Source organism: Arachis hypogaea, chromosome 14, assembly GCF_003086295.3.
Source record: "Arachis hypogaea cultivar Tifrunner chromosome 14, arahy.Tifrunner.gnm2.J5K5, whole genome shotgun sequence".
Taxonomy (NCBI): domain Eukaryota; kingdom Viridiplantae; phylum Streptophyta; class Magnoliopsida; order Fabales; family Fabaceae; genus Arachis; species Arachis hypogaea.
Genome location: NC_092049.1, coordinates 35,498,508 through 35,570,596, shown reverse-complemented (window position 1 = coordinate 35,570,596; position 72,089 = coordinate 35,498,508). Strand labels below are relative to the sequence as shown.

At 36.9% G+C, this 72,089-nt stretch overlaps 2 protein-coding genes, 1 long non-coding RNA gene and 2 other non-coding genes across 6 annotated transcripts; 3 read left to right on the top strand and 2 right to left on the bottom strand.

Annotated features, from left to right (window-relative positions):
• Positions 1–10,480: 10,480 nt before the first annotated feature.
• LOC112746694 (small nucleolar RNA R71) lies at positions 10,481–10,588 on the top strand. The gene has a single exon (XR_003174564.1). It is a non-coding gene; the product is annotated as a small nucleolar RNA R71 (small nucleolar RNA).
• Positions 10,589–24,397: 13,809 nt separating this feature from the next.
• Positions 24,398–24,501, top strand: LOC112745831 (small nucleolar RNA R71). The gene has a single exon (XR_003173739.1). It is a non-coding gene; the product is annotated as a small nucleolar RNA R71 (small nucleolar RNA).
• Positions 24,502–37,454: 12,953 nt separating this feature from the next.
• On the top strand, positions 37,455–50,481 carry LOC112741957 (probable inorganic phosphate transporter 1-9). Its single transcript, XM_025791152.3, has 3 exons — positions 37,455–37,942; positions 39,181–39,492; positions 49,644–50,481. The coding sequence occupies exons 1-3, from the start codon at positions 37,539–37,541 to the stop codon at positions 50,479–50,481; spliced, it is 1,554 nt and encodes a 517-aa protein (XP_025646937.1). The 5' UTR covers positions 37,455–37,538.
• Positions 45,362–47,786, bottom strand: LOC114925135 (uncharacterized). Its single transcript, XR_003813471.2, has 2 exons — positions 46,861–47,786; positions 45,362–46,478 (listed from the first exon to the last, which is right to left on the bottom strand). It is a non-coding gene; the product is annotated as an uncharacterized lncRNA (long non-coding RNA).
• Positions 50,482–50,686: 205 nt separating the features above from the next.
• On the bottom strand, positions 50,687–55,587 carry LOC112741956 (exocyst complex component EXO84C). Of its 2 annotated transcripts, none has more exons than XR_011870862.1 (7): positions 55,301–55,536; positions 55,076–55,170; positions 53,824–54,868; positions 52,839–53,360; positions 52,269–52,528; positions 51,247–51,604; positions 50,687–51,169 (listed from the first exon to the last, which is right to left on the bottom strand). XR_011870862.1 is itself a non-coding variant. In XM_025791151.3 (7 exons), exons 1-7 carry the CDS (start codon positions 55,394–55,396, stop codon positions 50,917–50,919), a joined length of 2,337 nt encoding a protein of 778 aa, XP_025646936.1. In that variant the 5' UTR covers positions 55,397–55,587; the 3' UTR covers positions 50,687–50,916. The 2 variants fall into 2 exon arrangements, 1 of the variants encoding a protein (XP_025646936.1); XM_025791151.3 differs by having other exon boundaries at positions 51,247–51,383; positions 52,340–52,528; positions 55,301–55,587.
• Between the last annotated feature and the right edge of the window lie 16,502 nt (positions 55,588–72,089).

Here is a 72,089-nt window from a genome sequence, read left to right as displayed (position 1 = left end):
CTTCTGACCCTTTTCTGGCGTTTGAACGCCAGAATCATTCCTCTCTGGGCTCTTATTGTCCTCAGAGGGATTTTGGGCAGTGGTTTGGTCATCCTCTGTCATATGTTCCTTTCTTGGCTTCATGCTGCTTTGAGTTGAGACATTCAATGTCTTTCCACTCCTTAAATGAACAGCTTGGCATTCTTCTGTTATCTGTTTAGATAACTGCTGTCTTGTCTAATTCAATTGTTTTTTCATATTCTGGTTAGCATCTTTGGTTTCTTGTAGCATCTCTTTAAATTCTGCTAACTGTTTTGTTATAAAAAATAGTTGCTGATTGAGTTCAACAATTTGTTCTGGAGGACTAAGTTCAGTGGATACAGCTTTAGCCTCTTCTTTCGTGGAGGACTCACTACTTAAGTACAGATGCTGATTTCTAGCAACTGTATCAATGAGCTCTTGAGCCTCTTCAATTGTCTTTCTCATGTATATAGATCCACCAGCTGAGTGGTCTAGAGACATCTGGGCCTTTTCTGTAAGCCCGTAGTAGAAGATGTCTAACTGCATCCATTCTGAAAATATTTCAGAAGGGCATTTCCTTAGCATCTCTCTGTACCTCTCCCAAGCATTATAAAGAGATTCATTATCCTCTTGTTTAAAGCCTTGGATGTCCAGCCTTAGCTGTGTCATCCTTTTTGGAGGGAAATATTGATTCAGGAATTTGTCTGATAACTGTTTCCATGTTCTTATGCTTGTTGTGGGTTGGTTATTTAACCACCTCTTAGCTTGATCTTTTACAGCAAATGAAAATAGTAATAATCTGTAGATATCCTGATCTACTTCTTTATCACGTACTGTGTCAGCAATTTGTAAGAATTGTACCAGAAACTCAGTAGGTTCTTCCTGTGAAAGACCAGAATACTGGCAATTTTGCTGCACCATGATAATGAGCTGAGGGTTTAGCTCAAAACTACTGGCTCTGATGGGGGGTATACAGATACTACTCCCATATGAAGTAGTAGTGGGGTTAGCATATGACCCCAGAGTCCTTCTGGACTGTTCATTTCCACTTAGGTCCATGATGGAGAAAGAGAGATGATGTGGATTGTAAATAAAAATTTTATCCCTCTTTTTTTTTTTGAAATTAAAGAAATTAAAATAAAGTAGAAAAATTGATGCAAGTTTCGAAAATTAAGGAAAGAAAAAGAAATAAAAGAAATTAGAAAACTAAATTAATTAATTAATTAAAAATATTTGAAAATTTATGGGTGTGAATTTTCAAAAAATGAAGAGAGAAAAAGTGGTTAGGAAGTTTTGAAAAAGATATGTCTTAAAATTAAAGATACTTGTAAGAAAATAAATCAAAGAAAAGATTTGAAAAAGATGTGATTTTAAAATTTGAGATTAGAAAAGATAAGATAAGTTAGGTAAGAGAAGATAAGGAATTTCAAGAGAAGATAAGTTTTTAAATTAAAAAGTTTTGAAATTTAAATTTTAAATTTTTTATTTTTAATTTTGAAAAAGTCAACAATATAAGATAAAGATTTGAAAAAAAAAGTTTTAAATTTTGAAAAGGTTTGATTTTTGAAATTTTAAATTTAAATTTTTAAATTTGAATTTGAAATAAGATAAGATAAGATTTTGAAAAAGATATGATTTTTGAAAAAAGATTTGAATTTTGAAATTTTAAAACTAAGATAAGATAAGATAAAAATTTTAAAATAAAAATTTGAATTTTTTATGTAAATTTCGAAAATTTAATTAAAATCAAGAGAAAAGATATATTTTTTATTTTTGAATTTAATGAGGAAAGAGAAAAACAAGTAAAAGACACAAAACTTAGAATTTTCAGATCAAAACAAAGAAAACAAACAAGAAAACTTTGAATGCCAAGATGAACACCAAGAACACTTTGAATGTCAAGATGAACACCAAGAACAAATTTTGAAAATCTTTAGGAAAATAAAAACACAAAGGACACCAAACTTAAAAATTTTTATACTTTGGACACTAATAATTTGAAAATGCACAAGAAAAACAAGGAAAGACACAAAACAAGAGAAACTAAAGATCAAACAAGAAAAATAAACAAGAACAACTTGAAGATCAAGAAAGAATAAGGAACATGTAATTAAAAAATATGAAGAAAAATAAAATCATGCAATTCAAAAAATTGAAGGAAAATAAAAACATGCAATTGACACCAAACTTAAAATATAAAACTAAACTCAAACAGAAGACTCAAATTTAGTGACTCTAAACCAAAAAAGATAAATTTTTCCTAATCTAAGCAACAAGATGAACCGTTAGTTGTCCAAACTCGAACAATCCCCGGCAACGGCGCCAAAAACTTGGTGCACAAAATTGTGATCACACTTTTCACAACTCCGCACAACTAAACAGCAAGTGCACTGGGTCGTCCAAGTAATTGATGCACGGAAAACTTATCTTGCAACAAATTTCCTTTCGGCAAGTGTACCGAATTTGTCGTCAAGTAAAAACTCACAATAGAGTGAGGTCGAATCCCACAAGGACTGATTGATCAAGCAACTTTAATTAGAGGAATGTTCTAGTTGAGCGAATCCAGAATTTGAGTTGAGAATTGCAGAAAATAAAATGGCGGGAAGGTAAATGGCAGAAAAAGTAAATGCTAGAATTAAAGAACTGAAAGTAAATGACTGAAAGTAAATTGCAGAATTGTAAATGGGAATGGGAGAATTGCTCATAAAAGTAAGTAACAGAAATTGAAGAGAATGGGTAAGATCAGAAATGGGGAGTTCATTGGGCTTAGGAGATGTTGCATTCTCCGGATCAATTTCATTTTCATCTCTTCCTCAATCAATACACTCATTGATCTCCTTGGCAATCTTAAGTGATCGAATTACAATTTCTTGTAATTCAATCTCTCAAATCTTGATCAATATCCAATTCCTTGGTCAATTGCTCATGAGAAGAGATGAAGTATGGTCACTGATTATACCACATGCATTTTCCAAATCAAGTGTTGAGAGGATTATAGTCACATATCCATCCAAACCCAATTTGGTCCAGCATGAGAAAGCATTTCTAGCATGATCTCTTCATTCCTCTTTCAAGGTTCAGAAGAGATCCAAGTATGAATAGCTTCTTTTCCAAGATAACTACCCAATTGGATGAAGATCGAAAGCTTTCAAGTAAAATCAAGAGAAAAGGTAGAAGAAGAATAATGAAAACTAGTATTGATCCATCAAATTACAACAGAGCTCCCTAACCCAATGAAAGGGGTTTAGTTGTTCATAGCTCTGAAAAATGAAAACAAAGATGGAGAATACATGATAAAACTAGAAGTGCAGAGAAAGTAAATACAGAGAGTAATTCTATGCCCAGAGGCTCCCTATATTTTCCAACTCCCCCAAATAATTCAAAGCTACTCCTATATATACTACTCTTCTGTTCTTCTAGTTGATTCTTCAAGTCTTGGGTATGGGCCTTTGGATCTTGAGTTTGAAGCACTTCTCTTCTTCATTGGGCTTGGCTTTACTTGCAGAGAGAAAGTATGAAGTGGGCAGAGACTTTAGCTCACGGCGTTAGTGGTGTTAACGTTCAGTGAAAATATGGGTTCGAGAACGTTAGTGACAATCACCTTTTTCACTAACATTCCTCACCAGAGTAAGAGCCACGTTAACTTCAACGTTAGTGGCACAAACGTTGCCACTAACGTTGCTTCTATGCCCTTCGTACACGTTACTGGGACTTACCTTTCCCAGTAACGTTGAGAAGTCTCCCCTTTCCTTACGTTAGAGTCCACGTTAACTTAGTTAACGTGGCTCTTTTAATGTAGGCTTGCCAACCTTCGAGAACGTTAGTGACACTTACCATTGTCACTAACGTTCCAATGTGCCCCTATTTCTCACGTTAGAGTCCACGTTAACTAGGTTAACGTGGCTTCTAACGTGGCCATGCTAGCCATCTCCAACGTTAGTGACAAAGTTGAGTGTCACTAACGTTGGCTCATCATTCCCTTATCCACGTTAGCTTCCACGTTAACTAAGTTAACGTGGGAGTTAACGTGGCTCATGGTGGCATGTGTGGGCTCCTTCCAACGTTAGTGATAATGTTGGGTGTCACTAACGTTGGCGATCACCTTCCTTCTTCACGTTAACTAGGTTAACGTGGGAGTTAACGTGGCTTATTGGGGCTTGTGTGCTCCCAACGTTAGTGACAATGTTTGGTGTCACTAACGTTGTCGACCACCTTGTTTCCTCACGTTAGCTTCCACGTTAACTAGGTTAACGTGGGAGTTAATGTGGCTTAATGTGACTTGGCCAACGTTAGTGATAATGTTGAATGTCACTAACGTTGGCCTCCCCCCTTTCTTCTTAACGTTAGAGGTCACGTTAACTAAGTTAACGTGACAACTAACGTGGCCACTTATGAGCTTGGTCCAACGTTAGTGATAATGTTAAGTGTCACTAACGTTGGCTCCATTTCCTTTCTTCCACGTTAGAGTTCACGTTAACTTAGTTAATGTGACTCTTAACGTGGGCAATGATGGCTTCGAGAGCGTTATTGGCAATTACTTTTCTCATTAACTTTGCAAGTTACTCCCATTCCACGTTAGTGTTAATGTTAGTGTAACTAACGTAGCCACTAATGTGGTTCTTCTTTGCTTCCTTTGTCCAGAAATCAAGCAATAAAGTGCATCAAAGTTCTAGTCCAAGTCATGAGAAATGCAACATCCAAGTTGTCATCAAATTCATGCAAAATCCTCATGAAATCATGTAAAGTGCACAATGTATGCTTGAATCAAGATGTAAGTGAATATCTACCCAAAACTAGCTTATTTCCTAAGGAAATGCATGAAACTACCCTAAAAACAGTAAAGAAAAGGTCAGTGAAACTGGCCAAAATGCTCTGGCATCACAACACCAAACTTAAAGCTTGCTTGTCCCTAAGCAAGTACTGGAACAAGAGAATGATGAATGGAATGCCAAGAGAAATGAGTCACTCTTGTGGAAGTCATGTCCCTTGTTTTATGGTGGTTTCATGCATAGCAACTTAGGTTCATTCCTGGCTTTCAGACCTTTATCATGTCCTAGAATACTCACTGTGATTGCATCCCATGATACTTTTATTCATTGATCATTTTGTTGTTATTTCAGGGCTTATTTTTGTTCTTAAGCTAAGTGCTCTGTAAGGGGGCAACTTTTTAAAATAAGCTTTCAGCCAAGTTGGTTTCAAGGTGCTAGATGTTGAAGCACCCCCAAGGACTTACTTGTTCAAGTCTCTCCCCCATACATACACACCATAGGCACATAGTTTATTTATTTTCTTTTCTTGAGACCTTGGTGTCCAGCACCTCTTTGGGTTACTAACTGCTCTGTAGTGAGGGTTACTCTTGATAGTGGACTTTCAGCTGACAATCTCGAGTTAGTTAACCCAAGTTACCAAGTGATAAAGCACCCCTAAGAGCTTATTCATCCAAGTAGATCCCTCACACAGAAGCACCACAGACACATGCCTCAAGATTAAAACCATTGGTGCCTAGCCTTATTGCTTACTCTTTTTCTTTTATTTTTCAACCTTTACTGTTCTTTCCCTTTTTCTTATTAGGATCTTCTTATTTAGCTAGTCACATGGGGTGTGTTCAAAGCATAGTATTCATGACAGATAGTTGTCTTCTCACCTTGTAGTTGAACCAACTTATCTAACTTATGATCACACCTTAAACTCATGAACTTACTCTATAGTATGAACTCCTCTCTAGTCTTTAAAAACACTCATTCTCTTTTCATTTGATTTAAAGGGACAAACATACAAGTAAGCAAAGTAAGGGTGCAGTGACATAAAGACCAGCAAACATAGACCTTTTTCAACAAAAACTTAAAGACAGAATTTAAAAATGTTTAAACTAACATGGAAGCAAGTTCTATTTCATACAAGATCTTCCTTATTTAAAGCATAGAGAAAGATGGACCAAAGAAGGAATTCCACCACCTTTTACTCATGTGGTTGCCCATGCTCTCCTCCTTGCTTGTCCTTCTTGTGTCCCTCTTGATTGCTTGTACTCCCATTTCCTTTGCTTTTTCCAATCAGCTTCTTCCAGAAACCACCATCTTCCATCTTCTTCTTGAGTGTTTCCTTCTGCTGTTTCACCTTCCTCTCTTCTTGTTCTACAAAATCTTTTTGGACCTCATCATATGTAGGGATGACATAGTGTAGATGATGCATATTACTAGACATGTAGTTCAACTTGGCTTGAGTGTTTACGTTGAACTCTTCCCTATGTAGTTGCCGTCCTTCATTAAGTACAGTGAACTCATTGAATGCTTTCATCTGAGCTATTTGCCGCTGATTGAGTTCCTGCAAATGCTTATCTTGACGTTCTTGCCTCTCAGTAACTTGGTGGATGGCTTGAGTGAGTTGGGAGTATTGTTCCTGTTGCTGCTCCATTTGTTGTTTCTGCCACTCTTCTTGTTGGCTCATCCAGTTGGACTGAAGGTTTAGTATTTGCTCTTGTCCTTCCATATGTCTCATCCCCAAATCTTCAATGGCCTTTAGAAGGTGATTTATATTCAAGTCGGCTGGGTAAGGATGCTCTTCTTGTTGATATTCTTCCTGATGAGACTCCTCTTGGTGAGCTCCTTCTTTTGCTTTTAGTTTCCCTATTTGTGGCCTTCTTTGTTGCTGAGCAGGTGTAGTATAGACCATACGCTGGATTGTCATTAGCCTTCCAGGGTTCACCCAGTCTGGATTGCTATCCTCAAAGACCACCTTGGCCTTTTTGCATAATCTGAAGTTGGTGCTGGGGTACCAAAGTCTGGCACCTGATTCAAGCTTCTCAGATGAATCTTGAATTCCTTCAGCTATAAGTTCATGCACATTGATTTCTCCACCTTGTACTAGGCAATGTACCATAGTTGCTCGATTAATATTGACCTCTGAATTATTTGCAGCCGGGAGGATAGACCTCCTCACGAGTTCAAACCACCCCTTGGCTTCCGGGCTAAGGTCTCTCCTTTTGATGAACCGGGGTCTCCCATCTCCATACCTCTCCCAGTCAGCTGCTATAACACAGATGTCAGTCACGATCTCAGTGAGCTCATCATTGTCTTGGCTTTTACTCATCCTTGCATGATAACTGGGCTCATCAAAATGTGGTGATTTCAGGTGAAGAGCTCTTGTTATAGCATTTTGGCTGAAGTCCACCTCCTTTCCTCTTACATAACTTTTGAAGGTTGGGGCCCTGGTTTTGTCCTCTCTCACCACATTTGCGTAGAACTCTTTGATGAGGTTTTCATTGATCTTCCCCTCTGGATTAGTGAGCCTTTGCCACCCTCTTTTTTCAATTTTCTCCCGAATCTGTGGGCATTCGTCTTCATTGAATTGGAAGGTTAACTCGGGCAATATCTTTTTAAGCTTGATCCGCTCAAATTCTCATTCATGGAAGGCAGTTTTGAATCTCTTCTCATCGAAAGGAATGCTCTCCATTGGTTCCTTCCTTTTTTGTCTCTTGGAGCTTGATGATGCCATGAATTTGAGTTGCTGTGTGAGGGGATTTGAAGGTAAGGATGGATGAAGAATTTGGTTGGTTAGGATGAGATGTGAAGAAGAGGTTTTGGACGCCGAAAGTGTGACGTGTGGAGAGTGGGAATTTGAGTGTGAGGGGTAAGTATGCACTAGGACTCACTTATATAGGGAGATTGTGAGTGAATGGAGGGTGTGGATTAATGGAATGGTTGCTTGATGGACGGTTGGGGTTGTTCATGGGGAAAGGACAAGGATCATCATTTTATGAGAGATATTGATTTGGTCTTCAAGAGTCTCCTTTCTTCAATGTTGCATGGCAACATTTTCCAATGCATTCCTTCTTGAGACAAGTGTGTAGTCCCTCTTCATGAAGTGGCCGAGCCCTTCTCATTCAATTGTCCAATCAATCTCCTTCAATGCTCCTCTCCTTTTCCCTATAAAATAAGAAAAATTAATGTCTTAAAAGTATTTAAACTTTACGGCTAAAATAATAAAAAGAAGAAAAGGTTTTGTTTATTCATGAATTCCAACTAACTAACTAACTGTGTATCCTTATATGCACATTGGTGGCACCATGGGGTGACACCAAACTTAGTTTGGAGCACTGTGATGAAAAGTTCTGTTCAAAGCTCCAAGACTAGCATGCTCTCAGTTGCATTCATGCTTTCTTGGCACGCTTTGAACACCAAACTTGTTCTTCACTATATACTGCAATATAAGGATTTCACCAAGTGTTTGTCAAGTTTGGGTTATGATTCATGAATATTGACTTATTCACTATTTTCTAAAAGTATATAAAATATGGGTTGCCTCCCATGAAGCGCTTCTTTAGCGTCACTAGCTTGACGTTTCTTCTTCATCAAGGAGGTTGATAATGCTTCAAATCCTCCCCTCTTGCCTTGGACTTATATCCATTGGTTGTATCAATGACCTCTACATGTTCCAAGGAGAGAACTCTGTTGATAGTGAAGACCTTAGGTAACTGAGATGGTATAGTGGAGAGATTAGGGGGGATATCTGGGAAGTAAGCTGAGATCACTTTATCCCCTGGAGAGAAGTTTTCTGTAGGGATCTTCTTGTTCCTCCACCCCCTTGGTACCTTCTTCTTTGTCCCTTTTGATATTGCCTTGCTCTTTGTGGCTTCTTCTTCTAAGGGAATTTTGTTGTTGTCTTCACATGTCTCTGGTGGTTTAGGTTCCTCCAGCTTTTTCTTGAGCTGTGACAACTGCTTATTTCCTTGTTCATCAACCAAGGGCTTTCCCAGGTGGGCTGGTTGTGCTTCAGTGCTTGCTTCCTCTTTCAGCATCTCATTATGATCTTTGCTTGGTTCTTTGATCTCTTGGTCTGCTTCTTGTGAGAGTTTGAAGACATTAAAGCTGAGTCGTTCATCATGGATCCTCAATATTAGCTCCCCTTGCTCCACATCTATGAGTGCTCTGGCTGTAGCTAGGAATGGTCTTCCCAATATGATTGGGTGAGTGTGACTTTCTTCCATGTCCAAGATGACAAAGTCTGTTGGGAGGAAGTATTTCCCAACCTTTAACAATACATTTTCCACCACCCCTATTGCTTGTTTTTTAGTTTTGTCAGCCAGCCTGATGACTACATCTGTGGACAATATCTCATTGATCTGCAGCCTCTTCACCAGGGATAAGGGCATTAAGTTGATGCTTGCTCCCAAATCGCAGAGTGCTCTATCAAACATTGTTTCCATATGACACAGGGGACATGAAAACTCCCTGGATCTTTTCTTTTCGTAGGCAACTGTGATTGAATGAGGGCACTGCACTCCTTGTTCATCACTATAGTTTGGCCTCTCTTGAGTGAGCTTTTCCTGGGAAGCAGCTCCTTCATATACTTGATGTACGCAGGCATTTGTTGGATAGTCTTGATAAATGGTATGTTCACATGCAGAGATGCAAACAAGTCAAGAAATCTTGAGTATATTCTCTTCTCCACAGCACCATTGAGTAGTTGAGGAAAAGGTGCATAGAGTCTCAGCAGCTCCTGTTTTGAAATTTCTGGTTCTTGATGATCTTTTTCCTTCTTCTCTACCGAGGTATCTTCAGGTTGTTCTGACAGCTTGCTTGGCTTGTCCTCAGTCTCCTTATCACTTATAGTGATCATCTTACAATCTTCCTATCTTACTTTCTTTGTTTCACCTCTCGAATTCTTCTCTGTGTCACTTGGGAATCCATCTGTGGGTTTGGGAATTTGCTCAGAGAGATACCCCACTTGAGATTCCAACCTCTTGATTGTGTCTTCTTGGTTCTTGAAACTGGCTCGCACTTCCTCCTTGAACACCTTATTGTCTTGAATCTCCTTGCCTATGCCTTCAAGTAGATTCTCAATCCTTGAGAGTCTGTCATCAAATGATTGTAGATCAGGATTAGAGGTGGAAGGATGAGGTAAGTTATTTTGGTTTTGATGTGGATGTGGAGATGTGTTGTTATGGGGGTGTTGATATGGTCTAGATGTGAAATGTTGGTGGCTTGCATTGTTGGGATTTGAGCGTCTTTGATCAAGGCTTGGGTCTTGTCGATTTCCCCACCCAAATTTTGGGTGATTCCTCCATCCAGGGTTGTAAGTCTTTGAGTATGGATCATGGTTTTGCCTAGGTGAATTCCCAATGTAGTTGGCTTGCTCCTGACTACCCTCTTCTTCTTCATTCACTCCTTCTTGGGTTGTTGATGAAGGTGGTGATTGCTGCTACTTGGTTCCTCTCCATCTTCTTCGTGAGGTCAGCCAGCTGCTGGGTAATGAGCTTGTTTTGGGCCAGCAGAGCATCTACATTGTTTAGCTCCATTACTCCTCTCGTGTTCCCTCTTTCGGAAGCATAAAAGTAGTCATTCTCTGCTACAGTTTTAATGACATATATGGCCTCCTCAATGGTCTTCTTCTTGTTCAAAGATCCTCCGGATGAATGGTCTACGGCCTTCTTTGACTCATAAGAGAGCCCTTCATAGAAAATGTGCAGCTGCACCCATTCATTAAACATATCTGGTGGGCACCTCCTTGTTAAGTCTTTAAACCTCTCCCATGCTTCATATAGAGTCTCACCATTTTGTTGCCTGAAAGTTTGGACCTCAGCTCTCAGCCTATTGATTCGTTGAGGGGGATAAAATCTTGCTAAGAATTTGTTCACCACATCTTCCCAAGTTGTCAAGCTCTCCTTTGGGAAAGACTCCAGCCACTTGGCTGCCTTATCCTTGAGTGAGAATAGAAATAAGAGCAGTCTATAGGCGTCAGGATGAACACCATTAGACTTCACTGTGTCACATATTCTCAGGAAGGTGGTTAGATGTTGATTGGGGTCTTCTTGTATACTTCCTCCAAACGAACAGTTGTTCTGCACAAGGGTGATGAGCTGTGGTTTTAGTTCAAAATTGTTGGCATGGATGGTTGGCTTTTGAATGCTACTTCCACATTTTCTTGGGTTTGGATTGATGTAAGAGCCTAAAACTCTTCTATCCTCCCCAGCATGATTTGCTCGACCTCCTCCGCCATGGTTGTGAGCCTCTTCCTCACGATGGTTTTCCATGTTTTCTTCCATATTTGGTTCAAAGTATTCCTCCTCTTCCTCAGTACCAACTACACGTTTTTCTCTTGCTTCCCTCCTTAATCTAAGGAAGGTCCTCTCAGGTTCAGAATCAAAGGAAGTTGAAGCCTCGCTTCTTCTCCCTGTCATACAACCAAAAAGTACAAGCTAAGAGAATAGGTGCAGAAAGTATTTCTGTCAGAATTACTGTTAGTGTGAGTGATGCAATATATCAAACAGTTAGTGGGTTAGTGAAATGAATGGTAAACAACAAAGAAAAAGTAGGGGGAAGGGAAGAAATTAACTAAATCAGAAAGTAAATGACTCAAACAGAAAATTAAATCAAACAAAAATAAAATGCTCAATCAAGTTATCCTCCAATTTAATCATTGTTGATGCACAATCAATCCCCGGCAACAGCGACATAAACTTGATGCACGGAAAACTTGTCTTGCAACAAATTTCCTTTCGGCAAGTGTACCGAATTTGTCGTCAAGTAAAAACTCACAATAGAGTGAGGTCGAATCCCACAAGGACTGATTGATCAAGCAACTTTAATTAGAGAAATGTTCTAGTTGAGCGAATCCAGAATTTGAGTTGAGAATTGCAGAAAATAAAATGGCAGGAAGGTAAATGGCAGAAAAAGTAAATGCTAGAATTAAAGAACTGAAAGTAAATGACTGAAAGTAAATTGCAGAATTGTAAATGGGAATGGGGGAATTGCTCATAAAAATAAGTAACAGAAATTGAAGAGAATGGGTAAGATCAGAAATGGGGAGTTCATTGGGCTTAGGAGATGTTGCATTCTCCGGATCAATTTCATTTTCATCTCTTCCTCAATCAATGCACTCATTGATCTCCTTGGCAATCTTAAGTGATCGAATTACAATTTCTTATAATTCAATCTCTCAAATCTTGATCAATAGCCAATTCTTTGGTCAATTGCTCATGAGAAGAGATGAAGTATGGTCACTGATTATACCACATGCATTTTTCAAATCAAGTGTTGAGAGGATTATAGTCACATATCCATCCAAACCCAATTTGTTCCAGCATGAGAAAGCATTTCTAGCATGATCTCTTCATTCCTCTTTCAAGGTTCAGAAGAGATCTAAGTATGAATAGCTTCTTTTCCAAGATAACTACCCAATTGGATGAAGATCGAAAGCTTTCAAGTAAAATCAAGAGAAAAGGTAGAAGAAGAATAATGAAAACTAGTATTGATCCATCAAATTACAACAGAGCTCCCTAACCCAATGAAAGGGGTTTAGTTGTTCATAGCTCTGGAAAATGAAAACAAAGATGGAGAATACATGATGAAACTAGAAGTGCAGAGAAAGTAAATACAGAGAGTAATTCTATGCCCAGAGGCTCCCTATATTTTCCAACTCCCCCAAATAATTCAAAGCTACTCCTATATATACTACTCTTCTATTCTTCTAGTTGATTCTTCAAGTCTTGGGTATGGGCCTTTAGATCTTGAGATTGAAGCACTTCTCTTCTTCATTGGGCTTGGCTTTACTTGCAGAGAGAAAGTGTGAAGTGGGCAGAGACTTTAGCTCAGGGCGTTAGTGGTGTTAACGTTCAGTGAAAATATGGGTTCGAGAACGTTAGTGACAATCACCTTTTTCACTAACATTCCTCACCAGAGTAAGAGCCACGTTAACTTCAACGTTAGTGGCACAAATGTTGCCACTAACGTTGCCTCTATGCCCTTCGCACACGTTACTGGGACTTACCTTTCCCAGTAACGTTGAGAAGTCTCCCCCTTCCTTACGTTAGAGTCCACGTTAACTTAGTTAACGTGGCTCTTTTAACGTAGGCTTGCCAACCTTCGAAAATGTTAGTGACACTTACCATTGTCACTAACGTTCCAATGTGCCCCTATTTCTCACGTTAGAATCCACGTTAACTAGGTTAACGTGGCTTCTAACGTGGCCATGCTAGCCATCTCCAACGTTAGTGACAAAGTTGAGTGTCACTAACGTTGGCTCATCATTCCCTTATCCACGTTAGCTTCCACGTTAACTAAGTTAACGTGGGAGTTAACGTGGCTCATGGTGGCATGTGTGGGCTCCTTCCAACGTTAGTGACAATGTTGGGTGTCACTAACGTTGGCGATCACCTTCCTTCTTCACGTTAGCTTCCACGTTAACTAGGTTAACGTGGGAGTTAATGTGGCTTATTGGGGCTTGTGTGCTCCCAACGTTAGTGACAATGTTTGGTGTCATTAACGTTGTCGACCACCTTGTTTCCTCACATTAGCTTCCACGTTAACTAGGTTAACGTGGAAGTTAACGTGGCTTAATGTGACTTGGCCAACGTTAGTGATAATGTTGAATGTCACTAACGTTGGCCTCCCCCCTTTCTTCTTAACGTTAGAGGTCACGTTAACTAAGTTAACGTGACAACTAACGTGGCCACTTATGAGCTTGGTCCAACGTTAGTGATAATGTTAAGTGTCACTAACGTTGGCTCCATTTCCTTTCTTCCACGTTAGAGTTCACGTTAACTTAGTTAATGTGACTCTTAACGTGGGCAATGATGGCTTCGAGAGCGTTATTGGCAATTACTTTTCTCATTAACTTTGCAAGTTACTCCCATTCCACGTTAGTGTTAACGTTAGTGTAACTAACGTAGCCACTAATGTGGTTTTTCTTTGCTTCCTTTGTCCTGAAATCAAGCAATAAAGTGCATCAAAGTTCTAGTCCAAGTCATGAGAAATGCAACATCCAAGTTGTCATCAAATTCATGCAAAATCCTCATGAAATCATGTAAAGTGCACAATGTATGCTTGAATCAAGATGTAAGTGAATATCTACCCAAAACTAGCTTATTTCCTAAGGAAATGCATGAAACTACCCTAAAAACAGTAAAGAAAAGGTCAATAAAACTGGCCAAAATGCCCTGGCATCAGTAATAGCTTACGTGAGTAAGGGTCGATCCCACGGAGATTGTCGGCTTGAAGCAAGCTATGATTATCTTATAAATCTTAGTCAGGAGATTAGTGATCAATATGATTTTGTTTATGAAAAGTAAATAGCATGAATTAAATGTTACTTGTGATTCAGTAATGAGTAACAGGTTGAGGTTCCGGAGATGCTCTGTCGTCTGAATCTCTGTTTTTCTACTATCTTCTTCTCCAAACTCGCATGGCTTCCTTCAATGGCAAGCTGTATGTTGGTGGATCACCGTTGTCAATGGCTACCATCCGTCCTCTCGGATGAAAAATACCAGGTATGGTTTCTACACGGCTAATCATCTGTCAGTTCTCACTAGTGTCGAAATAGGATCTCTCTATCCTTTTGCACACCGTCACTACGCCCAACATTCGTGAGTTTGAAGCTCGTCACAGTCATCCTCTCCCAGATCCTACTCGGAATACCACAGACAAGGTTTAGACTTTTCAGATCCCAGGAATGCTGCCAATTGGTTCTAGCCTCTACCACGAAGGTTCTAATCTCACGGACTCGGTCCGTGGATCAGAGACCTAAGATATACGGACTCAACCTATCGCCCAATGACTACGTTGAGCTCAGATAGAACGGGAGTGGTTGTCAGGCACGCGTTCATATATTTGAGAATAATGATGAGTGTCACGGATCATCATATTCTCTATATTGAAGTACGAGTGAGTATCTTAGAATAGAATCAAGCGTGGTTGAATAGAAAATAGTAGTAATTTCATTAATCCATTGAAACACAGCAGAACTCCTCACCCCCACCTATGGGGTTTAGAGACTCATGCTGTAGAAGATACAATATGAGATGTAAAATGTCATGAGTTGCAAAATAAATCTCTAAAAGTAGTTTTTATACTAAACTAGTAACTTAGGTTTACAGAAAATGAGTGACTAAGTGCAGATAGTGCAGAAATCTACTTCCGGAGCCCACTTGGTGTGTGCTTGGACTGAGCATTGAAGCTTTCACATGCATAGACCATTCTTGGAGTTAAACGCCAGCTTGGATGCCAGTTTGAGCGTTTAACTCTAGTTCTAGTGCCAGTTCTGGCGTTTTACGCCAGAAAAGGGTCTCTCACTGGCGTTGAACGCCAGTTTGGGCCATCAAATCTCAGAAAAAGTATGGACTATTATATGTTGCTGGAATGCCCAAGATGTCTAATTTCCAACGCAATTGATCGCGCGCCAATTGGGTGTATGTAGCTCCAGAAAATCCACTTCGAGTGCAGGAGGGTCAGAATCCAACAGCATTTGCAGTCCTTTCTCAGCCTCTGAATCAGACTTTTGCTCAGATCCCTCAATTTCATCCAGAAAATACCTGAAATTACAAAAAAACACACAAACTCATAGTAAAGGCTAGAAATGTGATTTTTTCATAAAAACTAATAAAAATATAATAAAAAGTAACTAAAACATACTAAAAACTACCTAAAATTAATGCTAAAAAGGGTATAAATTATCTGCTCCTCACTCTTCCTCTTCCTTCCTCATAGCGATTCTCTCTCTCTGTCACCCTCCATGGCTCCACACATCACCTCTGTCTGCATCATCGACAAACTCCTCTCTCTTTGTCACCGTCAATGAACTCCTCTCTCTTTTCCGCCATCGACGAACTCCTCTCTCTTCTCAACCTCTCATGCAGCGGCATGACCCTTTACTCTCGCTCTCCTTTTTTGTAACTCTTCTCTCTCCATCTTTCTCCACGGCGTCACGTAAAAGTGTATATGGCTTGGTCCAGGTCTGATAATATTTTGAATGTTTTGACCCGGACACAAAATAATCTGCATATAGCCTGAAAAAAAAAATCAAAACCATTTGAAAGGAAATCAGGACCAGATAATGGGCCATGGTTCGGGTCACCTGGCCCAGCCTGGTGAGTGGTTAACGCTTCAAATTTAGAATTTTGATCCTCTAAATTTTGAATTTTCACTTTAGAAGGTAAAGTGTGATCTCTCAGTTTCTCTCTCATATTTTTTCTTGGTCCCACTTATGAAATAAATAGTAAGAGATCACAATTTTTCTTCTAAAGTAAAATTCAAAATTTAGAGGATTCAAATCCTCAAAATTTGATATATACTTAGTGGTTAGCGCATGGTAAGAAAAGAAACTGCTTCTTCCTCTCTCTCGATTAGGGCATGGTGGCCCCTTCTCTATGTCTCATCCCCACCTTGTCACAGCCGCAGACGCCATCGTTTACAACAGCCGCAGAGTCATGCCGATGGTGCTGCCCTACTTCTCAGCACTTCTCTGCTCAACTGCTTCTCAGTGCCCTCTGCTTCACGCCGACAGTGCTGCCCTACTTCAGTGACACCGATGACCCTCAATGACAATTCCTTCTTGGTGCTTCTGTGCTGCTTTTCCCAGGCGTTGCTGCCCCTGTTCTTCTTCTTCTCTGCTCAACTAAGCCTTTTCCTGTTCTTCTTCTCAAGTAAACTGGTATTTTCTTTGTTGTTTAAAAGAAATAATTAATCTTGATCTTCTGAATTGGTGTTCTACTTCTCAGTGAACTAGAAATTTTTTTTCTGGAAAAAAATAATTAAGGTTATTGAGCTTTTGATTCTAAAATTCTAATTACCATTATAATTCTGAATTTCTGATTACTGTTATGATTAGTAATTCTTGTAGTAAACTAATTATTGTTCTAGTTTTTCCTTTGATTTGTTCTTATGTTAATTGATGCGGCTTGATGAGCGGATAATTTATACGCTTTTTGGCATTGTTTTTAGTATGTTTTTAGTAGGATCTAGTTACTTTTAGGGATATTTTTATTAGTTTTTATGTTAAATTCACATTTCTGGACTTTACTATGAGTTTGTGTGTTTTTCTGTGATTTCAGGTATTTTCTGGCTGAAATTGAAGGACTTGAGCAAAAATCAGATTCAGAGGTTGAAGAAGGACTGCTGATGCTGCTGGATTCTGACCTCCCTGCACTCAAAGTGGATTTTCTGGAGCTATAGAACTCAAAATGGCGCGCTTCTAATTGCGTTGGAAAGTAAACATCCAGGGCTTTCCAGAAATATATAATAGTCCATACTTTGGCCGAGTTTAGATGACGCAAAAGGGCGTTGAACGCCAGTTCTACGCTGCAGTCTGGAGTTAAACGCCAAAAACACGTCACGAGCCAGAGTTGAACGCCAGAAACACGTTACAACCTGACGTTCAACTCCAGAAAGAGCCTCTGCACGTGTAAACTTCAAGCTCAGCCCAAGCACACACCAAGTGGGCCCCGGAAGTGGATTTATGCATCAATTACTTACTTCTGTAAATCCTAGTAACTAGTTTAGTATAAATAGGACTTTTTACTATTGTATTAGACATCTTATGATTTTTAGTTCATCTTAGGATCATATTGATCACGTTTGGGGGCTGGCCATTCAGCCATGCCTGAACCTTTCACTTATGTATTTTCAACGGTAGAGTTTCTACACTCCATAGATTAAGGTGTGGAGCTCTGCTGCTCCTCATGAATTAATGCAAAGTACTACTGTTTTCTATTCAATTCAACTTATTCCGCTTCTAAGATATCCATTCGCACCCAAGAACATGATGAATGTGATAATTATGTGACGCTCATCATCATTCTCACTTATGAACGCGTGCCTGACAAACACTTCCGTTCTACATGCAAACAAGCTAGAATGAGTATCTCTTAGATATCTAATACAGAGGACCGAGTCTGAGATATTAGAATCTTCGTGGTATAAGTTAGAACCCATGGATGGCCATTCCTGAGATTCGGAAAGTCTAAACCTTGTTTGTGGTATTCCGAGTAGGATCTGGGAAGGGATGGCTGTGACGGACTTCAAACTCGCGAGTGCTGGGTGGTGCACGAAATTGTGATGTCCAGGCTTGAACAATCCCTGGTAATGGCTCCAAAGCTTGGTGCTTTGATCTTAATTCATAATTGTCACAACTTCGATACATCTAACCAGCAAGTGCACTAGGTCGTCCAAGTAATACCTTACGTGAGTAAGGGTCGAATCCCACGGAGATTGTTGGTATGAAGCAAGCTATGGTCACCTTGTAAATCTCAGTCAGGCAGATATAAAGTGATAATGGTGTTTTCGAATATTATATAATAAAATAGGGGTAGAGATACTTATGTAAATCATTGGTAGGAATTTCAGATAAGCGAACGGAGATGCTTTTCGTTCCTCTGAACCTCTGCTTTCCTGCTATCTTCATCCAATCAGCCTTACTCCTTTCCATGGCTGGCTTTATGCAAGGGCATCACCGTTGTCAGTGGCTACATCCCCTCCTCTCAGTGAATAATATGCTCACGCACCCTGTCACGGCACAGCTATTCATCTGTCGGTTCTCGATCATGCTGGAATAGGATTCACCCTCCTTTTGCGTCTGTCACTAACGCCCAACAATCGCGAGTTTGAAGCTCGTCACAGTCATTCAATCATTGAATCCTACTCGGAATACCACAGACAAGGTTTAGACCTTCCGGATTCTCTTGAATGCTGCCATCATTCTAGCTTACGCCAGGAAGATTCTGGTTAGGAGATCTAAGAGATACTCATTCTAGCTTAATTCATGTAGAACAGAAGTGTTTGTCAGGCACGCGTTCATAAGGGAGAAGGATGATGAGCGTCACACATAATCATCACCTTCATCACGTTCTTGGGTGCGAATGGATATCTTAGAAGCGAAATAAGAAGAATTGAATAGAAAACAGTAGTACTTTGCATTAATCCTTGAGGAACAGCAGAGCTCCACACCTTAATCTATGGAGTGTAGAAACTCTACCGTTGAAAATACATAAGTGATAGGTCCAGGCATGGCCATGTGGCCAGCCCCCATGATCTAAGAACAATGCGTTCAAAGATGGTCAAAAAGACCCTAAGCTGATCAAAAGATACCTAATACAATAGTAAAAGGTCCTATTTATAATAAACTAACTACTAGGGTTTACATGAGTAAGTAATTGATGCATAAATCCACTTCCGGGGCCCACTTGGTGTGTGCTTGGGCTGAGCCTGAGTGTTGCACGTGCAGAGGCCATTTGTGGAGTTGAACGCCAGTTTTTGTGCCAGTTTGGGCGTTCAACTCTGGTTTTGGATCCTTTTCTGGCGCTGGACGCCAGATTTGGGCAGAAGGCTGGCGTTGAACGCCAGTTTACGTCGTCAATTCTTGGCCAAAGTATGGACTATTATATATTGATGGAAAGCCCTGGATGTCTACTTTTCAACGCAATTGGAAGCGCGCCATTTCGAGTTCTGTAGCTCCAGAAAATCCACTTTGAGTGCAGGGAGGTCAGAATCCAACAGCATCAGCAGTCCTTCTTCAACCTCTGAATCTGATTTTTGCTCAAGTCCCTCAATTTCAGCCAGAAAATACCTGAAATTACAGAAAAACACACAAACTCATAGTAAAGTCCAGAAATGTGAATTTAACATAAAAACTAATGAAAACATCCCTAAAAGTAACTAGATCCTACTAAAAACATACTAAAAACAATGTCAAAAAGCGTATAAATTATCCGCTCATCACAACACCAAACTTAAATTGTTGCTTGTCCCCAAGCAACTGAAAATCAAATAGGATAAAAAGAAGAGAATATACTATAAATTTCAAATTATCAATGAAACATAGCTTCAATCAAATGAGCGGGACTTATAGCTTTTTGCCTCTTGAATAGTCTTGGCATCTCACTTTATCCATTGAGGTTTAGAATGATTGGCATCTATAGGAACTTTAGATTTCGAATAGTGTTATTGACTCTCCTAGTTCAGTATGATGATTCTTGAACACAGCTTCTTTATGAGTCTTGGCCGTGGCCCTAAGCACTTTGTTTTCCAGTATTACCACCGGATACATAAATGCCACAGACACATAATTGGGTGAACCTTTTCAGATTGTGACTCAGCTTTGCTAAAGTCCCCAATTAGAGGTGTCCAGGGTTCTTAAGCACACTCTTCTTTTGCTTTGGACCTTGACTTTAACCGCTCAGTCTCAAGTTTTCACTTGACACCTACACGCCACAAGCACATGGTTAGGGACAGCTTGGTTTAGCCGCTTAGACCAGGATTTTATTCCTTTAGGCCCTCCTATCCACTGATGCTCAAAGCCTTGGGATCCTTTTTATTTTCCCTTGCCTTTTGGTTTTAAGGGTTATTGGCTTTTTGCTCTTGCCTCTTGGTTTTAAGAGCTTTTGGCTTTTCTGCTTGCTTTTTCTTTTTCTTTCTATTTTTTTCGCCTATTTTTTTTTTCCTGCAAGCTTTGTTCTTTGCTGCTTTTTCTTGCTTCAAGAATCATTTTTATGATTTTTCAGATTATCAAATAACATGTCTCCTAGTCATCATTCTTTCAAGAGCCAACATATTTACCATTCTTAAACAACAACTTCAAAAGACTTATGCACTGTTCAAGCATACATTCAGAAAACAAGAAGCATTGTCACCACATTAATATAATTAAACTAAGTTCAAGGATAAATTCGAAACTCATGTACTTCTTGTTCTTTTGAATTAAAACAGTTTTTATTTTAAGAGAGGTGATGGATTCATAGGACATTCATAACTTTAAGACAAAGTTACTAACTACTAATGATCATGTAATGAAGACACAAACATAGATAAGCACATAACATAGAAAACGAAAAACAGAGAAAGCAAGAACAAGGAATGAATCCACCTTAGTGATGGTGGCGTTTCTTTCTTGAGGAACCAATGATGTCCTTGAGCTCTTCTATGTCTCTTCCTTGTCTTTGTTACTCCTCCCTCATTGCTTTTTGATCTTCTCTTATTTCATGAAGCATGATGGAGTGCTCTTGATGTTCCACCCTTAGTTGTCCCATATTGGAACTCAATTCTTCTAGGGAGGTGTTGATGTGCTCCCAATAGTTTTGTGGAGGAAAGTGCATTTGAGGCATTTCCGGAATCTCATGGTGATGAGCTTCATACGCCTCTTGAGCTCCATGAGTGGGCTCTCTTGCTTGCTCCATCTTTTTCTTAGTGATGGGCTTTTCCTCTTTAATGAGGATATCTCCCTCTATGTCAATCCTACCCGAATTGCATAGGTGGCAAATGAGGTGAGGAAAGGCTAACCTTGCCATGGTGGAGGACTTGTCAGCCACCTTGTAGAGTTCTTGAGGTATAATCTCATGAACTTCCACCTCTTCTCCAATCATGATGCTATGGATCATGATGGCCCGGTCTATAGTAACTTCAAACCGGTTGCTAGTGGGAATGATTGAGCATTGAATAAACTCCAACCATCCTCTAGCTATAGGCTTGAGGTCCAATCTTCTTAGTTGAACCGGCTTGCCTTTGGAGTCAATCTTCCATTGAGCTCCTTCTACACATATGTCCATAAGGACTTGGTCCAACCTTTGATCAAAGTTGACTCTCCTTGTGTAGGGGCATGCGTTCTCTTCCATGTATGGCAAGTTGAACGCCAACCTCACATTCTCCGGACTAAAATCTAAGTATTTCCCCCGAACCATTGTAACATAGTTCTTTGGATCCGGGTTCTTACTTTGATCATGGTTCTTGGTGATCCATGCATTGGCATAGAACTCTTGAACCATTAGGATGCCGACTTGTTGGATGGGATTTGTTAGAACTTCCCAACCTCTTCTTTGAATTTCATGTCGGATCTCCAGATACTCATTTCTTTTGAGTTTAAAAGGGACCTCAGGGATCACCTTCTTCTTGGCCACAACATCATAGAAGTGGTCTTGATGGGCTTTGGAGATGAACCTTTCCATCTCCCATGACTCGGATGTGGAAGCTTTTGTCTTCCCTTTCCCTCTTCTAGAGGATTCTCCGGTCTTAGATGCCATCAATGGTAATGGAAAAACAAAAAAAGCTATGCTTTTACCACACCAAACTTAGAATATTGCTCGCCCTCGAGCAATAAACAAAAGAATAGAAGAAGAAGAAGAAGAAATATGGAGAGGGAGAGGGAGATGTGGTTTCGGCCAAGGAGAGTGTAGAGGGGTGTGTTGTGTGAATTTGATGAAGAATGGAGGTCTTTATATAGGGAAGGGAGGGGGGTTAAGGTTCGGCCATATGGGTGGGTTTGGGTGGGAAATTGGTTTTGAATTTTGAAGGTAGGTGGAGTTTATGAGGTAGGTTTATTGGGAAGAGTGGGTGGATGTGAGTGGTGAAGGTTTAGTGGGGAAGAGAGATTGAGGTGATTGGTGAGGGGTTTTTAGGGAAGAGTGTTTATGGGGTTGTGTGAAAGAGAGTGGTGAGAAGAAGTGAGTGGAGGTAGGTGGGGATCCTGTGGGGTCCACAGATCCTGAGTGGATCCTGTGGGGTCCACAGATCCTGAGGTGTTCAAGGATTTACATCCTTGCACCCATTAGGCATGTAAAAATGCCTTTGTACCCAACTCTGGGCGTTCAGCGCCAGGTTGGTGGCCATTTTGGGCGTTCAACGCCCATTTGTGTGCCATTTCTGGCGTTGAACGCCAGAACCATGCCTGTTCTGGCGTTCAGCGCCCAGAAGCTGCCCATTTTGGGCGTTCAGCGCCAGAACCATGCTCTGTTCTGGCGCTGAACGCCAGACAGATGCTCCTCCAGGGTGTGATTTTTCTTCTGCTGTTTTTGATTCCGTTTTCAATTTTTCTATTTATTTTGTGACTCCACATGATCATGAACCTAAGAAAACATGAAAAACAATAAAAATAAGAATTAGATAAACATTGGGTTGCCTCCCAACAAGTGCTTCTTTAATGTCAATAGCTTGACAGTGGGCTCTCATGGAGCCTCACAGATGTGCAGAGCTTTGTTGAGACTCTCCAACACCAAACTTAGAGTTTGGATATGGGAGTTCAACACCAAACTTAGAGTTTGGTTGTGGCCTCCCAACACCAAACTTAGAGTTTGACTGTGGGGGCTCTGGTTGACTCTGCTTTGAGAGAAGCTTTTCATGCTTCCTCTTCATGGTTGCAGAAGGAGATCCTTGAGTTTTGAATACAAGGGAGTTCTCATTCCATTGAAGGACTATTTCACCTCTGTCAACATCAATCACAGCTCTTGCTGTGGCCAGGAAAGGTCTTCCTAGGATGATGGATTCATCCTCTTCCTTTCCAGTATCCAGGACTATGAAATCAGTAGGTATGTAAAGGCCCTCAACCTTTACTAATACATCTTCTACTTGTCCATAAGCCTGTTTTCTTGAGCTGTCTGCCATCTCTAGTGAGATTTTAGCAGCTTGCACCCCATAGATTCCCAGTTCTCTATTACAGAGAGAGGCATGAGGTTTATTCCTGAACCAAGGTCACACAGAGCCTTAAAGATCATGGTGCCTATGGTACAGGGTATTATGAACTTTCCAGGATCCTGTCTCTTCTGAGGCAATGTCAGTTGATCCAGATCACTTAGTTCATTGATGAACAAGGGAGGTTCAACTTCCCAAGTATCAATGCCAAATAATTTGGCATTCAGCTTCATGATTGCACCAAGAAACTTGGCAGTTTGCTCTTCAGTAACATCCTCACTCTCTTCTGAAGAGGAATACTCATCAGAGCTCATGAAGGGTATAAGGAGGTTCAATGGAATCTCTATGGTCTCTAGATGAGTCTCAGATTCCTTTGGTTCCTCAGAGGGAAGCTCCTTATTGATCACTGGACGTCCCAGGAGGTCTTCCTCCTTGGGATTCACGTCCTCTCCTCTCCTCACAGGTTCGGCCATGGCGCTTATGTCAATGCCTTGCACTCTCCTTTTGGGTTCTCTTCTGTATTGCTTGGGAGAGTACTAGGAGGGATTTCAGTGATCCTTTTACTCAGCTGGCCCACTTGTGCTTCCAAATTTCTAATGGAAGACCTTGTTTCATTCATGAAATTTACAGTGGCTTTAGATAGATCAGAGACTAGATTTGCTAAATTAGAAGTATTTTGTTCAGAGTTCTCTGTCTGTTGCTGAGTTGATGATGGAAAAGGTTTATTATTGTTAAACCTGTTTCTTCCACCATTATTAAAGCCTTGTTGGGGCTTTTGATCCTTCCATGAGAAATTTGGATGATTTCTCCATGTTGAGTTATAGGTGTTTCCATAAGGTTCACCTAAGTAGTTCACCTCTGCTATTGCAGGGTTCTCAGGATCATAGGCTTCTTCTTCAGAAGATGCCTCTTGAGTACTGTTGGATGCAGCTTGCATTCCATGCAGACTCTGAGAGATCATATTGACTTGCTGAGTCAATATTTTATTCTGAGCCAATATGGCATTCAGAGCATCAACTTCAAGAACTCCCTTCTTCATAGGCATCCCATTATTCACAGGATTCCTTTCAGAAGTGTACATGAACTGGTTATTAGCAACCATGTCAATGAGTTCTTGAGCTTCTGCAGGCGTTTTCTTTAGGTGAATGGATCCACCTGCAGAAGTATCCAATGACATCTTAGATAACTCAGACAGACCATCATAGAATATATCCAGGATGGTCCATTTTGAGAGCATGTCAGAAGGACACTTTTTGGTCAACTGTTTGTATCTTTCCCAAGCTTCATAGAGGGATTCACCTTCTTTCTGTCTGAAGGTTTGGACATCAGCTCTAAGCTTGCTCAGCTTTTGAGGAGGAAGGTACTTAGCTAAGAAAGCCGTGACCAGCTTATCCCAAGAGTTCAGGCTGTCTTTGGGTTGAGAATCCAACCATAATCTAGCTCTGTCTCTTACAGAAAAAGGGAAAAGCATGAGCCTGTAGACTTCAGGATCTACTCCATTAGTCTTAACAGTATCACATATCTGCAAGAATTCAGTTAAGAACTGAAAAGGATCTTCAGATGGAAGTCCATGAAACTTGCAGTTCTGCTGCATCAGAGAAACTAATTGAGGTTTTAGCTCAAAGTTGTTTGCTCCAATGGCAGGAATGGAGATTCTTCTTCCATGTAAATTGGAATTAGGTGCAGTAAAGTCACCAAGCATCTTCCTTACATTATTATTATTTTCGGCTGCCATCTCTTCTGCCTGTTCGAAAATTTCTGAAAGGTTATCTCTGGATTGTTGTATTTTGGCTTCTCTTAATTTTCTCTTCAGAGTCCTTTCAGGTTCTGGATCTGCTTCCACAAGAATGTTCTTATCCTTGCTCCTGCTCATATGACAAAGAAGAAGGCACAGAAAAATAATAATAATAATAATAATAGAGATCCTTTATACCACAGTATAGGGATCCCTTTGTGAGTAGAAGAAAAGAGGAAGAAATTCGAACACAGATAGAAGAGGGGGTTCGAATTTGGTGATGATGTGAGGAAGAGATGTTAGTTAATGAATGAATAAATAGAATAGAATGAGAGAGAAGGAGGGAATTTTCGAAAATTATTTTTTGAAAAGGAGTTAGTGATTTTTGAAAATGATTTTTGAAAAATTGTTAGTAATTTTCGAAAATTAAGTTTTAAAAATTAAAATAATTAATAAATTAAAAAGAAATTTTGAAAAAGGGGAGAGATATTTTCGAAAATGAGAGAGAGAGAGAGTTAGTTAGGTGGTTTTGAAAAAGTTAAGAAACAAACAAAAAGTTAGTTAGTTAGTTGAAACAAATTTTGAAAAGATAGGAAGTTAGGAAGTTAGAGAAGATATTTTGAAAAGATATTTTTGAAAAAGATAAGATGAGAAGATATTTTTGAAAAGATATGATAGAAATTAGTTTTTGAAAAAGATTTGATTTTTAAAATTTCAATTAATGACTTGGTTCATAAGAAATCACAAGATATGATTCTAGAACTTAAAGTTTGCATCTTTCTTAACAAGCAAGTAACAAACTTCAAATTTTTGAATCAAAACATTAATTGATTATGTTATTTTCGAAAATTTGATATAAAAATAAGAAAAAGATTTTTGAAAAATATTTTTGGAATTTTCGAAAATAACTAAGAATTTTGAAAAAGATTTGAATTTTGAAAAAGATTCTGAAAAAGATAAGATTTTCAAATTGAAAATTTGATTTGACTCATTAGCAACAACTTGATTTTTAAAATTTTTTGAAAAAGTCAACTCAAATTTTCGAATTTGATGAGAGAGAAAAAGGGGAAGATATTTTTTTGATTTTTGAAATTTTTATGAAAAACATGAAAGATATGCAATGCATGAAATTTTTAGATCAAAACAATGAATGCATGCAAAAATGCTATGAATGTCAAGATGAACATCATAGACATAATTTTGAAAAATTTTTAATGCAAAGAAAACATGCAAGACACCAAACTTAGAATTCTTTAATGCTTAGACACTAAGAATTCAAGAATGCATGAAATTTTCGAGAAAATGCAAGATGCATATGCAAATGACACCAAACTTATGATATGACTCAAGACTCAAACAAGAAACAGAAAATTATTTTTGATTTTTTTATGATTTTCTAATTTTTTTTTGGATTTTTTCGAAAATTATATGAAAAAGGAAAAATAAGGATTCCAAAATTTTTAATATGAATTCCAGGAATCTTGCCATGTTAGTCTAAAGCTTCAGTCCAGGAATTAGACATGGCTCACTAGCCAGCCAAGCCTTCAAAGAAAGCTCCAGTCCAAAACACTAGACATGGCCAATGGCCAGCCAAGCTTCAGCAGGTGATCATGGATCAGCAGCAGGTGGATGAGCAACAACTAAGTTGCTCTTGATAACAAATTGCAAGCCTCAGTCCAAATGAATTTAGACATGGCTTTACAGCCAGCCAGGCTTCACATGCTTCATGAAACACTAGAATTCATTCTTAAAAATTTTGAATAAATTTTTGAAAACATTTTTATTTATTTATTTATTTATTTTTCGAAAACAGATGAGAGATTTTTGAAAATATTTTTGAAAGATTTTTTTGAAAACAAAACAAAAAGAAAATTACCTAATCTGAGCAACAAGATACACCGTCAGTTGTCCAAACTCGAACAAGCCCCGGCAACGGCGCCAAAAACTTGGTGCACGAAATTGTGATGTCCAGGCTTGAACAATCCCTGGTAATGGCTCCAAAGCTTGGTGCTTTGATCTTAATTCATAATTGTCACAACTTCGATACAACTAACCAGCAAGTGCACTGGGTCGTCCAAGTAATACCTTACGTGAGTAAGGGTCGAATCCCACGGAGATTGTTGGTATGAAGCAAGCTATGGTCACCTTGTAAATATCAGTCAGGCAGATATAAAGTGATAATGGTGTTTTCGAATATTATATAATAAAATAGGGGTAGAGATACTTATGTAAATCATTGGTAGGAATTTCAGATAAGCGAACGGAGATGCTTTTCGTTCCTCTGAACCTCTGCTTTCCTGCTATCTTCATCTAATCAGTCTTACTCCTTTCCATGGCTGGCTTTATGCAAGGGCATCACCGTTGTCAGTGGCTACATCCCCTCCTCTCAGTGAATAATATGCTCACGCACCCTGTCACGGCACGGCTATTCATCTGTCGGTTCTCGATCATGCTGGAATAGGATTCACCCTCCTTTTGCGTCTGTCACTAACGCCCAACAATCGCGAGTTTGAAGCTCGTCACAGTCATTCAATCATTGAATCCTACTCGGAATACCACAGACAAGGTTTAGACCTTCCGGATTCTCTTGAATGCCGCCATCATTCTAGCTTACGCCAGGAAGATTCTGGTTAGGAGATCTAAGAGATACTCATTCTAGCTTAATTCATGTAGAACAGAAGTGTTTGTCAGGCACGCGTTCATAAGGGAGAAGGATGATGAGCGTCACACATAATCATCACCTTCATCACGTTCTTGGGTGCGAATGGATATCTTAGAAGCGAAATAAGAAGAATTGAATAGAAAACAGTAGTACTTTGCATTAATCCTTGAGGAACAGCAGAGCTCCACACCTTAATCTATGGAGTGTAGAAACTCTACCGTTGAAAATACATAAGTGATAGGTCCAGGCATGGCCATGTGGCCAGCCCCCATGATCTAAGAACAATGCGTTCAAAGATGGTCAAAAAGACCCTAAGCTGATCAAAAGATACCTAATACAATAGTAAAAGGTCCTATTTATAATAAACTAGCTACTAGGGTTTACATGAGTAAGTAATTGATGCATAAATCCACTTCCGAGGCCCACTTGGTGTGTGTTTGGGCTGAGCCTGAGTGTTGCACGTGCGGAGGCCATTTGTGAAGTTGAACGCCAGTTTCTGTGCCAGTTTGGGCGTTCAACTCTGGTTTTGGATCCTTTTCTGGCGCTGGACGCCAGATTTGGGCAGAAGGCTGGCGTTGAACGCCAGTTTACGTCGTCAATTCTTGGCCAAAGTATGAACTATTATATATTGATGGAAAGCCCTGGATGTCTACTTTCCAACGCAATTGGAAGCGCGCCATTTCGAGTTTTGTAACTCCAGAAAATCCACTTTGAGTGCAGGGAGGTCAGAATCCAACAGCATCAGCAGTCCTTCTTCAACCTCTGAATCTGATTTTTGCTCAAGTCCCTCAATTTCAGCCAGAAAATACCTGAAATTACAGAAAAACACACAAACTCATAGTAAAGTCCAGAAATGTGAATTTAACATAAAAACTAATGAAAACATCCCTAAAAGTAACTAGATCCTACTAAAAACATACTAAAAATAATGTCAAAAAGCGTATAAATTATCCGCTCATCACTGGGCGTAGTGACAGACGCAAAAGGAGGGTGAATCCTATTCTAGTATGATCGAGAACCTCAGATGATTAGCCGTGCCGTGACAGAGCATTTGGACCTTTTTCATAAGAGGATGGGATGTAGCCATTGACAACGGTGATGCCCTTACAGAAATCTTGCCATGGAAAGGAGTAAGACTGATTGGATGAAGACAGCAGGAAAGCAGAGATTCAGAGGAACGAAAGCATCTCTATACGCTTGTCTGAAATTCTCACCAATGAATTACATAAGTATTTCTATCTTTATTTTCTATTTATTTATTATTATTATTCAAAAACTCCATAACCATTTGATATCCGCCTGACTGAGATTTACAAGATGACCATAGCTTGCTTCATACCAACAATCTCCGTGGGATCGACCCTTACTCACGTAAGGTTTTATTACTTGGACGACCCAGTGCACTTGCTGGTTAGTTGTGCGAAGTTGCGAAGTTATGTTTGGACCATGGTATTGTGCACCAGTTGTTGGTGTCATTACCAGGGAGAGAATGAACAAATTTTACAACGTCAGAGTAACAATTTCGCATACCACGGCTATTATTGATTTTTTTTATTCTTGTTATGGTAAGGTTTCTGATTGTTCAGTTTATTATGCTGATTATTAGTCTGAACTTCTAATTTGTTATTAATTATTGTTGAACAGTATCTTTTTTATCTTTGATTTATGTTTCTATGATTCTAATTCTTAATGTTCTGGTTGTAAGTTTATTGTTATGATTCTAATTTTTTAATTTCTATTTTTATTATTCTATTTCCTTGTATGTGTTTTGTGTTTGTGTTATTGCCTTGTATGTGTTTATGTTTGTTTGTTCCATTTTCTTATGGTTTTAGTTTTGAAAAACTCTCATCAGAAGCCACTTTAGAGTAGAAGAACCATTGCTACCCAATATTCACCATGTATGCACCTCTTTTGTTTGTGTTTGTTTGTTTGTTTATGTTTGCTTGTTTAATTCTGAGTTGCTAAGTTAGGTTTAATTGTGAGTTGTTGGGTTTAATTTTGAGTTGCTGAGTTAATAATAATAATTTTTTTATGTTTGCTTATTCTGAGTTATTGATTTTCTGAAATGTTGTTGCTAATTACGGGAAATGAATGGTGTCATTGCTGATTTTCTGATGGTTAAATTTTTTTGGCTGTATATTGAACATTATATTTGTCATTTACTGTGCGATTTGATCTGCTTGGTTAATAAGATTTGTTCACATAAATATATAGGAACATGAGGATCTGGGCTTTTTTTTCATCCATGGATAACTCATGGTTTTAAAATAGTCATCAAGAAAGTAAGCGAGGATGTAAAAGTGGAAATTTAAGGGAGTGGGTGAGGATCAGGGAGGGCATTGAGAAATTGGAGGATATACTACACAGATGATAGTGATATGAAAATGTACTGATCTTTGCCTGGCCCAAATAGTGGAGGTATTGATTAGTTGATTGCAATGTTATTGACTTTTGTTAGGGGTGAAACTGACCATCCTGTTCCAGAAAGTGAAGAAGATGATATGAAAAGTGAAGATGAGGATCGTTTTCTAATTTCTGCTGCTGAGAAAGGTTAATCTAAAGTTAAAGGAAACAAAGCACATAAGACAGCTGAGTAAGCTGGCAAAAATGCAGGTGTTAATCCTTAAAATGGAAAATCAAAAGTGCTGATGGAGATGAACCACAGCAGCAAGACATGTGAGATAAATATACTGATTTAGTGACATCATACATCTATATGGCAACCAGCCTTTGGTTTTTTTTAATAGGGTCACTGAAAAAGAACACTTTGTGCCTTTTGTTTAATTTATACTAACTGTTTTACACTTCTTTTTTTCTCCTGATAATGATTTTATATAATTTTTAGGAAAAAGAAGAAGAAAAAGAACAAATTGAAAGAACCTGATAAAAGGGAAAGTGCTCAGGCACCAAGCAATAGAGCAGCTCCTGGAAAGAAGGTTAACAACCTCTACTGATTTAGTTAGTTGAACTTGCACAAATTACTACTGTAGATTGATGTCATTGAACCTGTTTTCTAATGCAATCTGTTTCAATGGGAATAAATTGTTTGATTTTAGGTCAGTTTTAAATAGTCTATTATTTTACTTTCTTTTTTCAACGTCTCTTATCAATTATTCAGCTAGTTGCTTGCTCATGCAATTTTCAACTCACCCTGTTCTCTTCTGTTGAGAAGAGCTAAAAATGAGTCCTGTTTGTGTTTCTTGGTAAAGTTTTTGCTTTAATTTCTCAGTTTGGCACTCTTTAAATGTGTGGTGAAAAGATATTGCTTTTTTTGCATTTTTGGTACACTTTAAAAGCGTAGCAAAAGCCAATTTTTCTTGTAGTGTGAGATATTTATCGATTTGTTACTAGTTTAAAAGGAATTTGCAATGACATTTGTGATAGTATTGCAACTAATTAAATATATATTATTTCCTAGCAAATTAGTGACTATTTCGTAACTTTGCTTTTTCATTTAGACTAGTTTTGGTTTAGCGACAAATTTCTACAAATTTAATTAAGGATTTTTAAAGATTAACTATAGATTTGCTGCAAATTGTGATAGATTTGCGATCATATTAGCGAACAACTTGCGACGAGTTAGATTCGAAAATTTTCTCACTAATTAGCATTAACTAAGCATTCCATTTTGTCTACGAAGTTAGCTTGGATTTAGCGACGAGTCTACTACAGTAGAGTTTGACGCTAATTAGCGACTATCTATTTGTCTATTTCTTCTATGGAATTAGCTTATAATTTAGTGATGGATTTGCGACTATCTATTCGGTCGCTAAAAAACTTTTTCGATGAATTAGCGACTAATGTGTTTGCGTCACTGATCTGCAACTTGTAATTAGCGAGGAAAGCATTGGTTGCTAGACTGTAGCTAATCCGTCACAGACTATATTTTGCATCAGATTAGCGATGATTTTATGAATTTTTTGTGGTAACTAATCGGTCAAATTGTTGTAGTGATATGATTTGGAGACTGGTTGAGGGATACAAAGCCCATTTTTGGACTGATAAATGGATTCCAGGCTTTATCGAACTAAAAGTAGTTGCCTTGATTAACCTGGATGAGAATTGTTGAGTTTGGAAAGCTAATATTAAAATGATGATCAAATATTATTAAAATATTAATTAAAAGCTTATTAAAATATTACCAATTTTTTGTTTGATGTATTTGGTTTAGTGTGCAGGAAAGAAAATTAACTTTCATATTGGCCCAATTAAGCAAGTCCATCTTGATCACTAAACAAGTTTAGAATTATACCAATTTGTTTCAAATATAGTGGCTGAACTTTGAAAAAGAAAGAAAACCAAAAAGGCCCAAGTCCTTCAAAGCCCTTTTGATTACTCCCACTCTTGGTAATTGGAACTTGAAATTCATTTCAATTAATTCCTTGAAACTTCCACCGAAAGTTTCTCTCTTCTCTCTCTTACTTCGGTCACATCACTCAACAAAGAAGAAGAAAGAAAAAAATAGAAAGCACAGAAGGAAGGTTTTGAAGAAAGGCAAAAAGATTGTTGCCAAATCAAAGCAAAGAAAAGGGGCTACAACTAAGTAGCTAGTCTCTCTCGGTCAAAGCACAACAAAAGTTTATTTCCTCATTTGTGCTACGATGAGGAACGAAGAAGAAAATCACAAGGTCTCAAGCACAGAAGAAGCAACCATGGAGAATGTGAAGTAAACATGATTCAGAAGCTCATCAACGCTCAGAATCAAAACTTGGGGCCAAAGTCAAGCTCAACAGACAAGATTGAAGAAGCTTGAAGAAAAAGGATGAGAGATAAAAGGTGAGCATGCATGCAACAGACTCGGTTCTCTCTCTTCTCTCTGATGAAGCCGCTGCTTGTCTCTGAGGTTGGAGAAGAAGTTAGTGTTAGGGTTGAACGTATTTCAACCTTGGAAGCTTCACTCTTCTATATTAAAGGTGAATGGCCAAGGGTTGAAAGTAAGGAGAGTAAGTAAAAAGCACAGAGTTCACTCTCATAGCTACCCAAGCTATTAGAGTTCTTCTCCTTCATGTAGTTCATTTAGTATTTCTTTTCTCAGTTTTGATCGGTCTAAGTCTCATTGTAAAAGGCAAACATGGTGATGTTTGTAAAAAAAAGCCAATGAGAGGTAAAAGGCAGTGAGTTAAACAGTGAGAAAAAGCCATAAGATGTCTCAGTGTTTCTTTGTACATCTTTCTGTTTTGTGTCATAATCCTGTGGGGATTTTCTTACAAATTGGGTTAGCACTTTGTTGTTGAAAGCTAGATTGAGGTCTAGTCAAATTCATATTGGGGTTAGAATCTGAATTTGTCCCAGATAGGATTAGGTAGATCCTAAGGAAGCATAGGTGTTTGTAATCTTGAAAAAGAGATAGTAAAATTCCATCATAGTTGTGATGGAGACTGGATGTAGGCTACATTGCACTAAGTAGCTGAACCAGGATACATCTGGTGTTATTTCTTCTTCTCTACTTCGATTCTATTTGTTACTTAGGAGACAAAATGAAAATGTCTCTCAACTTGGTATGAGACAAAAGTAAAAATATATCCTAAGTTTCTGTGAGAAAGTAAAAGCACTATACAACAAAAAAAGAAGCTAAGACGATTCAACCCCATTCTCTTAGCCACTGATAACCATCAAGAATAAAATTACAGAAAAAGTTGTTGATTATAATATTGCTGATGGAGAATGGAATTGGGATGCTTTATATCAAGTTCTACCAGAAAAGGTCACAGAATTACTACATATAATTAAAGCTCCCAAACCTAATATTGGAGATGATTATAGAAGAGTATTTGCAAGACCAGATGACGGTTTCCAATGACCAGATACGCGCTGGAGGCAGCGGCACTGCTAGTGTAGCACTGACATCAACACCTAGTCCGCCGCTTCAGCAAGGGGAAGACGACGACGATTATCGTGATCTATAGGGTTTAGGGATTTAATTTATTTTATGCCTATTTCACTGTATTTTACTTCTTTGACTTTTTATTATATTCGAACCCTTGATATTTAATAAAATCATTAGTTGATTTCTGGTAATTTTAAATTTGTGCCTAATTAAATTGTCCTAGGCTTTTGTGTTTTAAATAATATATGAATCAAGTTACTCTGGGACGATTTATGCATGAAATGCATTGCTCAAAAATACATAAATCGTCCCAAACCTTTGTGTGTTACCAAATGTATATAAATCGTTCTAAGCCTTTGTGTCTAGTTCGCCGCACTCTTTTCTCCTTGTTTCTTCTGCTTGCTGTTGCTCTTGCCACCATTACGTCCGCCTCTTTTCCTCTATTTTTCTCCATTGCAAGGTGCTATGCTTCTACTCTCTTTTTAATTTTCTTTTTCTTTTTTCAGCTTATTAGCTTTTCAATTTTTACTATCTTATATCTTTTTTCTTTGATCAATTCATATATAGCTTATTTGCATCTTCCTTAACTGCATTAGACTAGAAATTGGAAGAATTTGTTTGGATTTAATGTTGATTTAGAGTTTTAAAAGTATTTTATTTGTGTTTAATTGTTGATTTCATTGAAGTTGATTATGGTGATGGATTGTTTGGATTTGATGTTAATTTGAGATTTTTAGATTTTTTAATTTGTGTTTAATTCTTGATATTGTTGAAGTTGATGATGGTGGTGGAGTTTAAGAGATGTAAAGGTTGTAGTGGCAATCAAGGTGTCAATGGTGGTATTAGTTATATTGTATGGTGTTGGGTGATAGTGATGGTGATTATGGTAGTTTAAAAGAGAGGATAATAAAGATGAAATGAGAGAGGATAAAATTGGTAGTGGAGAGATGGTGGTGTTTTGAGAGTGAAAATGACAATGGTGGCTGCACGATTATTGAAGGAGATAAGAAGATGAAGGAAGAAGAAGAGGATGAAAGTAGTTGGCATTCAAACGTTGTGTTTTATCTCTGAGAAAAACAATGACGTTTTTCTTTTCAGCATAGGGACTGATTTGTCGTCCTTGTAACATGTGGACACTTAATGGTCATGTGTGTGAGTAGTTAATGCTTCAGGTCAATATTTTCAGTTAATAAAAAATGGGATAATTTGGTTGGGGCTAATTTGACCAACTAATAAACTTCGAGATCATTTTTTTTTAATAAACGAGCTCAACACAGTAACGTGGAGCAACAGAAATAAAAGAACTCAGACAACAAAGCAACAAACAACCTGAACACAATCCCTTTTGTTATCTTCGGCATTGCCATCAACAACAGAAGGGATCCGCACTACGCCACTCTCTATAATTGGTCAAAGATTTATGAAACACCTCTTGAACACCTGCTTCCTTGTTGTTAAATATCCGTCCGTTTCTCTCCAGCCAAACATTCCATATAACTGCAAAAAAATATATGAGCCACTTGTTGTGCTCTTCTTTCTTGCTAATGACACCCATCCAACTCTCAAAGTGCTCTTTCAGTGAACCCGAAATAGACCACAACCTCCCAAATTCAGATAGCCATTCACACCACACCTACCAGGCAAACTCACAACCAAGAAACAAGTGGTGAATATGTTCCACATCTTTTTTACACAAGACACACATGTTATCATCGTGGTTAATAATACCCAGTCTATGCAATCTTTCTTTAGTATTTACTCTTCCTATTAAAGCAAACCAGATAAATAACTCCACTCGTGGCAGAACCAAATCTTTCCATATGGTTCTGGTGAAACTGTAGCTGGTAATATCCTCCGGAAGCGTTTCTGACTGCAGCACCTGCACAAAAGAGTTAGTTGAAAAAATACCTTCTTCGTCAAACTTCCAAACAACTCTATCTTGCGTATCACGTGCTATCTTTACTGGTCTTAAAGTCTCATGTAATTGATCCACTAGTTCCAACTCCCATTGGTATAATTCTCGCCTCCACTGGAAGTTCCAAATCCACTCTAACCCATCCCAAAACTCACAATCCCCTATAACAGATCCTGTTTGGTTTGAAATAGAGAAAAGTCTTGGAAAACGCATCTTAAGTGAACCACTTTGCAGCCAAACATCTTCCCAAAATCGAGTCCTCCTTCCATCACCAACCTCCATAGCTAACCCAGCAATCATCTTATCTCTCACATTATGGTCCTTAAACTGCAACTAACAGATATCCTTCCATGGAACTCCTCGACTAGGCAATGTCTGAGCTGACAATATCCTATTGGGGTTCAAGTTACGACAAGAGCACACAACCTTCTTCCATAACGGACACTCATCTTTTGAGAAACGCCACCACCACTTGAAGAGGAGAGCTGTGTTCCTCATCACGACATCACCCACCCCCAATCCTCCCAACTTTTTAGGAGCCTGAACCACTTCCCACTTAACAAGTGCCATTCCATGTCTGCCTTCCTCCTTGCTCCATAGAAATTTTCTCTGCAGCGAAATCAACTTCTCTGCCACTGCCTTCGGCATCTTATACAGACTCAAATAGTACACTGGTAAACTATATATTCAATACAGACTTAATCAGGACTAACTTACTAGTTTTGTTAAGGACTTTCGCCTTCCATAGACTAAGCTTCTCCTCGACCTTATCAATGATCGGTTTTCACGTGCTGACCCGTCTTAGGTTTGCTCCCAAGAAAATGCCAAGATATCTGACTGGAAGGTTCGCCTCCTTGCACCCTAATAAATTGCACATATTGTATGTCCATGGCTGTTCGCAATTAATTGGGATCAGGCTGGAATTATCGAAGTTTATACTTAACCCCGACATCATTTCAAAACACCTTCGAGATCATTTTGTATATTTTAAAATTTAAGAAACTAAAATGTTCGACTTTAAAGATTTCAAAAACTAATTTGGATGATTACTCTTATTTTTATCATTTATTCATAATATGATATTTCTTTATTTTTATTATTAAAATTTTGAATTTTACATAATTTTATAGAATTATTTAATTATTATCATATTAATGATTTTACTAATAACTTATTAATTAAACTACTGATCTAATAATTTGATTGGTTGATTGTTGGTTTTGTTTTAATAACTATGCTTTTACCGTTTGTTAGTGAAATTTGTTGGTTATTTATTTGATTAGTTTACCAAATTTTATGAATGTCCAAAGGTTCAGCATGAGCACTCACTTTTCATAAATTAGGTTGATGCCCTCTAAAAAGGGAAAGAAAAGTCTTCCTCCGCGAGGATCATCTACATTTCATTTTGATGATAATAAAATATAAAAAATTGAAATATTAAAATTTATATTTTTATATTTTATTTGATAATAAATTAAAATAAATTATAAAAATTTAATTTATTCTTATTTTTTTATTCAAAAAAATTAAAAAAATACAATAATAAAAAATATAATTATAAAAAATTAATAAAAATAAAAAAAATAAATTATATCTCTTATTAATATTTTAGTATCTTTTCTATTAGAATAAATACAAAATACATTAATTTAATGTCTTTATTCTTTAAACATAATATCTCTATTTATATCTCATCTACCGGACATAATTTTGTCTTACTATATACCTATCTCAATATTTTGCCCTATAAATAAACGCACTTTATATAACATACATCTATATGATGGAGAAAGATCCGTATAATTCTTCCACGCATCCAAGGAAAAAAGATCTCAATTGACTTAAAATGAGACTCGTCAAAATGTCTTTTATAACGATGAAGTAATAATTTTAAATAAACACACAAATAATAAGTCATTTAAATACTTTTCTCTATTAATATTGAGTGGAAACAAAAATTGTTAACAAAATTCTCAATACAAAATTATTGATTATCGTACTCAGAACTACTGTAAAAAGTACTTTTTACTGAGAAAAGATTGTTTTAAAAAACAAAAACTAAAGCATAAGCATTGATGATGTGCTACAAAATTTTAGAATTTTTTATTATTAGCAATTAGTATCACAGAGAAGTAATTTTTTCCAATTGTCACATTCAACCAATTTAATACCCTTATCATAATAACACTTTAAAACACACTTGCATATATTATGATTATATCTTCTGGTATGCTGTGATGGCGAGAACGAGGTTGAGGGTGCTTTCAACCCTAGACACGGCTAAGACACAATACTATCACTTTAAGGCCATCATAATTACCGGCATGGGACTCTTCACCGACGCCTACGACCTCTTCTCCATCACCATCGTCATAAGGATGATTGGAAGGGTGTACTATAGCGACCACCATAACGGCCAAAACAAGTACAAAACTCCTCCCGTTGTGGAGTCTGCTCTAGTGGCCGTTTCCCTGATAGGCATGGTCATTGGGCAGCTTGTTTTTGGTAGACTCGGGGACCTCAAAGGGCGTCGTTGGGTCTATGGACTTGCCTTGCTACTTATGATATTTGGCTCCTTGGGGTGTGGCTTCTCCATTTGCATTAGAAGAGCATGCGTTCTCCTCAGCCTAGGCTTCTTCAGGTTATTTAATTCTCATTTTTCACTTTAAATAGAATATTAGATGATTATTTATTATACCTAGGCGCATCAATCGAGTGATGAAGTGATAATTTATTGAATTTATATATCTTTCTTATTATACATTATCTTTTCGGTAAATACTCACTCACTAATTTTTGTAGAGGCGTCAAAATGAGTTAAATTTATCAACAAATCAGTTTACTCATTTAAACAGGTAAATTTTGTCTCTAAAATTAAATTCATTTAAATTTTGGGATAAATTGACTGAACTCAATTAATCCAAAAAAATAATGAGTTAAATGAGTTATGCCACGAGTTAAACAAGTGATCCATTTATTTTTTTTGTTTATATCTTTTTAAAATAAATTAACATTTGTAACCGATATTTATCTTGACCCAACCCAAAAATCTAATTCATTAACTAAAAGAATACTATTTATTTAAGATTTTTTTTTATCTAAAAATGATATCTTTTGTCAAAATATTTTTTAAAAAATAAAATAAAAGAAGAAATGGACTAGCTCGTTTAACCTGTCAGATTAATTATAAACGGTTCGAGTTAAGAAATTATGGTCCGCAAATAAAACGAATTTAAATAAGTCGGGCCTAAATGGTTCGGGTTGACCCGTTTAACAATTCTACTAATTTTTAAAGAGAAAAATTTAAAAATAAACAATTTTAATTTATAGTAATTATAGCCAATAATTTAACACTTTTAATCCAGTAATTCAATACTATATTTTTAGTCAATATTTTCAAACAATAATGCCAAAGAGATAAAAAAAATAATTAAATTTAACTTATTTAATATTTATTAATTATTACAATAATAATAGGTATTAAATAAAATAAATTTCGACTGTTTTTAACTAATTTTTTTTAGTTATCAAATATTTTTAATTTTTAAATATTACTGATTAGTTATCAGCAAAGATAATACATTATGTTGATTATGTGTCGCTATTAATTTCAAAATTCGATAATGATGCATTAAACTTTAGAGTTCAACTTTTATAATGCGATTGTGAGATATATGTCTATATATAAGTAAATAATTTTTACATTATTTGAAGTGCTTTTAAATTAAACCCTAAAATTTATGCATGTAACTACATTTTAAAACATATAAAGCTTTCATTTAATTTGAAGTTGTTTATATCTCAATGTATAAGAGATTAATTAACATGTGAATGGCCATGAATTCATTTCAATTTGAAGTTAATTTTCTTGTAAATTAGGTTCTTGTTGGGGCTAGGGATTGGAGGAGACTACCCTCTATCATCAACAATCATGTCTGAATTTGCCAACAAAAAGACAAGAGGCTCTTTCATAGCGGCGGTTTTCTCCATGCAGGGTTTCGGCATATTGGCAAGTGCCACCGTCACCATAGTGGTGTGCTCCATATTCCGCCGTGCTGCTAGCTCGGATAACCATACGCCGGGACGGCCACCGGCGACGGCTGACTTTGCATGGAGGTTGATACTTATGTTGGGTTCAATTCCGGCAGCCTTGACTTACTACTGGCGTATGTTGATGCCCGAAACAGCCAGGTACATATATACCCCTTTTGGACATTTCACATGCATTTACGCCCTTATCTTTTTTGTTATCTATACCAATATATAATGGGGATATAGGAGTTTGGTATCCAATTCTTTCTTCCCATTTTACCCTCTTTCTTCTTTTTTTTTCAAAAAAATATTTTACCCACTTCACTTTTAATATAAAAAAAACTGTTACTATGTATTTAATTTTTTTATTTTTTTTAAAATTATTTTTACCTATGACAAAATTTAAAACTAATTCATTTTATTTCAAATAATAACATAATTTATTGATATTCTATAACAAAATTAATTAAATTACAATACACGGTTTAAATACTTCTGATGTCTATTGTTTATCTTAAAAAAAATTACATATAAACGTGTACTTTTAATTAAATCTATACCAATTTATTAAATTATAATACACGGTTTATATATTTTTCTGATGTCTATTGTTTATATTTAAAAAAAAATTACATATAGAAGAGTACTCCTTAATCAAATCTATACCAATATATAATGGATTATACCAATATATAATGGGATAGAAAAATTTAGTATCCAATTTTTTCTCTCTATTTTACCCCTATTTTTTTAAGTTTGTTAAACACTGAATTCAATATAACAAACTGTTACTACGTCCTCTATTTTTTTTTTATCAAAAAAATAATTTATCAAACTAATTCACTTTCAACCCCACCACATGTTTTAAAACTGATTTACTTCCAATAAAAAACTGTTACCACTACGTACTCAATTTAAAAACTGACCCACTTTCAATAAAAAACTGATCCACCTTCAGTCGTACTTAACTCCCAACAAAATTAAATTACTCTTTCACTTTCAATTTTGGTCTCGCAAACGTTTTTCTTCTCTGCATCTTGCTATCACGAAATCAACAATCACGTCAACGTCGACCACTTGGACAGAATCTGCTAGGCGAAGAAGACAGAAAATGACCGAAGAACAAAGATAGCAACACCTGACCGAAGAACAAAGATAGCAACTTATTTGGAGATGATTCGACAAGAAAACAAGTTGTCATATTAATTGATACAACTTCAATTCCAATTCCAACTCCAATGCCAAACACAAGTGGAGGTACCACAAACATAAGAGTAGCCCGATTGACTACAATTAAAACAGGCAAATAAAAATCTATAACAATATATAATGTCGATACGGATTAACCTCTTTTTTAATTCTTTATTCCAATAATTTATTCGTTTATTAATTTTATCCGTTTTCAATTTTTCTTATTTCTCTTTCCAATTCTGAATTTGCTTCTCTGCATGTAACAATTATTTGGATAAGTTTTTGTGATTTTCTGAACTAGATAGTGACTATGCTAAATGTTGATTTTAGACGCCATGTATGAAAGGAGAAAAAAAATAATTAGGAGTGATAAATAATTTTTTTATCGATCTTATCATTTTATTTTGGGTATATTCTTTATGTGAGTACTTTATACCAATAGTTAATCTCATTATTCAATTTTTAGTGCTTCTCCTCTCACCATTAGGTGCACTTTTCTGTATTATTACTGTTGCCATCATTCTCCTTCCTTCAATATCGTGATTGTATCGCCTCCATCTTTTCCTCGCTTCCATTCACTACAATTGCAAATTTTATACCGTTTTGCTATAGTTATTAATTTCACGCATAACTTTCACCTTCATTTTCCTTTCTCTTCAGTTTACTTACCAAACTGTATTAATTCTTATATATTTTTAATCTATCTTTCACATCTAAAGTTTTCTTTCATCAATTTAATTTTAAAAAATTATTTTTTATCTGATATTTGTTTTTTAATTTTTTTTATATGCATATACCTATCAATAATGAACCGAAGAACTCTTATAAATTATTTTGTTAATTTTTTTTATTTTTTTAAACGATTTTGTACAAGATAAAATTAATTTTTAAATTTTTTAAAGTATTAATTATGTAGAATATTTTTTTAAATTTTAAGTGCATCAATATTTACCTTTTAGTTAAATCTCATTTTTTTAAACTGTTTTGTATTTAATGATGTTATTTTTTTAATTTTCTAAATTATTGATTATATAAAGTATTGTAATTAAAATTTGAGTACATAAATATTTATTTTTAAATTAAATTAAATCAATTATACAACAAAAAATTTACTAATTTTTTATTCCACAATATTATTTGTTTGGCATATAGTCCTGATTATTTGATGAGTTTAATTTTGATGGTGATTAGATGTACATGTAAAACTATTTTACACTAATAGGATATCAAAATTAAATTCTTATTTGATTGACATAAAAAGACGCAAAAAAAATTGTAACTACCAATGATTTGTTAAAATATTGATATGTTTATTTCCTAAACTGTTAATGATGTAAAGTTCTGACATTTAAGTATATGCAAATTTGTTTATAATTCAATTAAAATAAATAATTTATATTTCAAAAAAATTAATTAATTAAATATTATTTATTTGGTATATAGTATTGATTATTTGATTGGCATATAAAAGATGGAAAAGAAAATGTATGTATCAATAGTAAAGTGAAAAAACTCTCAAAGGATATTTTGCTAATTATTTTTTAAATTTTTAATCAGTTCTATGTCGGTTAATATTTTTTTTTATTAAATATTAGATTGACATATAACATTAAAGATATGGTAGGATAATAATATCTATGAGTTAGTTTTTTTAAATAACCTGATAACACAATAAATATCTAAATTTTCTGTTAAAAACAGTTTCAACCTTTACAATATTATACAGGCTAATTTAGATAGCCAAAATAAACTAAAATAAATAACAACAAGAAGATATAGAATTTTACTTTTTGTTATATAATACAAAAATAATATAATAATACAATAAACTGTAATAAAAATAAAGTAAAATAAGTAACAATAAGAAGATATAGAATTTTATTTTTTGTTCTGTAGTACAAAGATAATATAATAATCTAATAAATTGTAATATTCTGGTACAAAAGAACATAAAATTTAATCAAAAATACTATTTGTACACCAAAATCAGCCACCAATGTATTTGTGTATAATAAATATATGTGTAGTTTAATTTATTTTCAATGTATATTTGTATTCTAGCATGTATTTTATACGGATGGCGGACTTTGGTGTACACATAGCATAACTCAAATTTAATATTATTCTTTTCAGTAGCTTTTTATCTTTTTATTTTAATTTTATTAAAAATACTAATATAATTTACTTTTAACTTTTAACTTTTAACTTTTAAGATAAATGTAAGGATGTGACATTTTATGTATTAGATAATGTAAAAAATTTATTATAGAAGAAGTTAAGAATATAAGAGAGAGAAAGAAAGAATTTTTTAACCTATTAAATATGAGTTATATCAAGTGATGATTAAGAATAAAACAAACATACAACTTATATAATAGTAGTCAAATGTAAGAAGTAATGACAGTCTTTTATTCTAAGGGTCTATATTAAATTGCAACTTAATTTTATAATTATTAGTTAAAAACTTACATTAATATACTATTTTTGTTATATTAGTTAAAATAATGTATTTAATATTATTTTTAAGGATTACTGACATCAAATTTTGATAATTTGAGCAAAAATTTTGAATGTTTTATTTCGTACATTTTTTTAATAGAATAATAAGACAACTTAAAATTCATATCAAGAAAAAACTACTGTTTTCATACATTTAGATATTCAGAAGACACAAAAACCAATTCTTTAACAACACTTCAACGACTCATAAAAGTTAACATAATAAATGATTATAGATCAAAGTGATAGACAAGATTGAAAGTTGCGATAATAGTACTTTGTGATAATTAATTACGATTGGGTAAAGAGAAGGTGTGAGGAGAAGAAGAAAATGAGAAAAGAGAATAAGGCAATAATAGTGTACGATAGAAATAATAGTAAGAGAAAATAATAGTGTGTGATACAATAAGAAGATATAATAAAAGTATACATTAATAATTTAAAAAAAATTTAAATTAAAGATAATTTAATAAATTGAATATAAAATTAAAAAAATAAAATATTTTTTATCTATTAAAATTATGAATATAAAATTAAAAAATAAAATAACTTATAAAATTTTTATATTTATTTTTAAATAAATTTTTTATTTTTAAATTATTTTATCAAATCTATAATTAATTGAATTAATTGAATTTGTCCCTACTATATTAAGGAATCAATATATTAAGGAATCAATTTAATTGAATAATCTTGAAGCGTTTATATAGTTATTTTTATAATCAATAAATCTGACAATTTTTCAAGACTCAAAAAATTATTAATAAGAATATATATGATGAATTACGAAGATTTTTTTCAGGTACACAATTTTTATATTCTCCTATTTTTTTATTAATTATTCTTATAGTTTGATATTTAAAAATAAAAAAATAAACATTCTCATTTCTTCTTTTTTTTTCATTACTTATAAGAAAATGAAGACCTCTTCAGATTCATATTTAGGGTTTAGGGTTTAGGGTTTAGGGTTTATTGTATATTTTTATAATTTAACATTTTAAAATTTTTTTATAATAGTTTTAATTTTAACAAAATATTATATAAATAAAGTCATGCCAATATTAAAATAATAAAAAATATTTATTTAATAAATTTAAAAAATAAATAATATATTAGCAAAAAATAAATTTAATTTTTTTAAAAAATAATAAAAAAGCGGCTGAACAGGCACGATAGTGCCTGTTGAGCCGCTAGTCTAGATAATTTGATTTTGTTCATTATCGAAATGGTTGGATTAGAAAATACATCTATTTGTGAGTATCACTTTCATCCATCTCATGATCGTATAAATTGGATTGGAAAAGTTGTGTAATTAATTACTAACGTTATTTTTGCCAATAGTATTCGACAATGACGCTGATATTTACATGCATATAGTTGAGCTTCTTCATTAATTATGTACGTATAGTCAATTAGTCTTAATCAGTGGTCCTTGTCTCATAGCTAGCTAGCCTTTGATTTCCAGGAGACAGATTAACATGTTATTAGACATCTTTATATCTAATTACCTATTAGTATGTATTAAGAGTTTAATTTTGATGGATTAATAGTCTAAAATATTTTTAGAATTGTCCAATTATATCTATTTATTTAGATAATTATTCATGTAATCAATATAAAAGATAATTATATTTTCTTGACATAGTATTATGATGGACTCTTTTTTAAATTCGGCAAGTGCATCAAATCATATCAACTAACACCACAATGAGTGCATGGATTATCATTTTCACAAGAATTAATGGACTAAGCAAGCAATGATTAACTGATTATTCTAGTTAGACAATTAAAAATTAGGGTTTAGAGACATTTAGTATCTAAAAACAAAGAATTAAATGAAAACAGTTTATAAACGGTTAAGAAAGTAATATGAATAAAAGCATTAAAGTTTTGGAGATTTTTAAACTTCAGAAAAAATGCTTTTCACGAGCTATCTTGATTATCATGCAAAGATGTATATATGGCAAATCATAGTTAATCAAACTCCAATCTTTTGGTGATTCAATTTCTCTTAACTAATGAATCGTCAATTCCTTAATCAATCGATTATGATAAGAGGTGAGGCACATTTATTGATTCAAAACCACATCATTCTTAAGAACTAAACCTAGTTGATTTAATGTCACTTATCAAACTAATTTTAAAGTTTAAAGAATTATGAGAAGAAGTATTCAAACTTAATTCCAATAACTAACTTTTTTAAGTTAATAATAAAATTCAATTCGGATTAGAACTATTTCTCAATATATTCAAATCCTTGTGATAAAGAACAAAAACTTGTTTCTTAAGAAAACATCAATGCATTAATCAAAAGTAAAAAAAAAAAATTATAATATTAGTCCATTAAAATAAACAGAATTTCTAATCTTAACAGAGGAGATTAGTTGCTTATGATGCAAAAAAAAAAAAAAAAAACAAAAACTATAAATTGAAAATGGCTGAAGGAAAAAGCTCACGTGTGTGTCTCTTACCCTCTTAAATGCTAATCCTAAACCTAAGATTTAGCATTCAAAGCTCAATCAAAATAAAACAAAATCAAATTTAATCTAATTAATATTTCTTATATAGTTTTCTCTCTCAAGTTAAGCTAGGTGATTCTCTTCGTAATTGACAATCAATGCTTGACATCATGGCCTGTGCTTAATCTTTTTTTTTTTTTTTTGGTTTACCTAAACGGTATCCCCCAACCCGATAGGTTAAAGACTAATTCGTCGCGAATTTGAGCTTCATTTAAGGGTCTGCCGCTGGCTAATGAGTTGCTGTATACACAAGGCGGGGTTCGAACTCCCGACACTTGCTTAAGCGGACGAGTGAGCTAACCACTCGACCAATCCAAGTTGGTTTAATCTTTAATCATCTCATCAAGTGCTTAGAGGTGTGGAGAGATTAGTAAAGGACTTAGGAAGCCCTAGAGGTTGGCCCAAGAGGTACGTTCAACACATGGAGAGTGAGTTGAACGCATGCCCAAGATTTGAGACCCTTGAGCCTATGTTTCAGCCACGTTGAACGCATGAAAGCTTGAGTTGAATGCATAGAGGATGAGCAGCTCCTGGAAGTGTAATTGGATGGTGCGTTGACATGGAGTGGCAAGTTGGACGCATGGCCTGATACATTAGCCGCATGGCTGCCCACATTGAACGCATGGAAGCTGGTTAGCTACTGGAGGGTGTATTGAAGTGGTGTGTTGAACGCATGCTTTGGTGCGTTAGACGCATGGGTGTCTTGGCATCCCTGGGAGTCACTGCTTGGCTTGCATTGGACACAAAGATTGGTGCGTTGAATGCACAACTCTCTGCTTGGTCTAGGGGTTTCTCTATTTGGTCCAGGAACTTCTCTGTTTGCATGGTGTGTTGAGCAGAACTTCTCTGTTTGGCTCTCTCCATTCCTTGCTTCTAGTATTACTCTTGCTTGCCTCTCTCCATCCTTGGTCTTTTCTAACTTTCTTTCACAATCTCCTATAATCAAAGAATTCAAAACAACTCAAAGTAATATTCGCTAAACTATGAAGTAATAATTGCTTAAAAAAAAGAATAGTTAACTTGTTGAATGAAATTCTAAGTGAAAAACCACTAAAGATGTGGATACATCACAACACCAAATTTGAGACTTTACTTGTCCTCAAGCAAAAAATAAAAGAAAATAATTGAATTCAATGAAGAATAATTAAATCTCTTAAAGTTCATGTCCATATTAACAATGGGTTTAGTGGCCTTGTGATCATAGACCGACTTTTCTTTCTTAATAACTCTTGAAGTCTCGAGAGCAACAATTCTCAAAAACTCAAGTTTGGATGATATTATGAGATCTCTTTTCTTAGTTTTTGGTTGATCTTTGAACCTTTTCTTTTGTTTCTTTTCACAGAGAGAGATATTTCCATTGTTTAACCCTTAGTGCTTCGTCTCAAGACAACTCTTGATTATGGGCTTTCGATCGATAATCCCGAGTTAGTTGACCCAAGTTATCGGGTGACAGAGCACCCCGCGGATCTAATTACCCAAGCCTCTCCTTGACACGGTTGCATCACAAGAATATAGCTAGAGATTTGATCCCAGACATCAATGTTTCAGATCAAAAGGCACTTCAGGAATGACCTTCTTTTTACTTGTTAAATTGTAGAAATGGTTCTCATAAAATTTGGAGAGAAACTGTATTGTATCATGTGAGGGAGCAGTAGGTTCCTTTTCTTTTCTCTTCTTTGATAAGGAGGATTGAGACTTGGGTGCCATTCCTTTTGTGTAGAGCTTGCTCAACCAAAATAATACTAAACTTAAAAATTTTGCTTGTACCCTAGTAAACAGAGAGAAAAATAGTGATAAAAAAAGAAGAAAAAAAAGGATGGTGGTGGTTGTATAGGAAGGAATATGGTGTAAAAGAAGGATAGAGAAGATAGAGGAATGGCCTTGGTTATAAGAATAAATGAAGAGTGACGAGGAGATAGGCTAGAGGAGTGAGGAAAAGATTCGGGTATGGGTAGAGACTAAGAAGTGGTGATGAATGATGGTGGTGAGGAAGGTGTATTTATAGGTGAAAGGAAGGGTTGGAATGGAGGGTGGAGTTTGAAAATTAAGATCCAAGGGTGTGCATGTGGGGGGTGTGGTTCGAAGCGAGTGAAGGAAAAAAGATAAAAGTTGCAAGAGAAAGAAGGGGTAAGATTGGATGGTGAAGGTGGTGCTTGGGATTTGTGTTGTGATTAAAGGTGGTCTTTGATTGATTGATGCATAGCTAGAAGTAACACATACATGTGGACAACTGAATGCACTTCATTGTTTCCTAGAGGGGTAGGTCACAAGCTTCCTTAATTCATTATCTTCAAAATTCAAACAAAAATAGAGGAAAAGCAAAAAATGAAAGCTAAATAGTATGAATGCATGCATGCATGGAATGAAAGAAGAATATACATGCACAAGACAAAGAGGGAGTGTGCATTGGACGCATGTTCCCCTGCCTTAGACGTACCCATACCAAACTTAAGTTTGGTTGTGGTGCGTTGAATGCACCTCTCTATACGTTAAACGCATGGCTAAAAGTGAGAGCCCAGTTGGCTTTGTTGGGGCTGTGTTAGACGCATGGTCCCTGTGTTAGACGCATGGTAAGAATTGAAAGTCAAATTAACTCTATGTGGGGTGCGTTAGACGCACTATGCCCTGCATTAGACGCATGGTCTAGATTGAGAACCATTTGGGTTCTGGTTGGGGTGCGTTGGACGCAACCTCCATGCGTTGGACGCAACCTCCATGCGTTGGACGCATGGCCAATGTGTATGTTCTAGAGACCCCTGTCTTGTGTATCTCTAAATCAAATTGCATGCATGAATCATAAGTAAAAGAAAAAGTAATAAAAAGCTAATGAAAACAATAATTCAAAGGATACTAATGATTGTGTTGCCTCCCAACAAGCTCTTTTTTAACATTACTAGCTTGTCGGTCAGCTCTTTAAGTCAGGATTTTGAACGGATTTTTGACGATCGATGTTGCCTCCAAGATAGTACTTCAATTTCACAGTAAACTTTCTCTAAGAATTTTCCTTGGTAACTTTAATATGGGCGTAAGGAGACACCTTGGTGATAGTAAAGGGTCCAGACTATCTTGATTTCAATTTTCCAGGAAAGAGCCTTTGAGTTGAATAGAAGCACATTTTGTCCAGGCTCAAAGGTTCTTGTTGAAATCTTCTTGTCATGCTATATTTTTGTCTTCTCCTTGTATAGCTTGGCATTTTTATAAGCCTCAACTCTAAACTCATCAAGTTCATTGAGTTGAAGCAACCTCTTCTCGCCCACAACTTTGGCATTAAAGTTGAGAAACTTAGTTGTCCAATAAGCCCTGTGTTCCATCTCCATTGGTAAGTGGAAAGCATTGTCATAAACAAGTTGATAAGGAGACATGTCAATTGGGGTCTTGAACGCAGTTCTATATACCCAAAGAGCATCCTCCAATTTCCTGGCCCAATCTTTTCTTGAAACTCCCATAGTCTTCTCTAGAATTCTCTTGAGTTCTCTGTTTGATAGTGAAGGACTTAAGAGGCCCTAGAGATTGGCCCCAAGAGATGCGTTCAACGCATGGAGAGTGAGTTGAACGCATGCCCAAGATTTGAGATCGTTGAGCCTCTGTTTCAGCCACATTGAACGCATGAAAGCTTGAGTTGAACGCATAACGTAATTCACTTGCCAATTTCAAAATCTCACTTTTTACATAAGAAGCTATGTTTGTCACATCATTCTTTTTTCGTTAACATAAAACATTTTAGTTCGTGGATGTGTATTTTTATCACGTTTTTAAATAATTTGATGATAGTTTTGTCAATAACAAAATTTAGGAACATTTTTGTTAATAGCAGAATAATTCGAATGCATTTTTAATTTTTTATTGGTTTACTCTTCTTTTAAATAAATTTTGCTCCAAAATTGAAAAGGAATCCTATGCGACCCATGAATTACACCAAAGAAACCCACAATAAAACGAATGGTTAATTACTATTGAATTTGTAACTTTCTTTATATATGAGTCCCACTATTTTAATATAAGAGTAATTAACCACTTATTTATCACTTTACCAACTCTCTCCTTTACACAATAGTAGATTTGACTCAAGTATAAAATTCTAAAGTAGAATGTGATCATCAGGTACACAGCGCTAGTGGAACAAAACGTGATGCAAGCAGCAAATGACATGGAGAAAGTGATGGATATCTCACTCGCTCAGATTGTTGAAGAAAACTTACCTCCACGCTCTAATTACGCTCTGTTTTCTAAAGAATTCTTTCGTAGACATGGTTCTGATCTCTTTGCTTGCACCTTTAATTGGTTTCTGGTGGACACTGTTTTCTACAGCAGCATTCTATTCCAATCTAAAATATACAAATTCAAAAACACAGATAAGGTAGATGTGTATCAAGAAGCCATTGATATTGCTAAGCTCCAAGCAATAATTAGTGCATGTTCCACCATCCCCGGCTACTTCTTCTCGGTGTATTTCATTGACCGTATCGGAAGAGTTAAGATCCAAATGATGGGTTTCTTCTTCATGGCATTGGCATTTTTCGCCATAGGGATTAACTATGATTCATTCTGGACCAAAGAAAGGAACAAATATGTTTTCTTGGTCCTGTATTGTGTTGCTTTCTTCTTCACTAATTTTGGACCCAACACCACGACATTTATAGTCCCAGCGGAGCTTTTTCCGGCCAGGTTTAGGTCAACGTGTAACGGTATTTCTGGGGCAGCTGGCAAGATTGGTGCGATCATCGGATCGGTAGGGTTTCTATGGGCGTCTCATGGCAAGAATGAAGATCGAGAGGGGTTTCCTGTAGGAATTGGAATGACTCCATCATTGTGCATACTTGGAGGAGTGTGCATAGTTGGTGTGGTTATCACCACTTTTTTCACCAAAGAAACTATGGGCAGGTCTTTGGAAGATAATGAGACTGAGCCTCTAGAAATTGAAGAAATAAATGATCTTTGAAATTTAATGAAAGGTGGGGTGGGTGTATGAAAATTTAATGAAGGTAAATCTTTGATATGAAAGCATGTAAGCTATGTATCTTTATACGCACATACTAGTACTTGCAAATGAAAATTATTATAACTATATCTTCCTCTTCTTATCTGTCACTAATACTATGGTCGGGTTGCTTTAAACCTGTGTTTGTGATGGATAATTGGAGATATTTCTAAGAAAATAGTGGAGTACCTCCCTTACTCCCACAACCCAATTCACCTTTTCAAAAATATACAGATAGATATAGTTAGTGATGCAGGTTTTTGAGCATGCCTAACTCTCTTACAACACAATTGATGGTTTCTACCGGTTAACACCATAAGCTACAATTTTGAAACTGCAAATGGATAAGTAGGGCCAAGTACATGTTTCTCAAAATTTCATGCCTACCTGAAAAATTCAGTTATCTTGATCTGACAAGTTAGAGGGGCTGTCAAGTTCTGCCATGCTAGCAGAAGCAGAAGCAAAAGACTCTGTAGATTCCATTGTAGAAAGCGACGAAACAGTATCTGAATCTGAGACAACTTCATGAACAATGATGTGATCTTCATCATCAATATCAGACGCCTCTGATTCCGATACCCCAAGCAAGAGCTTGTTTATTGCGGACTTTGCAGTTTCGACAAACCATTCATCCTCAGGAAGAGCACTTCTGGTAAATGACAAACTGTTGATATCAGAATCTAAGGAAATGAACAATATAAAAATGATAGCCAGAGAGATGAATACCTTTGTGGCTGAATACCCCGAGCTGAGAAGGTTGTGATGGCACGAGTCATAATAGCTGAAGCTATCTGATGGACATGTCGAGATGGATATCCGGCGAAGCGGGCAATTTCAACAGTAAAGTGCATATCAAGAATTAACTGCCACAAAAGCAACCTAAGGCTAAGAGGAGGGCAAACAAAGTAGCCTACCCATAAAATTTTTCCAAAAATAATATTCGCCACTACTCTCAAATGGGAACTAGAGCCAAATATTACATATTCTTTATTATAGAGAGTAGGCTTATATCATATACTACAGACAAGACAAATGAAATGGAGTTGTTCATAGTTTCAATTAGCGTTAAGTACGATTTTGGTCCCTAAGGTATACGCCGAAAATTTTTTCGTCCCAAACCTTTTTTTGCATACAAAATCGTCCCTAAGATTTAACTTGGTTTTAAAATCATCCTTTCTTTAGGGACCAAAACTGTATGGAAGTGGCGACGGAAGCGGAGGTAGAGGCGGATCGTGGACAGCTTTTTCTTCTTCCCTTCCCCCTTCTTCTTCTTTCCTTCCCCCTTCGCAGGAGCAGAAACACTCTCTTTCTCTTCTTTTTTCTTTTTTTTTTTATTTTATAATTTTTTTTATTATGAGTAACTTGGTCCAAAATTTTAATATTTAAGTAAAAAGAACGATTTTAAAACTTGGTTTTAAACCTTAGAAACGATTTTGTATGCAAAAAAAGGTTGGAGACAAAAATTTTCAGCCTATACCTTAGGGACCAAAATCGTACTTAACCCTTTCAATTACAACTGAAATAAGCATTTCAGATGAAATCAAAGACATTGATAACCACAACAATCACTTATGGAAAATGTAATGCTATTTGTAACAAAATCTGATGATAACCATAAAACTAAGACCTACTTACAGTGATCAATTGGGAGTCATGACTTTTCAGTAACTCATATCGGTTTTTCAATGTTGAAAAATGCATTTTATCATCTAAAACACCATATTAAATCTCCGACAGCATTTTGACACTACAGTATTCATATTTCCTGTAACATGAGATAACATGAAATTATTAGCACATTATGCATGTAAATAAGTACCTGCTGCAAACCAAGTGGTTGCAAGGGAGCTGAATTATCTTCTAATACACCCCAGAACTCTTGCTCATCAGACAACCACATAACAACAGTCTCGGTCAACCTAGCAAGCAAAATTTTCTGTATTTTCTCTTTCCCAAGCAATACATCTCCAGCCACAGTTGCTAATTGCTGCAGCTTTGCAAACAATGCCTGCAAATATAACTACACATCAGTACTGTAAAACAACACAAGAATTATATTACATATAATACATATAGAGACAGATGACTGATGCATGCACACACTTCTGAAATTAAATAAATATCAGAATGAAAGAAATAAATCAATTAATAATGGCTACAGATACATTCTGGAACTCATGCAATCAAGTATCTGTAGTTAATATTGCCATAAGGGAAAGATGGAAGCAAAGAGGTATTATCCACACAGCAGATAAGAAAAAGAAACTAGAAAACACAAGACAAGTTCAGCAGCAGAAACAGAAGAATAGGATAATGACCTGAAATGGAAGTGAAGGCAATGGGCCAGAATCGTAAAGATCATCTCTGTTATCACTCAAGTAAATATGTGCATTCAACCGTGTTTTTCCCTCTCTTGAATAGATGAAAGTCAAAACGTATTGTCGACAGAAGTGATCTCGAAGCTTGTCAAAAGAATGCTGAAGATGTTTCTTCCACTCCTTTAATTCCACACTAGTATTTGTGTTGAGCACGACATTCTCTGAAGGTTCACTGTTTGATTCCTTACTATCACTTTTCCGCATCCATGTTGACAATACAGCATTTGGTAACAGTTCATCCAATATGATAAACGCTACCCCTAATATTGCAAGTTGTTCAGAGTCTGTCTCAGCTCTGAAAGGCACAGCCTCTTTCAGCTCAGGAAGATTGTCATCGTCAGATGGACCAGGCAAAGCTTTGATAAGAGCATCCATGTATTTATCAAATAGTTGTAAAATTCTGCTAAGTACATTTGCTCCAAAGTGCAAACTAGCCATTGGTGTTAGCTGTTCCAATATCTCCTGTAAATTGCACCATAAGTACACCATTTATGTTACAGCAGAACGAAGCAAATTCAAGCAAATGAACTTAGGGGAGGGAATTTATGTAGTACTCAACTACTCATGGATGCAGGAAGGCACATAAAAGTCAACATGCCAAGATAGCTACAAAACTATTCACATATGTTGCATGACATGCACTTGTAAAACCTTCATTTTTCGTTGCAAGTTTTGAAGACTTGGGATATCAAATGCCTATGCCGCTAAATAACAGCATAATTGTTTCCAGTCAGAGACATAGGATGGGGAAATGGAAAAGGAAAAATGGGGAAACTAAAGCAAAGGCTATTCATAACAACTTTAATTTTTTCTTATCCATCCTACAACCGTTAAATGATTCCGCCATGTAAAAGAGAAAGCATAGGCCATATATTAATAATTTTCCATTTACTAATAGATATATCATGTCGTTAAGTGTACTTACTTCAACAATGCGCATAAAACGCATTCCACTCTCAACAAGCATGCTACTAGATGATGTTGCTATAGCAGAAAGTGAAGATGCAAATTGTGGCGACAATGGGAAGCATTCCGTAGATTCAGCCATGTCAAGAACTAGTCTTCTAGCGCGTCTAAAGTTTGATTCTAAAACTTCTTCAAAAGAAGGACGAAGTAGTACCAACAGCAATTTAGACATTTTCAATCCTAGTGACTCCAAGATTGAGCAGTAGTTTAGACTAGCCTGTATACATATGCTAACAGCACGTAAGGCATAAACAGTATCCGCAGATGGTGCATTCTCTTTCACCAATCGTACAAAATATTCAATTTCCCACTCTGCCCACTGAACAATTCTGTTGGTATAAACAGGATTATCTCCAAAAATCAAAGCAGATTCCTTTGTTGCCAGGGAAACTACAGAAAATACAACCTTAGATAATGTAGAAGGAAATGTTGCAGGACACAGAGAACTTGACGGAAGCAAAGCTTCGATTCTCTTTTGGAGGTGAGCCCCAAAAAAATTCAGCAGTTGTTGATGTGCAGTAGGACCTTTTCCAAGTTTTATTAAACCATTTAAGGCCTTCTTCAGCTCAGGGAAACTAACTGAAGGTTGTTCAGTGATTCCAATAAGCTGTTCTTCAAGCATTGCCTTTCTTTCCAATAAATCAGACTTGCACGAGGAAATTTCATCCAGTGAGCTATTCCCTGAGCCTTTCAGATCTGCAGAATTTCTTTCTTCGGCATCTAACGCATCCAACGCTTCTTCAAACTTATGCTCGGCCAGAAGAACATCAAGGTTTTCTAAGAATGTTGTTTTCCGGTCAGTTCCCTCGCATGGTAACGGCTTAATAATTTCAGATATTTCAGGTTCAGATTGAATTTCAGCAGGATCAGGGCTTGACTTATTCCACTCTTCCAATTCACGGCAGACACCTGTCATTAAGTCCTGTACAAGTATACCTTGAGCTGAGATATGCTTTTGCAGCTCAATCAATTCATGCTTCACTTCTACAGCCTCCTCAGATATCCTAAAAAATCAATAACAAAGGGAAAAATGTCTTATACCCCATAAAGTATGCATGTTGCTACTCAATTAAAGCACTACACACACACACACATAAATATATAGAAAAACTGGCAATCCTTACTGGTCAATTTCTTGGAATTTGATAGCACATAAATATTACCAGATTAATGGATTAGGAATGAAGAATAGATATTATTTTTATGTTTACCTTAAGAAAGCCAAGAACTTGGAGTGCATATTGCCACATAAGTTCTCCACAGCATCCTTCAAATCTAAGAGCTCACAGCAAAGTTTTCGAATCCCCTGGTCATATCATCCAAACACAAGAATTAGAGCATAGAAAGGGTTCGTTCAGTGAAATTGAAAAGAGGAGAGAGAGAGAGAGAGAGAGAGAGAGAGAGAGAGAGAGAGAGAATGAAGGAATGGAAGGTACCTTTTCGGTGTGAGACTGATAAAGAGAATCGACCTTGGATTGGGGGATGATGCTCTCAATGGAAGGGAAATCATCTTCTTCCTCGCTGCTCTCCATTACTAACTTCACTTCTCAGCTCACTCAACACTGAAACAAAGATCCTCAACCGTTTCGGCTTTGGACCTCAAACGAAACGGAAAAGACCTCCTCCTTATAAATTTTCATTCTTTTATGAAAAGAATTTACAAATTTTTTAGCCCCTATTCAATTGCCTTTTTCTAAAGTACTTTTAAGAAAGTACACTTTTTAGCTCCTAGTTTTTATTATAAATTAAGATGATAAATACTTTCCTATTTTTTTTTTCAAAGATAATACAGGTATTTTATTCAATAAAAAATAAATATAATATTCAAAAATAAAAAAAATAGAAAATTTTTTTTAAATATTTACAAACAGATAAAATTGTAAAAAAAAATAATATAAAAAAATAAATAAGAAATAAATCTTAAAATACTATACATAAGGCAAAATAGATAGTTACTGGTTCAACTTAGACGATATTGCTAGCACTTTTTTACGGAGGCTTCTGTACATACTCAAAGACTCGCCGACACCTCTCCTTCCAAATATTCCAAGCTATAATCAAAACCAGTCGAGCTCTTTGAGGACTTGTCCGTTAAAGTTCAGTTTGTAACACCGAATCCCTCCACCAATCGAAGAACAAGCAACATCTATGGTCTGGAATGAGGTAAGTCAAAGGACTCTTCTTCCACACTAGATTAGTGTCTCCACATAAAAATAGACAGTGCATAAGTGATTTTGGAGCTGACTTGCAGATTGGACAAGTTGCTGGAGTGGATGGGAACCGCTGGTGAATGAGAAAAAGAACATGAAGCTTACCATGGGGGATTTTTCACACAAAGAGCAAAATATTGTGAGAGATTTTCAGCTTCCATAAATGGCTCCAAACTGGCCTCTGTTGCATGGAGTTCGAACAAAATTCAATGGAGGTATGATAAAATTGGTAAGCAATCCTGTACCCTGATACAACATCATGTGTTTTTGCTCTATTCATTACCCATTGAATTTTGTCTTCAACTTCTCCTGGGATTATGGAGAGGATTCGCTGAACAATTTCTGGAGGGAAAAGGTTTGAGATTAATACTTATTTTCACTATTTATTTGACAAAAGCAGGTCTTTCACCCATAACAAATGGTAACAATCTGATAGTACTGCCGCAAATGGTGGAACAGTGAAGGGGTAAGGAGGAGGGAGCCATGGTTCACTGAAAATTTGGATATCACCAGAACTTACTTTCCAACTAATTCCTTTCTCAATAACTCGCCTCCCTTCAAGAATACTTTGTCAACCCCAAGAAGATAAGGTTCCTACTTCTGCTATAAGGATAGAATTAAATATGAAATATTTACCTTTAAGTATTCTAGAAAGAAGAGCGTTAAGTTGAGTCACGATTTTTCAGCACTGTTTATCCAAAAGAGCCAGGTTTTGAGCCTTGAGATATTCGAAACCAAGCCTGCCTTCTTTCTCAGACTTAGTCATCTTATCCCAACTAATCCACACCATTCGCCTTTCAGAACCTTGCTGCCCCCACCAAAACTGGGTTAGAATACTATGAATTTTATTTAGCAAGCTTTTCGAAAGTTTAAAACATGACAATGTATATATTGGTATGGCTTCACCAACTGCTCGGAGTAATACCTGTCTTCCTCCATTAGATAACAAGTACCTTTTTCATCTTTGTGTCCTTTTGAGAATCTTATCTTTGATTGAGTTGAAGGTGGCTTTCTTAGAGCGGTTAATAAGGAAAGGTAGACCAAAATATTTATTCTGTGCACCTATGTGAGAATTATTCAACTGGGCTGCTAAGGAGGTTCTAATCAGCTCTGGAGTGTTATTACTGAAAATAAGACCGATTTATTAAGATTAACTCTTTGTCCATTGAAACTCTCATAAGATTCCAATAATTCTAGAATAAAGGCACAACTATTTTTCAAGACTTTACCGAATAGAATAGAATCATAAGCAAATAGCAAGTGATTTATAGTTGGCCATCTTCTATTTATCTGCTTTGTGTAGCAAGAAGGAAAGTCTTTCTGCACATAATAAGAAAAAAAAAAGGAGGTAGAGGATCACCTTGACAGATGCCTTTATTTGGTTTAAAGAGATCACAAGGTTGACCTTCCACAATAACAAAGTAAGAAACAGTTGTCAACAATTCACGAATCCAGTCAATGAATCTCAATTCAAAGCCTATCTTCTCCATAATAAACCATAGAAAATGCCACTTCACCCTGTCGTAAGCTTTACTCATATCAATCTTGAATGTTATTTCCTATTCCAAGCCTCGCTTCTTTTATTTAAGGTAGTGTATACATTCGTGTGCTATAAGAATGTTATCAGAAATAAGTCTATTTTTCAAGAATGCACTTTGAGTAGGACTAATTACCTTATTTATACACCCTTGAAGTCTGTGGACTAGTACTTTCGAAATGATTCTGTAGACAACAGAGGACAAACTGATGGACCTTATCTGAGTCATATCGCTCACATCTGGGACCTTTAGCACTAGACAGATATTGGTGTGGTTAAATCTTTTCAAAATTCTACCTCCAGCAAAAAAATTCCACGCAACCCAAAATAATCTTCTCTCACCATATCTAAATAGAATTGGAAGAATTTAGTCGTTATACCATCCTCTCCTGGTGCACATTGAGGGTGGATACTAAAAGTAGCTCTTTTTACCTCCTCTATAGAAACAGGTCTTCTGAGCCTACAGTTCATGTTAGCTGTAACCTTAGACTCAACATCTATGAAAAAAGGCCCAAGATCTTTCTGATTAGAAGATGTGAAAATACTCTTAAAGTAGTCTTCATCCACCTTAGTAATATTAGTATTGGTTGTTACCATATCCCCATTATCCCTCCGCATATGTTCTTTAGCCATTTAATTCTAGATTTGTCTTTCCAATACAGTTTCTCGTCCAAATATGCTTTTTTAAGCCGTTGTTCAAGCTCAAGTAATTCAATGTCTCTCACAATGCCTGATGCTCGTTTTGTTCTAGAAGAGCAGTAACTTATACAATCTCCTTTTTAGAATTAGTAGAGCTATTCTTTTGCCAGAGAACCAATCGGTGTCTAACCAATTTAAGCTTATAAAATAATTTGAACATCACTAAACCTTCAATATATGAGTTCCAAACCTCGCTGATGAAATTACGAATTTGTTTTTCACTACATGGTGCACAAATTGTGAATCACACTTTTCACAACTCGTACCACTGACCAGCAAGTGCACTGGGTCGTCCAAGTAATACCTCACGTGAGTAAGGGTCGAATCCCACGGAGATTGTTGGTTTGAAGCAATCTATGGTTACCTTGTAAATCTTAGTCAGGAAGTCAATTATGTTTATCAGTTGAATTGCAAATAAACAATAGAGCATGGATTAAAGGTTACTTGTTATGCAGTAGTGGAGAATATGTTGGAGTTTTGGAGATGCTTTGTCTTCTGAATCTCTGCTTTCTTCTGTCTTCTTGTTCACGCACGCACATCCTCCTATGGCAAGCTGTGTGTTGGTGGATCATCGTTGTCAATGGCTACCTTCCATCCTTCCAGTGAAAACTACGCTCACGCGCTCTGTCACAGCACGGCTAATCACCGGTTGGTTCTCGATCCGGTTGGAATAGGATTTACTATCCTTTTGCGTCTGTCACTAACGCCCAGCCTTCAGGAGTTTGAAGCTCGTCACAGTCATTCAATCCTTGAATCCTACTCGGAATACCACAGACAAGGTTTAGACTTTCCGGATTCTCATGAATGCCGCCATCAGTTCTAGCTTATACCACGGAGATTCTGATTAAGGAATCTAAGAGATACTCATTCAATCGGATATAGAACGGAGGTGGTTGTCAGGCACACGTTCGTGGTTTGAGGAAGGTGATGAATATCACAGATCATCACCTTCATCACAGTTAAGCGCGAATGAACATCTTAGATAGGAACAAGCGTGTTTGAATAGAAAACAGAAATACTTGCATTAATTCATCGAGACACAGCAGAGCTCCTCACCCCCAACAATGGGGTTTAGAGACTCATGCCGTCAGAGAATACAAAGTTTAGATCTAAAAATGTCATGAGATACCAAATAAGTCTCTAAAAGTTGTTTAAATACTAAACTAGTAGCCTAGGGTTACAAAATATGAGTAGACTATGATGGATGATGCAGAGATCCACTTCTGGGGCCCACTTGGTGTGTGCTGGGCTGAGACTTAAGCAATTCACGTGCAGAGGCCATTTGTGGAGTTGAACGCCAGTTTTTATGCCAGTTTGGGCGTTCAACTCCAGCTTTTGATCCTTTTCTGGCGCTGGACGCCAGAATTGGGCAGAGAACTGGCGTTGAACGCCAGTTTACATCATATATCCTTGTGCAAAGTATGGACTATTATATATTGCTGGAAAGCCCTGGATGTCTACTTTCCAACGCAATTGGAAGCATGCCATTTCGAGTTCTGTAGCTCCAGAAAATCCACTTTGAGTGCAGGGAGGTCAGAATCCAACAGCATCAGCAGTCCTTTTTCAGCCTGAATCAGATTTTTGCTCAGCTCCTTCAATTTCAGCCAGAAAATTACCTGAAATTACAGAAAAACACACAACTCATAGTAAAGTCCAGAAATATGAATTTTTCCTAAAAACTAATGGAAATAAACTAAAAACTAACTAAAACATACTCAAAACTATATGAAATTAACCCCAAAAAGCGTATAAAATATCCGCTCATCACAACACCAAACTTAAACTGTTGCTTGTCCTCAAGCAACTTAGACAAATAAAATAGAAGACTAATAAGTTGAGAAGCAATAATATCTCAGAGTTTTTGAGTGAAGCTCAGATTCTAATTAGATGAGCAGGACTAGTAGCTTTTTGCTTCTGAACAGTTTTGGCATCTCACTTTATCCATTGAAGCTCAGAGTGATTGGCATCTATAGGAACTTAGAATTCAGATAGTGTTATTGAGTATCCTATTTCAGTATGATGATTCTTGAACACAGCTATTTTATGAGTCTTGGCCGTGGCCCTAAGCACTTTGTTTTCCAGTGTTACCATCGGATACATAAATGCCACAGACACATAATTGGGTGAACCTTTTAGATTGTGACTCAACTTTGCTAAAGTCCCCAATTAGAGGTGTCCAGAGTTCTTAAGCACACTCTTCTTTTTGCTTTGGACCTTGACTTTAACCGTTCAGTCTCAAGTTTTCACTTGACACCTTCACGCCACAAGCACATGGTTAGGGACAGCTTGGTTTAGCCGCTTAGACCAGGATTTTATTCCTTTAGGCCCTCCTATCCACTGATGCTCAAAGCCTTGGGATCCTTTTTATTTGCCCTTGCCTTTTGGTTTTAAGAGCTTTTGGCTTTTTCTGCTTGCTTTTTTTTTTTTTGCAAGCTTTATTCTTTGCTGCTTTTTCTTGCTTCAAGAATCATTTTTATGATTTTTCAGATTATCAATAACATGTCTCATGTTCATAATTCTTTCAAGAGCCAACATATTTAACAGTCTTAAACAACAAATTCAAAAGACGTATGCACTGTTCAAGCATTCATTCAGAAGATAGAAAGCATTGCCACCACATTTAACTAATTAGAATTTCTCTTATTAAAACTCGAAATTTTATTGCTTCTTATTCAAAAGATCTACTATTTTATTCATGTTTAATGATGATGAGAAAAATAAACTATAGCTTAATTGGAGATAAAATCAAATAGATACTAATTACTATTATATGACTTCTAAGGTAAACTTTTATAAGGACACTGTCACAGAGTTAAGGCAGAAATTGGAAATTAACAACCTTTATTCTGGGGGCACGGGGGTTCCTCTGATCCTTGGGGTGCTTGGTCCTACAAGAGAAGACTTTTGGTGCTTCAGTTCCCTTAAGTCACGCCCCTGCTCCTCTTGTTCTTTAAACATATAGGTCAGCATTTGACTGTGTTCCTTCTGTTCTTTTATTATTTGCTCCATAGCTTCCCGTATCTTGGTGACGGACGTCTCAAGATATTCCCAGTATTCAGCTTGAGGGATCTCTGGGAGGAATTCCTGTACTCTCTTCTTGATGGGATCCTCCTGTGCTTGTTGTCTCTCCATTGATGCTTTGGTGATTGACTTTTCAATTAGGATATATTCAGTTATTCCCATCCTTACTCCAGCGTCCTTGCAGAGCAGAGAAATCACGCTTGGATAAGCCAACCTGGCCTCTTTTGAATTTTTGTTAGCAATCTTGTAGAGTTCAGTGGAAATCAGTTGATGAACCTCCACTTCCTTCCCCATCATGATGCAATGAATCATCACTGCTCTTTTAACTGCGACTTCAGATCGGTTGCTAGTGGGCAACAGAGAACGCCCAATGAAGTCCAGCCATCCTCTGGCGGCTGGTTTGAGATCCTCTCTCTTGAGTTGATTTGGGACACCCTTTGTGTTGGTGGTCCACCTGGCTCCAGGGATACATATGTCCTCTAGAATCTTATCCAGGTCAATGTCTGCTCTCATCATCCTCCTGTTGAAGGAGTCTGGATCGTCCTTTAGTTGAGGTAGCTTTAAGATCTCTCTGATCTTGTCAGGGGTGGTATGAACAATCTTCCCTCTGACCATGGTCCGAAATTCATAGAAGGCAGTTCCAGATAGTTTTTGCTTGTCAGTCTGCCACATATTAGCATAGAACTCCTGGACCATGTTCCTTCCTACTTTCGTTTCAGGATTAGCTAGGACTTCCCAGTTCCTGATTCGAATTTGCTCCTGGATCTCCGGATATTCATCTTCTTTCAGATTGAATCTAACTTCCGGGATCACTGATCTCAGACCCATTACTTTAAGATAATGGTCTGAATGTTCTTTAGATAAGAACTTCCCTTGATTTCAAAGTGGTTTTGGAACGCTCTCTTTCTTGCCTCTTGGAGTGGGTTGTTTTCCTTTGGGAGCCATGATCTTAGTGATCTCGGATAAACACACCAAACTTAGAGGTTTGCTTGTCCTCAAGCAAAAGAAAAGAAAGGAGAGGGATAGAAGGAGAGCTAGGTGCAATTGTTGATAGAGGAGGGGGGAGGCCGAACCCAAATTTAAAGGGATGGGGGGGTGGGTTTTCGAAAAATTGGAAAAGATAAGATAAAAAGATTGAGTTGAAAAAGATAAGATAGAAGATATAGTTTAATTTTGAAAAGATATGATAGATTTTTGAAAAAGATAAATCAGAATTTTGAAAAAGATAATATGGAGATTTGAAAAAGATATGGATTAGTTGAAAAGATTTTTTTTGAGTGAAAAAGATAGATTTGTTTTCAGAAAAGATTTGAAAAGAGTTGGATTGAATTTGCAAAGATGCCTGGTGCTTATGGATTAAAATACATTTGATATATTTTTTTTTGTGGTAGGGTTTTTAGAAATTATGGAATTTAGAAATCAGGGTTCTTGACATGTTTATGTAAAAATCATGCATTGAAGCATAAAATTTGAAATTAAAATGGAAATACGTGTGGGAAAAATTGAATCTGGCTCCTCCCTGCCTTCCTGGCGTTTGAACGCCCAAACACTGCCTGTTTTGGGCGTTCAGCGCCCAATTGCTGCTCTCCTGGGCGTTCAACGCCCAGCTGCTGCCATTACTGGCGTTCAACGCCCAGTGGGTGCCCCTTTCTGGCGTTGAACGCCCAGCTGCTATCATCACTGGCGTTTAGCGCCCAGTGGATGCCCATTTTGGGCGTTGAACGCCCAAAATGCTCTTTTACTGGCGTTTTCTTGCCAGTGAGATCTTTTTCTCTGTTTTGTGTGCCGAGGTCTTCTGTAAATGATTATTTACCCTGTTGTCAATGAACTCTATATAAACAAATAAAAATAAAAATAGAAATAGGGCAAAAATGCTCAGAGGATTGTTGCCCCATGGCTGGGTTGCCTCCCAGCAAGCGCTTCTTTATTGTCTTTAGTTGGACCTTGCTGAGCTTTTAATCTAGCTTCAGCCTTGAGCATTCTTGCTCAATGTTGCCTTCAAGATAATGCTTGATTCTCTGTCCATTGACAATGAACTTCTTATCAGAATCAATATCTTGAAGCTCCACATAACCATATGGTGACACACTTGTAATCACGTATGGTCCCCTCCACCGGGATTTCAGTTTCCCGGGGAATAGCCTGAGTCTAGAGTTAAACAACAGGACCTTCTGTCCTGGTTCAAAGATTCTAGATGACAGCTTTTTGTCATGCCACTTCTTTGATTTTTCTTTATAAAGCTTGGCATTTTCGAAAGCTGTGAATCTGAATTCCTCTAGCTCATTTAGCTGGAGCAATCGTTTTTCTCCTGCTAGTTTGGCATCAAGGTTTAGGAATCTGGTTGCCCAGTAGGCCTTATGTTCCAGTTCCACGGGCAGGTGACATGCCTTACCATACACGAGTTGGTATGGAGAGGTCCCTATAGGGGTCTTGAATGCTGTCCTGTAAGCCCACAGAGCATCATCCAAGCTCTGTGCCCAATTCTTTCTACGGGTATTTACTGTCCGTTCCAGGATTCTCTTTAATTCTCTGTTAGAGACTTCAGCTTGCCCATTGGTTTGTGGATGATATGGAGTGGCCACCTTGTGGCGAATTCCATACCGAACCATGGCAGAGTAAAGCTGTTTATTGCAGAAGTGAGTGCCTCCATCACTGATTAGTACTCTAGGGACACCAAATCTGCTAAAGATATGTTTCTGGAGGAATTTCAGCACTGTCTTAGTATCATTGGTGGGTGTGGCAATGGCCTCAACCCATTTTGATACATAATCAACTGCCACCAAAATATAAGTGTTTGAATATGATGGTGGGAAGGGTCCCATGAAGTCAATTCCCCATACGTCAAACAACTCAATCTCTAAGATTCCTTGTTGAGGCATGGCGTAACCATGAGGTAGATTACCAGCTCTTTGGCAACTGTCACAATTACGTACAAACTCTCGGGAATCTTTATAGAGTGTGGGCCAATAGAAGCCACATTGGAGGACCTTGGTGGCGGTTCGCTCACCTCTGAAATGGCCTCCATATTGAGATCCGTGGCAATGCCACAGGATCCTCTGTGCTTCTTCTCTAGGCACACACCTACGGATAATTCCGTCTGCACATCTCTTAAAGAGATAAGGTTCATCCCACAAGTAGTACTTTGCATCAGTAATTAATTTCTTCTTTTGTATCCTGTTGTACTCCTTGGGTATGAACCTTGCAGCTTTATAGTTTGCAATATCGGCAAACCATGGTGCTTCCTGAATGGCGAATAAATGCTCATCAGGAAACGTCTCAGAGATCTCAAGAGAAGGGAGGGACGTCCCTTCCACTGGCTCTATCCGGGACAGATGATCAGCCACTTGGTTCTCTGTCCCTTTTTTGTCTCTTATTTCTATATCAAACTCTTGCAGAAGCAATACCCATCTGATGAGCCTGGGTTTTGAATCCTGCTTTGTGAGTAGATATTTAAGAGCAGCATGGTCAGTATACACAATCACTTTTGATCCTACTAAGTATGATCTGAACTTGTCAATGGCGTAAACCACTGCAAGTAGTTCTTTTTCTGTGGTTGTGTAATTTTTCTGGGCATCATTTAGAACGCGACTGGCATAATAAATAACATGCAGAAGCTTGTCATGCCTCTGTCCCAATACTGCACCAATGGCATGATCACTGGCATCACACATTAGCTCAAATGGTAATGTCCAGTCTGGTGCAGAAATGACTGGTGCTGTGACCAGCTTAGCTTTCAGCGTTTCAAACGCCTGCAGGCACTCTGTGTCAAACACAAATGGTGTGTCAGCAGCTAGCAGATTGCTTAGAGGTTTTGCGATTTTTGAAAAATCCTTTATAAACCTCCTATAGAATCCTGCATGCCCCAGAAAGCTTCTGATTGCCTTAACATTGGCAGGTGGTGGTAATTTTTCAATTACCTCTATTTTTGCTTGATCCACTTCTATTCCCTTGTTTGAGATTTTATGCCCAAGAACAATTCCTTCAGTCACCATGAAGTGACACTTTTCCCAGTTTAAAACTAGGTTGGTTTCTTGGCATCTTTTCAAAACAAGTTTTAGGTGATCAAGACAGGAGCTGAATGAGTCTCCAAATACTGAGAAGTCATCCATGAAGACTTCCAGAAATTTTTCCACCATGTCAGAGAAAATAGAGAGCATGCATCTCTGGAAGGTTGCAGGCGCATTACATAGCCCAAATGGCATCCTTCTATAAGCAAACACTCCGGATGGACATGTGAATGCTGTTTTCTCTTGATCCTGGGGATCTACTGCAATCTGGTTATAGCCTGAGTAGCCATCCAAAAAGCAGTAATAATCATGACCTGCTAGTCTTTCTAGCATCTGGTCTATGAATGGTAAAGGAAAATGATCCTTTCTGGTGGCTATATTGAGCCTTCTGTAGTCAATACACATGCGCCACCCTGTAACTGTTCTTGTAGGAATCAGTTCATTTTTTTCATTATGAATCACTGTCATGCCTCCCTTTTTTGGGACGACTTGAACAGGGCTCACCCAGGGGCTATCAGAAATAGGATAAATAATCCCAGCCTCCAGTAATTTGGTGACCTCTTTCTGCACCACTTCCTTCATGGCTGGATTTAGCCGCCTCTGTGGTTGAACCACTGGTTTGGCATTATCCTCCAATAGGATTTTGTGCATGCATCTAGCTGGGCTTATACCCTTAAGGTCACCTATGGACCACCCAAGAGCTGTCTTGTGTGTCCTTAGCACATGAATAAGTGCTTCCTCTTCCTGTGAATTTAAAGCAGAGCTTATGATCACTGGAAAAGTGTCACCTTCTCCCAGAAATGCATATTTCAAGGATGGTGGTAGTGGCTTGAGCTCGGGTTTATGAGGTTTTTCCTCTTTCAGAAGAGAGTTCAGAGGCTCTTTCATGTCCCCTGAATCCTCCAAATCAGGCTGAACATCTTTAAAGATGTCTTCCAACTCTGATTCGAGACTCTCAGCCATGTTGATCTCTTCTACCAAAGAGTCAATAAGATCAACTTTTATGCAGTCTGTTGATGTGTCTGGATGCTGCATGGCTTTGACAGCGTTCAACTTGAACTCATCATCATTGACTCTCAGGGTTATTTCCCCCTGTTGGACGTCAATGAGGGATCGTCCAGTTGCTAGGAAGGGTCTTCCTAGAATGAGAGTAGCACTCTTGTGCTCCTCCATTTCCAGCACAACAAAGTCAGTGGGAAAGGCGAATGGCCCAACTCTGACAATCATGTCCTCAATCACGCCTGATGGGTATTTAGTAGAACCATCAGCAAGTTAGAGACATATCCGGGTTGGTTTAACTTCTTCAGTCAAGCCAAGCTTCCTGATAGTGGATGCAGGTATTAGGTTAATGCTTGCCCCAAGATCGCATAAAGCTGTCTTGGTGCAATTACCTTCTAATATGCATGGTATCAGAAAACTCCCAGGGTCTTTAAGCTTTTCAGGAAAGCTCTCTAGAATGACTGCACTGCATTCTTCAGTGAGGAGAACTCTTTCTGTTTCTCTCCACTCCTTTTTATGACTCAAGATCTCTTTCATGAACTTGGCATAAGAAGGTATTTGCTCAAGTGCCTCTGCAAATGGAATCTTTATTTCAAGAGTCCTTAGATAATCTGCAAAGCGAGCAAATTGCTTATCCTGCTCTTCTTTCCGGAATTTTTGAGGATAAGGTATCTTGGCTTTATATTCCTCAACCTTAGTGGTTAAAGAAGCCTTTTTAGAGGGGTTGTTATCAGCACTTGTGTGTGTCTGATCCCTCACTGGCAATTGAGTGCCAGAGTCAGAAGCTGGAGTGACGTTAGATGCCAGCTCACTGTCTGTTCCTGGCGCCTGAACGCCAGAAATGTGCCCATTTTGGGCGTTCAACGCTGGATTCTGCCCCATTTGGGCGTTCAACGCCAGATTCTTGCCCATTTCTGGCATTGAACGCCAATTCTGCCTTGTTTCTGGCGTTGAACGCCAGTTTTGGGCATGGTCTGGGCGTTCAGCGCCAGCCTTCCACCTATTTTCTGGCGTTTTAGCGCTAGAATTAATTTTCCCTGGGCTCTTACTGTCCTCAGGTGAATCTTTGGTGGGTTGCTCATTTCTCGAATTTTTGATGCCTTGAGGTAGGGTATTTAATGTTTTCCCACTCCTTAATTGAACTGCTTGGCATTCTTCTGCTATTTGCCTTGATAGCTGCTGCTTTGTTTGCTTGAACTGTTCGTCCATTTGTATATTAGCTGTCCTTGTCTCCTGTAGCCTGTCCTTGAATTCAGCTAGCTGCTTTGTTAGAAAATCCAATTGCTGATTGAATTCAGCAGCTTGTTTTACAGTACTGAATTCAGCAGTTACTGTTTTAACCTCTTCATTCATGGAAGGGTTGCTGCTTAGGTACAGATGCTAATTCCTGGCAACTATATCAATGGGCTCTTGAGCCTCTTCAATTGTCTTTCTCATATGGATAGATCCACCAGCTGAGTAGTCTAGAGACATCTGAGCTCCTTCTACAAGCCCAGAGTAGAAGATGTCTAACTGAACCCACTCTGAAAACATTTCAGAGGGGCATTTTCGTAGCATCTCTCTGTATCTCTCCCAGGCATCATAAAGAGATTCATTATCTCCTTGTTTAAAGCCTTGGATGTCCAGCCTTAGCTGTGTCATCCTTTTTGGAGGAAAATACTGATTCAGGAATTTTTCTGTCAGCTGTTTCCATGTTCTTATGTTGGCCTTAGGTTGGTTATTTAACCACCTCTTAGCTTGATCTTTTACAGCAAATGAAAACAGTAATAGTCTGTAGACATCCTGATCTATTCCATTATCATGCACTGTGTCAGCAATTTGTAAAAATTGTGCCAGAAACTCTGTAGGTTCTTCCTGTGGGAGACCGGAATACTGGCAACTTTGCTGCACCATGATAATGAGCTGAGGATTCAACTCAAAGCTACTAACTCCAATGGAGGGTATGCAGATACTACTCCCATATGAAGCAGTAGAGGGGTTAGAATATGACCCCAGAGTCCTCCTGGACTGTTCATTTCCACTTATGTCCATGATGGATAAAGGGATATAACTTGGATTGATTTACCTTTTTATTTATTTTATTTTATTTATAAAAATTTCTTTCGAAAATAAAATAAAATAGAAATAAAAATAAATAAAAGTGGGTGAAGATTTTCGAAAAATTGAGGAGAGAGGAAATGGTTAGGAAGTTTTGAAAAAGATATGAATTTTTTTTTTATGATTTTCGAAAAAAAATGCTTTAAAAATAGAGGAAAAAGATATTTTTGGATGTTTAAGGGAAAAGGGAGAGACAAAAAGATAGCACAGGATTTAAAATTTTTAGATCTAATGCTCCTTATTTTTCGAAAATTTTTGGAGGGGAAACACCAATGAACACCAAACTTAAAGATTTTAAGATCAAGACACAAGAAAAACTCAAGAAAACTAGGGAAGAACACCAAACTCAAAATATTTTTTTTTTTTTGAAAACCAAAAGAAACTTTCGAAAATTTTTTTTTTTTTTAAAAAATCAACAAGAAAACACCAAACTTAAAGTTTGGCACAGGATTTGAAAAAGAATATTTTTGAAAAAGATTTTAAAAATATGATAGCCAATTACCATGAACATAAACACCACGTTCTAACTAATTGAGCTATAAATTTAAAGTGTTTTAACAAGGGATAAATAATAAAAGACTCTAAACTAAAAAGAAAAATTTTTCCTAATCTAAGCAACAAAATAAACCGTTAGTTGTCCAAACACGAACAATCCCCGGCAACGGCGCCAAAAACTTGGTGCACAAATTGTGAATCACACTTTTCACAACTCGTACCACTGACCAGCAAGTGCACTGGGTCGTCCAAGTAATACCTCACGTGAGTAAGGGTCGAATCCCACGGAGTTTGTTGGTTTGAAGCAATCTATGGTTACCTTGTAAATCTTAGTCAGGAAGTCAATTATGTTTATCAGTTGAATTGCAAATAAATAATAGAGCATGGATTAAAGGTTACTTGTTATGCAGTAGTGGAGAATATGTTGGAGTTTTGGAGATGCTTTGTCTTCTGAATCTCTGCTTTCTTCTGTCTTCTTGTTCACGCACGCACATCCTCCTATGGCAAGCTGTGTGTTGGTGGATCACCGTTGTCAATGGCTACCTTCCATCCTTCCAGTGAAAACTACTCTCACGCGCTCTGTCACAGCACGGCTAATCACCGGTTGGTTCTCGATCCGGTTGGAATAGGATTTACTATCCTTTTGCGTCTGTCACTAACACCCAGCCTTCAGGAGTTTGAAGCTCGTCACAGTCATTCAATCCTTGAATCCTACTCGGAATACCACAGACAAGGTTTAGACTTTCCGGATTCTCATGAATGCCGCCATCAGTTCTAGCTTATACCACGGAGATTCTGATTAAGGAATCTAAGAGATACTCATTCAATCGGATATAGAATGGAGGTGGTTGTCAGGCACACGTTCGTGGTTTGAGGAAGGTGATGAATGTCACAGATCATCACCTTCATCACAGTTAAGCGCGAATGAACATCTTAGATAGGAACAAGCGTGTTTGAATGGAAAACAGAAATACTTGCATTAATTCATCGAGACACAGCAGAGCTCCTCACCCCCAACAATGGGGTTTAGAGACTCATGCCGTCAGAGAATACAAAGTTTAGATCTAAAAATATCATGAGATACCAAATAAGTCTCTAAAAGTTGTTTAAATACTAAACTAGTAGCCTAGGGTTACAAAATATGAGTAGACTATGATGGATGATGCAGAGATCCACTTCTGGGGCCCACTTGGTGTGTGCTGGGCTGAGACTTAAGCAATTCACGTGCAGAGGCCATTTGTGGAGTTGAACGCCAGTTTTTATGCCAGTTTGGGCGTTCAACTCTAACTTTTGATCCTTTTCTGGCGCTGGACGCCAGAATTGGGCAGAGAACTGGCGTTGAACACCAGTTTACATCGTCTATCCTTGTGCAAAGTATGGACTATTATATATTTTTGGAAAGCCCTGGATGTCTAATTTCCAACGCAATTGGAAGCATGCCATTTCGAGTTCTGTAGCTCCAGAAAATCCACTTTGAGTGCAGGGAGGTCAGAATCCAACAGCATCAGCAGTCCTTTTTCAGCCTGAATCAGATTTTTGCTCAGCTCCTTCAATTTCAGCCAGAAAATTACTTGAAATTACAGAAAAACACACAACTCATAGTAAAGTCCAGAAATATGAATTTTTCCTAAAAACTAATGGAAATAAACTAAAAACTAACTAAAACATACTCAAAACTATATGAAATTAACCCCAAAAAGCGTATAAAATATCCGCTCATCACTACACCAGCGAGATTGAAACTTGAATCTCCTCTTTGATCTCTTCGGTTGGTAGTTAGTGTCCGAAAGGAAGGGGCGTGATCAGAACCTGTCTCTGATAATCTAAAGACTATGGATGAGAGTATAATTGGGACCAAAATTCATCAACAAGCACTCTGTCAAGACTTTTCTGAATTAGTTCACCTTTTCTGCTTCTATTACTCCAAGTAAATGGTCTACTCACCATTCCCAAATTAATCAACAAGTTATCTCCAATAAAGTAATTAAAGACAGCAATAGAAGAATGAGATTTAAGATTACCACCAAGTTTCTCACCTTGATCAATAATGAAATTGAAATTACCTATAATAATTGAATTACCTTGGAGTTGGAAGAGCACTAAAAAAATTTCTTGGAACCGGGATAGTTGAATATTCTCATTGTAATTTAAATAAATACCTGCAAATCTCCGTTTAATGTTGAGAGGGACATTTTTTTATCAAGGCAACAATATAGAACTCAAAACAACTGAAAATCTGAATAATAAAGTCATCCTTCCATGTAAACACAAGTCCACCCACACTACCAAAAGGATCAACAACAATTTGCCAATTAGAGTAGCTACAAGCCTTGAATTTTTTTTCACCTATCGAGATTAATTTTTTTTTCAGAAAAAAAAAATTAACTCGGGAGAGTGGGATTAAACAACCCCTTTAAGGTTGTGAACTGTCAGGAATCTTCCGAAACCCCGACAACTCTATGATAACATTCTCATGGGTCTTGGGGTGCCATTAATCGGCTGGCACCCTCCACCCTCTAATCAGAAATTAATTCTTGTTCAACACATATCTTCTTGGTCACAAGCTCTATACATGCATATAGTCCCTTAGAGAAGTCTTCCTTTGTCACAAACATCAATTTCTCTTCTTCTTCCATGCTCCTTTTGGTTCAGATGTGGATTTACTCTCCTTTTAAATTCATAATACGAATGAGGATGTCATGATAGAATGAGAAAAATATAAGAAGAATAAAAAGAGTGAAAAGAGAAAAAGTTATAAGAAATGGATTTAGATAAAAAAAATTCGAAGAATAAGAAGAAAATTAAAAAATAAGGTTGAAAAGAAAGAAAGAAAAAAAATTCTTGAAAGAACAGTAAAAATCTTAACAAAGCAATTTAAAAGAATACATACTCTTTGTACTCTACTTATTTTTTATGTTTTGTCAAATACTTCCGTCATTAAATCAATGATTTTAGGTTAAATTAATTGATCCATTCTTAATAATTTTTTAAATTAATATTTTTTGTTATGTACATTTATTAAATAAAGGTATTCTCTAATTAAGATTTTAAAAAGATAAAATTTTAAGCAAATATAACTTTTATTAAATAAAGAGTTTAATTTTGATACACATATAGTATAAAATATTTTATTTTTACTATATGATATTATATAATTAGA

Coding starts and splice junctions, on each gene's coding strand:
- LOC112741956 (XM_025791151.3), bottom strand. CDS start 55,396: ATGGAGAGCAGCGAGGAAGAAGATGATTTCCCTTCCATTGAGAGCATC. Junction 52,529..52,838: donor TGCCTTCACTTCCATTTCAG/GTCATTATCCTA, acceptor TTATATTTGCAG/GCATTGTTTGCAAAGCTGCA. Junction 51,170..51,246: donor CGGGGTATTCAGCCACAAAG/GTATTCATCTCT, acceptor GTCATTTACCAG/AAGTGCTCTTCCTGAGGATG.
- LOC112741957 (XM_025791152.3), top strand. CDS start 37,539: ATGGCGAGAACGAGGTTGAGGGTGCTTTCAACCCTAGACACGGCTAAG. Junction 37,943..39,180: donor CTCAGCCTAGGCTTCTTCAG/GTTATTTAATTC, acceptor CTTGTAAATTAG/GTTCTTGTTGGGGCTAGGGA. Junction 39,493..49,643: donor TTGATGCCCGAAACAGCCAG/GTACATATATAC, acceptor TGTGATCATCAG/GTACACAGCGCTAGTGGAAC.